Source organism: Scyliorhinus canicula, chromosome 17 (genome assembly GCF_902713615.1).
Source record: "Scyliorhinus canicula chromosome 17, sScyCan1.1, whole genome shotgun sequence".
NCBI lineage: Eukaryota > Metazoa > Chordata > Chondrichthyes > Carcharhiniformes > Scyliorhinidae > Scyliorhinus > Scyliorhinus canicula.
Genome location: NC_052162.1, coordinates 44,217,758 through 44,289,846, shown reverse-complemented (window position 1 = coordinate 44,289,846; position 72,089 = coordinate 44,217,758). Strand labels below are relative to the sequence as shown.

The following is a 72,089-nucleotide window of genomic DNA, read 5'->3' as shown; positions in this document are numbered from 1 at the left end:
GTATGATGCCGGTCCGCCAAGCACCATCCCCTCCAAAGGGGCATCATCAGGATGCGGGCCGCACGCTGTTTCAAAAGGGTTGACACATCATCGGCCGGCCCACCCACGATGCTCCGCCCCCGATGGGCCGAGTTCCCGAAGCATGGAGAATCCAGCCCAAGGTCCAACCTACTTTAAGACAAATGACTGGTTGAACGTAAAGGCTGTTGAGCTGCAATATCGAGTTAAGAAGCACGATCTGTGTTTTACAGTGTGCTGAAGACTGGCCCACCCACCATAACCTTTGCCCCTATCCTAACAATTGATAGAAATGAACTAATCACTGATAAAGGCAGAGATTGCCACATTTTCAAGATTCTCCACATCAAATTAAGCAGTTTCCCGAGAAAGAAAGCCTGTCTCTTTCTCTTTCCGCACAAGAGATGATAGAAGGGAATCAAATCGACCGAGCAAAACAAAGTCAGAAACTTCAGGAAAAACTCTGCAGGCCTGGTAGCATCTGTAAACAGAATTAAAATTTTGAGTCCAATGTTAACTCTGCTTCTTTCTCCACAGATGCTTCCATGCCTGCAGTGTATTTCCGGCACTTTTTGTTCTTACCTCAGATTCCCAGCATCTGCAATAATTTGATTTTATATAATCAAACAAAACCCCTGGCCCAGCTAACATTCCAGCAGAGATTTAGGAATGTCATCAGACAAAACCTGTTGACAAACCGACTGACATCTTCAATTGAATCTGAGATCAGGAAAAAGTTCCACAAGCCCTCATGGATGTCAACATAATCAGTATCTGGAAATGGAAAGGATCCAAACATTTATGTGGCATCAATTAAGGACTAAAGTTTCTCTCAATAATAGGGCCTTTGTGAGGACCGTTCCTATTGGATTGGATTTGTTTATTGTCAAGTGTACCGAGGTACAGTGAAAAGTATTTTTCTGTGAACAGCTCAAACAGATCATTTAGGACATGAAAATAAAATAAAAAGAAAATACATAATAGGGCAACACAAGGTACACAATGTAAATACATAGACACCGGCATCGGGTGAAGTGTACAGGAGTGTAGTATTAATCAGGTCTGTCCATAAAATGGTCGTTTAGGAGTCTGGTAACAGCGGGGAAGAAGCTGTTTTTGAATCTGTTCGTGTGTGTTCTCAGACTTTTGTATCTCCTGCCGATGAAAGAAGTTGGAAGAGTGAGTAAGCTGGTGTGAGGGGTCTTTGATTATGCTGCCCGCTTTCCCAAGGCAGCGGGAGGTGTAGTTAGAGTCAATGGATGGGAGGTGGGTTTGCGTGATGGACTGGGCTGTGTTCACGACTCTCTGAAGTTTATTTTTTTTAAATAAATTTAGAGTGCCCAATTAATTTTTTCCAATTAAGGGCCAATCCACCTAACCTGCACATCTTTTGGGTTGTGGGGGTGAAACCCACACAAACATGGGGAGAATGTGCAAACTCCACACGGACAGTGACCCAGAGCCGGGATCGAACCTGGGACCTCGGCGCTGTGAGGCTGCAGGGCTAACTCACTGCGCCACCGTGCTGCCCCCTCTCTGAAGTTTCTTGTGGAATTCGGCCAAGCAGTTGCCATACCAGGCTGTGATACAGCCAGACAGGATGCCTTCTATGGTGCATCTGTAAAAGTTGGTAAATTCAGTGTGGACATGCTGAATTTCTTTAGTTTCCTGAGAAGTATAGGCGCTATTGTGCTTTCTTGGTCGTAGTGTCGACGTGGGTAGACTAGGACAGATTTTTGGTGACATGCACACCTAGGAATTTGAAACTGCTAATCATCTCCACCTTGGCCCCGTTGATGCAGATTGGGGTGTGGACGGTACTTTGCTTCCTGAGGTCAGTGACCAGCTCTTTAGTTTTACTGGCATTGAGGGATAGATTGTTGTCATTACACCATTCCACTAGGATCGTTAGGATCCCTCCTGTAGTCTGACCCGTCGTTGTTCGAGATCCCCATTTGCTTACCGTAGAAACTTAACTTCTCCCTTTCAATGGTTCCTATTGGGCGCTCCTCCGCATGTTCACTTGAAACTCGAGTTCCACAAATCCCACAGACGCATCTATCAACGAACCCTGTGTTCTGTGGTCATCATAACATCTGTCTTCAACTTTTGACTTTTGTGCCTTCTCAGTACTGCCCCTTCTGCAGCTTCTTACCTCTAGCTACATACCGTCAGTAGCTTAACTTCTTTCCTGTTGGTACTCCTTCCAGGTGAAGGGCCATCAGGTCGCATGGATCAGTTTTCTTATTATCGAAGCATTAATTGATGCAAACTCTTAAAAGTCCTTTTCAAACATTCTTAAAAACAACTAGAGGTTCCGCAGACAATTTAAATAAATTACAAATGCATCTGAGTTAAAGGTCAGCACAGTTATAAAAATCATCCAAGTGAATCAGAAAGTGAAACTACTGATGCAGCACTCTCTGCACACGGCCCCTCTTACAGTGAGCCCGCCCCACCTAAATCCATTGACCGAGGCAGAACTGAAGGCAGGCTTCTAGCTTGTGTCTTCTCGGCACTGTGATGCCTGCAGTGCCAGTCCTCTGCACCAAAATGTCAATGGGAGCACTGCCACATCTGCCACATCATCCCTACCTGCCCAGTCCCTTCACGGTGCGCATGCATGCCTGAGAGAACCAGCAGCTGGGAGGGATCTGCATCCACTTAGCTTTATACTTCATTTGACACTCCATGAGGGTTTGCACTCTTTCCATCCATAGATATGCTTATGTGCTAGTATGCCTCAGACATTGCAGAACATAGTTCATGAATTGATTCCTCCATTTTCCACCTCAGGAAACCCGGATATTTGGACAAATATTTCCCGTTTCCACTTCAGGAAGATACCCCTTCTGTGTGACCCTGGGGCCTCTGCATTTTCACATAGTTGGGGACGACCCAAAGTTGCCTTTACCTCCATCACCTCCTCCTGCTCACAGATGAAGTGCTGGTCACCTTGTGCCCCATATTCTAAACTCACACAAGGCTCCACCAAGGTGAGTGATTGTGTGCTGGTGAAAGATATGCTTGACTGATGTGGCAGTGTTGCCTCTCCCACCTCTTACGTTGCTGCCAGAGCACAGTGAAATGTGGGGGCTGCTCCTCCACAGCTGGTCCAGTGGGAGATATCGGACTTTGGTGATGAACACTCTCCTCTATCAGGAGCTTCTACAGAGCTGCAGCAGCAAATAGCAGCCTATACACTGACATGGAATGTATAAACAAGGATAGAGCTCTACCCTTTTCCATTGGAAAAGGTAACATGCTTTCACCTCTTCTCAAATGCACACCTCTCTCACACGCGCTAACGTTCTGCCATGTTCCACCATGCGATTTCAAGGGCCATCGCTTCCATGGTCATGAGGATAGTGAAAAGCACCACACCACCACTGATGAGACTTCTTTCCTGCACATTGTGTGATCTTTCTCCCTACAAAGTCAAAGTCACAGAGCTCTCTCTCACCATGTCCTGCAGTTCACTCATAAGTAATGCATGTGACCCCAGAGTCACCTCCTCCACAAGTGCTGTAGTTTGAGCTCAAGAGTGCAATACACCAGCAGGCTGCTCTGCTTATAGGTGTGCTGGTGACTCCAGAACTGGGGGCCTAGTACCTGGGTATAGAATTACACTCACCTCATCAGACCTCTGAAGATCTTTGAAGCACTTCCTGCACTGGACCCACAACCTCCTGATCACACTGCGGTTGCCAGCCTTCTGAGTCACCTCAATCCATGCCTGCTCTGTCCAGCTGTCTGGCCTCCTCTGTTTCTCTCTGGAAATAGGACTCTTCTCTGGGCTCCGGGTACCTCTAATAGGATCTCCAAGCAGTTGTTGGCAAATTGTGGAAGCCACTTTTCCACAGGTGCATGTTGTTGCTACACGACATACTGCCTCTCTCATCTTCCAGGATGTCAACATTCAAAATTATGGAGGCTGCCACATTCAAAATAGACCTGGCACATTTACAACCTGCTTCCTCAAAGCTTCCACTGTCCTTAATCAGATGGTGAGTGTGCCAATGGACCACTAAATGGCCACCCCTTTCAAAACAGTAGGCAGAAGTGTCAGGATCTCAATGTCAGGGTCTCAACTCTGGAATGAAAATTCAACCCTCCAAGTGTTGATTCCACTTGCCAACCAATCGGAAAACTCTTCTCATGCAGTATAAATTGTTGTTCCCTTTGAGATTTAGTATTATTGTGAATCTGACCTGATGAGTGTAAGATGAAAAGCTTCCACACCATGTCTCTTTCTCAGTAATATCCACAGTATTTTGCTGTTATTTTTAACTATCTGTGCTGCTTCCAGAATAACGTCATTACTCCCCAAGGATTCTCAGTGGGAGGCACTAAGGGACAACTAGGCCTGACTCTCCTCTAATCCAATTTCCTGTGGAGAAAATCCTCCACAAAGCTGAAACAAGTTGCTCATACATTATGCAATATCCTCCCTGATGCAAGAGTCTCTTGTTGCTGCCTGTAATCCAAAAGTGAACACGCTGAATTCAATTAGAGCAGCTGCTAGGAAGATTGAGTTACAAATAGGTCTACCAAGCACCTGCCCTTATTGAATTGAAGCCAATGTATCTTTAGGTTACAGCCAGCTGCATGAAACCCCTGCATTGGTATTCAACTGTGGCTGCATGGATCTTACAAAATACATCAGTGGCTGCAGTTCAGGGTTCTCCCCCAATACACACACATTGTAATGTTTCGCGGACAAGTTTATCTGTCTCTTCTCAGTGCTGTAAGACACGTTTGGGGTGAATTTTCAACCTGTGGCCTGCATGCCTGGTGCCGAACTCCATTCTGCACCTAGGGCATTTTTGTGGAGGTGGGATAATGGGCTGGCAGAGCTACTCACTCGAAGGGCGGTGGGTAGCTGTCATGGCTGATTAATGTGTGCACTTCTTTCAATTACTGCCTTCCAGACTAAACATTGAGTCTAACAATTTCAGACTATAACCCCCGTCCCATTTTATTCCCTTTCTCTTTGCAGGTTTTGGTTTTTTTATAGTTTTCTCTTGTGATTGCTTTCGAAAGGCTGCTATCCATCATTCTGCCATTTAAACATCCTCCAGACAATCTTTATTTTCTTTTGTCCCATTACCACTCCCTTTGGCCTTGCACAACCTTTCCTGTCATTTAACCTCTCCTGCCTTCCACCCAATCACAGACCTGGGCAGCACGGTAGCATGGTGGTTAGCATAAATGCTTCACAGCTCCAGGGTCCCAGGTTTGGTTCCCGGCAGGGTCACTGTCTGTGCGGAGTCTGCACGTCCTCCCCGTGTGTGCGTGGGTTTCCTCCGGGTGCCCCAGTTTCCTCCCACAGTCCAAAGATGTGCGGGTTAGGTGGATTGGCCATGCTAAATTGCCCGTAGTGTCCTAAAAAGTAAGGTTGGGTTACGGGTATAGGGTGGATACGTGGGTTTGAGTAGGGTGATCATTGCTCGGCACAACATCGAGGGCCGAAGGGCCTGTACTGTTCTATGTTCACTTTTGTTCTCTTTCCACCTTCTCCCCTTCCACTTGCTTGAAACCTATTACATCTTCTGTTTCCAGTCTGTGGAGGGTCACGGGTTAACTATGTTTCGCTCTCCACTTTTGCTGCCTGACCTGCTGAGTATTGCCAGCATTTTCTGTTTTTATAGCAACAAAAAAACAGTTTGGATGAATTATAAACCCACACACTTTACTGGAAAGTACCAACCCTGCAAACGTCTCTAAATTTTACCAGAAACATGTTTTCCAGAAGTGTGTCTGTGTAGATTGCTGTAAACAATAATATTGAGTAAATTCAAGTGAATATGAGGGGGGATTTCCACTCATTGCTACATGCTCAATAATGATTAATGCTTTTCTTTGTTGCACTGTCAAGTACAAGTACCAGATATCTCAAATTAGTCTGTCCTTGGCCCAGAGCCAACTGACTGTTAGCCTAAGGTAAGATGATTTTTCCAGGACCTAAAGTTTCAAACATAATTACAATTCATTCCAATCTGGTACATAAACTGTTTAGTTGAGTGCAGTTGCCAAGGATTGAAAGCGAGAATAACTGATTGAAATGGCATTGAAGAACCAAGGGTTAGAAGATCTGAATTTCAGACTAAACACTCATCTTACACTGTGTCAAGGTTTCTGGGGTGTTTTATATTTCCCAATATTCTCCCTTATTTTCCCAAAAGAGTGGACTTTTTGTTTGGCACAGTGTTAAAATCACTGGATATCCCTCCCTTTATTCTACCCACCTGACTTGTTTGCGTGCCTAATCAGTTTAATCCTACCCGCCCAGTGGGAGCCAGATAGGTGGGCAGTTAAAGTTAGCCAAGTAACTTAGAAACCCATCTCACCACTCTCTCCTTCAAATTGATTTTATTTGACCAGATGGCTAGATCTGAATCAGCAAGCCAGCCTGAACCTTACAGGATCGTCCTTTAACTTGGCAGATCAGTGTCCGATAACTTCATTGGGTTCAATGCACAATTTTGGCCTCTGCGTGGAATGCGTTCTGGATTCTCTATCGAATGAGACAACAAGAGTATATGCATCATAACATGGTAGCACTGTTGCTTCACAACACCAGGGTCTCAGGTTCGATTCCCAGCTTGGGTCACTGTCTGTGCGGAGTCTGCACCTTCTCCCTGTGCAGCGCCGGCCCTAGGGTTGCTGGCGCCCCGGGCAAGCTGAACTTCAGCGCCCTTCGGGGGGGGGGGCCAAGGCGGGTGGGCGGGGGGGGGGGCGAGGCGGGGGGGGCGGGGCCGAGGCGGGGGGGGGGGCCGAGGCGGGGGGGGCAGGGCCGAGGCGGGGGCCGAGGCGGGGGCCGAGGCGGTGGGGGGAGACGGGGCCAAGGCGGGGGGACGGACGGAGGGGAGGCCGGAGGGGAGGGGCGGCCGGAGGGGGGGGCGGACGGAGGGGCGGCCAGAGGGGCGGGGCGGAGGGGGCCGCCCTGGGGAGGGCGAAAACCGCGCATGCGCTGGTTGGCACCGGCCCAACTGCGCATGTGCGGGACCCGAGTCTCTGGCGCCCCCTAACACATGGCGCCCCGGGCGACTGCCCGAGTTGCCGGTACCTTGGGCCGGCCCTGTCCCTGTGTCTGTGTGGGTTTCTTCCGGGTGCTCCGGTTTCCTCCCACAAGTCTCATGCTGTTTGGTAATTTGGACATTCTGAATTCTCCCTCAGTGTACCCAAACAGGCAACTAGGGGCTTTACACAGTAATTTCATTGCAGTGTTAATGTAAGCCTACTGTTAAATTACTTGGTTTTGGTAATATATGTCGTTACTAGCTGTAGACGATGTTGAAGAACATTTGAGTCTTCAAAGTAAACTGAAAGAATTTATTAAGTAATAACAAAAGTAATAAATGGGTTTGACACTCTACTGATCTAACTCTAGCAATAAAGTAAGGATAATTAACTGTACAAACTGTATCTAAGCTACACGTGGTGGCTGGGCTGAGATCTTTCTGCTCTCCTGATGTTCTTCATGTAACTCCTGCTGGAAAAGAGACTGAGCTTCTGGGAGCTCCGGTTATATAGTGGGTGTGGTGATATGATTTGCATAGCTGTCTGCCATTGGTGCAGAACACCGGCTTACCATTGGCCCTGGTCGGTCATGTGCCTCCCGACCGATTGGTTGAGACCAGTCATGTGACTGCTCTCCGATTGGTTGAGAGGCTGAGTTAACCATGCCTCCTTACCGAAGTATAAATAGTCGAAACGCCCGGTGGTCGTCCATTTTATTGTAGACAACCGCAGGGCTAAGTTCTAGCTTATTAAAGCCTAACTTTTGTAAAGCAACTCATCTCTCGTGCAATTGATGGCTCATCAGTGGGCCGTGCAATGCCCTCCAGTGGTTATGCAACAGCTGGGTGTTGTGATTAACCCCTTAGTTACATGTCTGTCTACATATCATTACACTTACTTGTGACAAAAATGATTATTATTAATAATCCTGTGGGCCAAAAGGGGTAGGTATGGTTCTCCAGGCCCCATAAAAATGTTTAGACATCCCTGGGCTCCTGGCAAGACTCTCTCTGTTTTGCTGTTACTGTTGACAGTTCCTTTGATGCTATTTGGCAGCTTCCTGCTGCACTGACAAGCTGTCACTTCCCACCAATTCTGGGTGGGAATGTGACTGCTGACATAATGCAGGTGATTCTGGGGTATTAAAATTGCCTGGATCTCATTTTATCCAGGTCAGCAGATTTGCCATTCACCTCACCTCCGTGCTCACCCGATTGACATTCCTGGTTAAAACAGCACAGTAGCATAGTGGTTAGCACAATTGCTTCACAGCACCAGGGTCCCAGGTTCGATTCCCGGCTTGGCTCATTGTCTGTGCGGAGTTTTTACGTTCTCCCCGTGTCTGCGTGGGTTTCCACCGGGTGCTCAGGTTTCATCCCACAGTCCAAAGATGTGCAGGTTAGGTGGATTGGCCATGCTAAATTGCCCTTAGTGTTGGATGTGGTTACTGGGTTGTGGGTTGTGGGGATGGGGGTGGAGGTGTGTGCCTGGGGAGGGTGCTCTTTCCAAGAGCCGGTGCAAACTCGATGGGCCGAATGGCCTCCTTCTGTACTGTAAATTCTATGATTCTCTGAAATCAGAGCTTGTGTCAGTTGGATCCTGGGCTATGAAGGCATTACAGAGAAGCCCAGAATTGTCACCCACCATTAACATGTGTGCACCTTCCAGCAGCATTCACTGGCCAATGATCAGGAACTCTGGCTGGTATTTCCCACTTCCTAACGCGGGAATGATGAAATCACTGCAAATCAAGGGCTGTAGCTCAGGGGTGGGCAAACTTTTCCGTGCAAGGGCCACATTCAGAAATTCACAATTTTAAAGGGCCGCATAGTATATTAATTAATAGTCCCAGTTGTAACCAATTAGCATGCGGCATATACTTCAGCACTTCCCCCGGCGACATCCTGCCTTTAGCCCTCTTTTTCTCTACTTTTCAAAAATGGCGCTTCACCCGGTTATGATTCTGGGCGCCTCATATAGAACATAGAACAGTACAGCACAGAACAGGCCCTTCGGCCCTCGATGTTGTGCCGAGCAATGATCACCCTACTCAAGTCAACGTATCCACCCTATACCAGTAACCCAACAGCCCCCCACATTAACCTTATTAAAAAAAAAAATTTTATTTAAAAAAAAATTTTTTTTTTTTTTAAAAAGATTTTTTTTTTAATGACTTGATCTTGGTGGGCCGCATAAAGACCTTTGGCGGGCCGCATGCGGCCCGCGGGCCGTAGTTTGTCCACCCCTGCTGTAGCTGTTAGTGGCAATATACTGAGCTGAATTAAGAACTGACTGTGGCAACATAGTCAGAAAGCAGTTATAGATCTGTTTCGAGACTGATTACCAGTGGTTCTTGCAGGGATAGGTGATTGGCTCTTTGTAATGTAGGTGTTGAGGACATGATCCACAAATTTTCAGGTGATATTAAGATCTGTCAGTGTTAGAATTGTTAGAGGACGCTTCGCGGCTTCAGGCAGATCTTAATCCATTACAGGATTGGACTTCGACTGAGATTCAAGTTTAATAAATTATACTTGAAATGAAATGAAATGAAAATCGCTTATTGTCACGAGTAGACTTCAATGAAGTTACTGTGAAAAGCCCCTAGTCGCCACATTCCGGCGCCTGTCCGGGGAGGCTGGTACGGGAATCGAACCGTGCTGCTGGCCTGCTTTAAAAGCCAGCGATTTAGCTTGGTGAGGTAAACCAGCCGCTACTTAATCCTACTTAATCCATAACTCCCTATTTCTCTCTGTTTCATATATTAAATTGGTTGCAATAAGGCTTATTCTAAAATAAGAAAGGGTTTTCTTCTGTCAAGTAATTTAGAAATTCTCTGACTATTGATTAATAAGACTTTCCCATTTCAGTGCAGAGAATATCTAAACTAAGCACGAAAAACTGGAGACATGACTGAAAAATTTGCGACAGCAAAAATGGGCCCTTGTTCTGTGCTTTTCTAAGACCAACACAATATGTCAAACAGTGATTTTGTTAATTGTGTAACTATCTTTAAGTTTGTTGAAGCTACCAGCTATGGCCAGAATAAAAATAAATTGTTTTTATACTGAAGGAGATAGAAGTCTAAAACAGAAAAATGTTTAATTGCTGTGTTCTGATATAGTTACCAATAAATACTTAAGCATCACCTATTCACAGGTAATAATCTTGACTGCATTCTACTCACAGAAAAGATAATGCTCATCTGCTTCATTCCCTAAGATTTTTTTCTATTCCAGCAAATTAAGAAAAGCTGAAAAAAAATTGACAGACTGTTCGAGTTCAACTAAAGAAAGCCTTAATATAACACGTTAGGGTGGCATGGTAGTACAGTTGCTTCACTGCGCCAGGGACCCAGGTTCACGGCTTGGGTCACTGTCTGTTCAGAGTTTGCACATTCTGTGTGAGTTTCCTCCGGGTGCTCTGGTTTCCTTCCCCAGTCCAAAGATGTGCGGGTTAGGTGGATTGGTCATGCTAAATTGCCTTCTAATGTCCAATGGTTAGTTGGGGTTACTGGGTAAGGGTGGAGATGTGGGCTTCCCGTACCAGCCTCCCCGGACAGGCGCCGGAATGTGGCGACTAGGGGCTTTTCACAGTAACTTCATTGAAGCCTACTCGTGACAATAAGCGATTTTCATTTAATTTAATTTCATTAAGTAGGATGCTATTTCAAGGGCCAGTGTAGACTCGATGGGCCAAATGGTCTCCTTCTGCAACATTAATTATAGAATTGCTTTGTTTCTTATTCTGCTTATTTCATATGGTTGTCATATTCTTACATCTGGACACTCAGGGTCACCCCACATTGTCCTTCCAGGTATATACTGGGCTCTTTCTCTCTCAAACCTCACCACATGTATACCCTTGGCATTCAATTCCCCATATCCCAGACTCTCACACTGCCTAAACACACACTACATCACTACCTACTACACAGGTACTTTCCCCGAATACATTATAATCAATATCCACGTATAAGGAAACTTGCCTGTTTTTCTTGGTCTCTAACTGTACTAGTGGTTTTGAGATATTAAACATCATTCACCAGAGATCTTTGAACAACTACCCAGAGTAGATAATGGAATCTTGGCACACTTAAGGAACACTGAAATTTAGTGACTTCAGAAATTCAATAAGATAATATAAGCATCACAGAGTTGGAGCATGTTCAAAGAATTTGGTAAGGTTTCATGACATCTGGTGTCAGCTGTGCAGAATGTATTAATTTATTAACGACTATTAAACATTACCCAGGATCCAACAAGGGTAAGTACAAACATACGAATGTTGACAGACAGGTAATGTCATCGGGTCCAGCCACAAATATATTCACTCTCCACCCTACCCAAAATCACCTGGTCGAGGTGGAAAACTAGATCAAAACCCAGGTTAATTGGAGGAAAATCAATCTGGCAAATTTATCTCTGATCCTGTGAGGCAATCAGAACTAGTCCAGTAAATGACACTGGTCCTGAAATTTGTTGCCATGCCAACATTTTATAGCATGTAACCTCTGCCCCAGCCAGAAGCAGGTCTAGATCATGCTTGAAGATAATCAACAAATGGGCATTCACTACATGAGTAGACAGCCTGTTCCAGGGATCCTCATATTTTCTGGGAAAAAATCCCATCTCCTGACACCTAACCCAGATCTCGCCTTTTCCATCTTAAAATTGTGAACCCTCGTCTTCCTTACCACTTTAGAGGTAGACAACAGCGTAGTACATTGAACTAGTAATTCACAGGAGCAGGCTAATTAACTCAGGCCATGGGTTCAAATCTCACCAGGCAGCTGATGGACATTGAATTCAATCAATAAATCTGGATTACAAAGGGTACACAGTCCTGTAGAACGCAAGATTAGATGGGTATTTTCCAGCGTTCAGATTGCTAAGAAACATACCAGCTCACTCGGCTAAATCGCTGGCTTTTAAATCAGACCAACAGCACGGTTTGATTCCCGTACCAGCCTCCCCGGACAGGCGCCGGAATGTGGCGACTAGGGGCTTTTCACAGTAACTTCATTGACGCCTACTCGTGACAATAAGCGATTTTCATTTTTATTTTATTACATAACACCCATGCAGGACCACAGTGGGGAACTCCCTGATGAGACTGAAATTAGCCCTGTTTCCTGCAGAGGAGCTCCGCTCGCCAAACCCCTTGGTGTAGCGTCATTTTTAAATGACGTTCCAAACTCTCGAGCCCCAATGCAACCCCCAAAACCCAACTCACTAGAAGGCATTCCCCGTACCACAACCCAGCCCAATCACCTCCACGCAAAATGTGCCAGCCTAGTAGGGCAACCTGGGCATCTTGGCAGTGCCAGGCTGGCACAGGAGGAAGGGCTTTAGATTCCTGGAACTGGCTCTGGGGGAGATGGCTCTTGCACAAGCCAGATGGGCTGCACCTGAACAGAGCTGCAACTGAGTTACTTATGAGAAGTTTTGCTAACACGGCCGAGTGTGGGAACCAAGAGGAAATATTGGAGAGGAATACCAGGCTTCACAAAATACTGGGAGGGACAGAAAGCACCAGCATAGAGAATAATAAGTTAATAAGTCAGAGTAAGGGAGAAAGTAATGACGTCTAAATCAGGGTTACTGTGCGTGTATGTGAATGCACAAAATACAGTAAATAAGATTGGGGAGTTACGGACGCAGATTGCATTGTAGAAATACAATGTGTAGATAATAGAGACCTGGCTCAAGTAAGGACAAGATTGGATGTTAAATATTCCTAGGTACAAGCTGTTCATAAAAGATAGAAAAGGAAGGAAAGGGAGAGAAGTGGTAGTATTGGGTAGGAAGAGCATTGCAGTGCTGGAGAGATGGGTCTCCCAGAGAATTCAAGGACAGAATCAATTTGGCTAGAACTAAGGAACAAGAAGTGTGCAATTATTTTGCTTGGTGAAGTCTGCACACCGCCAACAAGTGGGAAAGATGTAGAAGACCAAATCTGCAGGGGTTAGATAGAAATGCAAACATTATAGAGTAATTTTAATGAGGGACTTTAATTACCCAACGGTCAAATGGGACAGTAGTAGTGCAAGGGGCAGGCAGGAGCAAACTTTTGTAGATTGTGTTCAGTAAAGTTTTCTACAGCAGTATGTGCCCAGCCCAATAGCAAAGGTTGTAATGTTGTAGCTGGTTCTAAGAAATGAGGTGGGCCAAGTAGATCAAGGGCATGATTTATCAGGAAAAGATGTCCCATTTTTGGCATGTTTACCAGCGCCATGAACAATCCCACTATCAAACGGGGCTCTGGGTTTTTCTTTCTGGCGGCGAGGGATGCCTCGCTGAGGCGACACAGCAAGGAATTGGGTGCCATATTTAAAAGCCCTCAACCCCCCCCCCCCCAACTTATTTGTCAGAGGGTCCACGAGCCCCCCTCACAAGGGCATCCCTGTGCCCAATCCCCGGCATGGGCAACTTGCCACCTTGGGCAGTGCCCATGCCAGCCTGGCAGTACCAAGGTGCCCAGGTGGCACCAAGAGTGCTAGGGTACCACCCTTCTCAGAGCCCAACCACCCAGGGCCCTCCGGTGGCCTGGTAGACCTCACCCCACCACAGCGTTGTCACACCTGGTCCACATTTGTGCTAAACGGTGCCACGGCGGGTTCTCCCAGGCGCGGGATTTCAATCCCGGGCCTTGAGACACCGGTGTAGACATATTTAAGTGATCAGTAAATATGCAAATCCGCGTCCCACCCAGTGAGGGTGAGATCCAGATCGAGACATCTCGCAAGACCTTGTTAGATCTTGCGAGGCATCCTGACCATCGCAAATTTCACAAGGTTTAGCAGCCGCGTCACATCCCGAGTCGTGCGTGACGAGGCCATATGATAGAGCCGCAAGTGTCAGTGGAGGAACATTTAGGAGACAGCAATCATGATTTGTAAGATTTAGAAAGATGATAGAAAAGAAAAATACCCAATTGAGAGTAAATATAATTAAGTGGGGAAGAGCCGACTTCAAAGGGTCTTCAGCAGAGTTGGACTGGTTAGACTGGATAAAAGGTTGCTGACCAATTAGACACAGACATAGAACATGCAGTACAGAATGAGATTCGGCCCATCAACCTACCATCAAAACAGAAAAGGTATATTCCCTTAAAAGGGAAAGGCAAATAAATCAATAGCTCCCTAGATGAAAAAGGAGGTAGAAATTAAGATAAGAAAGAAAGTGCTTATGATAGGTGTCAGGTAGGAAATACAGTTGAGAACCAAGAGGAATACACAATGATCAGGGGAGAGGTGAAAAAGCACATTGGAGAAGCAATAGGGATTTTAAAACAAGACTGGCAGCCAACATAAAGGGAATCCCAAGTGTTCTATAGACACATAAATAGTAAAAGGGTGGTAAAAGGAGTCACCAGGCTGATTTGGGACCTAAAAGGTGGCTGGGGACATAGCTGAAGTATTAAATGAATACTTTGCATCTGTCTTTACAAAGTAGGTAACATTCTACTCAGGGCATGGCAACAAGTGAGCAAACTCTGTCCGCAGAAGTGTTAAAAATTGATAAGGAGGAAGTGTTCAATAGACTGTTGGTACTGAAAGTTGACGAGGCACCAAGACCAAATGAGATGCATCCAAGGAAATTGAAGGAAATGAGAACGGAAATTGCAGGGGCACTGGTCATAATCTTCCAGTCTTCTCTAATCTCAGCAGAGATGCCAAGGACTGGAGAAATGCGAATGTTACGGCCTTGTTCGCAAAAGGCAGTAACGATTGCCCCAACAACATCAGTGGTATGCCAGCTTCTAGAAACAATTATTCGGATAGCATTAGTCGTCACATGGAAAATTGTAAGTTTAGGCAAAGCCAGTGTGGGTTTCTAATGGGGAAATCGTATTTAACTAACTTGCTGGGGTTTTTGAGGAGGTAACAGAAAGGGTTGAGGGCAATGCTGTTGATGTGGTGAACATGGACTTTCAGAAGACATTCGTAGAGTGCCACACACTTTGTGAGAAAATGTTATAGCTCATGGAATAAAAGGCACTATGGCAACATGGATACAAAATTGTCTGAATAACAGGAAGCAGGAGTAACGGTCAAGGAATATTTTTCGGGCTGGAGGAAGGTTTGTAGTCATGTTCCCCAGGGGTCGGTATTGGGACCCTCACTTTTCCTGATATATATTAATGATCTAGATCTTGATATGCAGGGGACAATTTCAAAGTTTACGGATGACACAAAGCTTGGAGGTATTGTAAACTGTGAAGAGGACAGTGTAGAAGTTGATTGAGTGGGCAGATAGGTAACAGATCAAGTTCAATGCAGAGAAAGGTGAGGTGATGTTTTTTGGTAGGAAGAACATGGATAGACAATAGAAAATAAGAGCTAAATTCAGGCATTCAAAAGCAGAGGGGCCTTCGTATAAATGTGGATAGGTCATTGAAGGTTGCAGGATAGGTGGAGAGCAGTTAATAAAGCACAGTATTCTGGGCTTCAATAATAGGGGATAGAATACAACAGCAAGGTGGTTATGCTGAACTTACACAAGACACTAATTAGACCTCGGCCAGAATATAGTATACAGTTCTGGGCACCACATTATTGGAAGGATTTGAACGCATTGGAGAGTACAGAGGGGGTTTGCAAGAATGGTTCCAGGAATGAGAAAATACAGTGATGAGGATAGATTGGAGAGGGTGGGACAGAGTTCCTTGAAGAGAAAGTAGCTAAGGGGAGATTCAATAGATATGATCAAAATCATGAGGAGGCTGGACAGAATAGATCAGGAGAAATTGTTCACACTCCTAAATGGATCAAAAACTAGAAGAAAAGGCACACTTAGTGATTTGCAAAATAAGCAAATGTGCCGTGAAAAAAATCTTTTTCCACAATGGTTCATGTCTGGAATGCACTGCCTGGAAGTGTTGTAGAGGCAGATTCAATCGAGGCTTTCAAGAGGGCATTAGACGATTACTCAAATAGAAGCAATGTGCAGGGGTATGGGGAAAAGGTAGGGAAATGGCACTAAGTCATGATTCTCATTTGGAGAGCCAGTGCAGACACAATGGGCCAAATGGCCTCCTTCTGCACTGTACCAATTCTGTGACTGTGTAGCTTCTGCTCTGAATCACTAATAACAATCAGAGTTCACAGATAATATTAAACACAATCCTCCATCCTATTGATCTTTGGCAGTGCCACCCCTAGAATCAGAGAATAATAAGTTAATAACCTTCTACCTTTCAACCAACAAGCCATTCTTTATGCAAGATTCAATTTAACATGTGCCAAAAGGCAATTCACTTATGAAAATGAAAATCGCTTATTGTCACGAGTAGGCTTCAATGAAGTTACTGTGAAAAGCCCCTAGTCGCCACATTCCGGCGCCTGTCCGGGGAGGCTGGTACGGGAATCGAACCGTGCTGCTGGCCTGCTTTAAAAGACAGCAATTTAGCCTTGTGAGCTAAACCAGCCCCTCCCAGCCATCCTATTCTTTCCTTCACCCAACTTTCACATATCTGCATTTCACACCCTTGGTCGGGAACAGGAATACTGTTTGCTTTTTCTCCCTTCACATCCTGGGGTACTGAAGCCAACTCTATCACACCAAGTGATATCAGTTTAACTGAGTAGAGACTGAAAAATAACCCTGGCAACTTCCAAGTCTGCATTACTCCATATCATAGCCAATGTGTTGTGTAACCGAACCACTAGGAGGGGGTTCCGGGGGATTGAAAAATGTTGTTAATCCGTAGTGGTAGAGTTGCTTTATCAATTCTCTGTATTAACATAGGTGCAAAGCTGTGTAGTTTCCTTAACACAGTTACGCAAAACCACAAGAAAGTGACACGCTCTGAGACTCAGCCATGTTAAGAGCATACATTTACAGCAAAAAACAGAACAAATAAGGCGGACAAAAAATAATTCCATCCTGGTATAGTAAATCTATAAACACACAATTTGCAAGTATTTACAATAAAAATTTCACATTAAGGCTTCAGAAATTCAAAAATACTCCCTGCAATTACATTCTGGCGCATAGCTTATCGCAGATTGATTCAACCGTACCCCTAGAAAATACAGGAGAAAGTGTACAGGAAATGAAGCTGACCCCTCCCTTTACCACACATTGTGCTACTCACCTACTTTACTGATCATAGTCTCAGTGTGGCATTTGCCAGTGTTGTCACTAACTATATTAGTGCCTCCATGCTGCAAGGACTGTAAGGGGGGTGGGAATTTACATATAATCTGAATTGCTTAACGACTGCTTGAGCGATACTTGTGAATCATCACTTCAAAATTATCCTCAATATCATTAACATGCATTAATCCACCAGCACATCACATTAGTGTTGTTTCAAACAGTTCCCTCTAGTTGCAACCCAAAGTTTTGAGGGACAAAATCTACCTCGCTCTTTAAGAGTACAGTGGCCACAGTACAAAATTCACATACCCATTATCCTTTATTGAACTCCAAACAAAACCAGTTTCTAATTAATGTTAAAGTGAAAGATTGTCACAGATTAATGAAGTCAGATATGGAATGCACACTCCTCTGAAACTCTAGTACAAGCCTGATTCTTCTCCTCCAAACCAGTTTTGCCCAATTATGTACACGTGTTTAAAGGCTACATGCCAAGTTTTTCGTTTTATGACCAGGACATGGAGACATATGACAGTAGCCTATACTCATCCGTTCCCCAGTGTTTCCTGCTGATGGGAAGTCACCTGGACCTTGACTTGCACTTCCCTTGTACTAAGGCTATATGGGTGGGAAATCATCAAAGTTAGAGTTCACCTGTATGGGAGGGGGAATCCCTTCCGTCCACAGCATTGATGACATAACTGCTTCATTAACTACTTGATGTTAGTTATGAGCCTTTTACATCACTGTGGTCATACAGCTGTCAAGGAACAAACAGGTTCAGTGACTGTCAAAAGTGTGTGAGAAATTAGTCACCTATAGATAGAAAATGTAATCAAAAAAGCTAATAGTCTTTGCATTTATGTTGGGGTGGACGGGGGTGCTGGAATACAAAAATAAGGAAGTGATGGTTCAATTCACAGTCTTGGTCAGAGCCCAAGTACTGCTTGTAATTTTGGGCATCACACCTCAGAAAAGATTTATTGGCAGCACAGATCCACCAGAATTACAATAGGGCTTAAATGGTAACTTTATGAAAACAGACTGCACTGGCTTGTATTCTTGTTGGTTTAGATGGTTGAGGAGTATGTGAAAAAGAGATTTGATAAGAGTCAAAATAGTAACAATGATTTTGTCTGGTGGAGAAATCCTGGACAAATGGCATAACCTTAAAATTAAGAGCTACGCCCTTTAAAAGTGAAATCAGGGAGCATGTTTGCATTTGAATGGTATTGGGACATTCTCTCCCTAAAAGGCTCTTGAAATTTCCAAAAGTGAGATCAATAAATTTTTTATTCGGTAAGGGTGCCAATCAATTTCAAATACTATTGCATTAATGAAGTAAAGGTGCAGATTGGCCACGATCAACTAAATGGTGGAGTACATCCGGAGAGCTGAACAGCCCATTCCAATTTTTAAGTCCTTATGCCTTTAGGGTACACTCACTTAATATTTTTGCCTGTGAACAGTTTTCAGAATAGTTTCCCCTACTTCCATATGAATGAAATACAAATACAGATCCAAGACAGCAACCAAGCACCTAACAGAGGAGGCCTTTTCCCAAGTAGAAAGATTAGAACATCTCCACTCAAATCTGTTATGCATCTACATTTAAACAGTCAGGATCAAATAATGATTAACGAGAATACTGAGTCAGTTTACGTACTTCACCCCAAACAATTGCATCTCAAGGCTGGATCTTTGTATGACAAATTTAAGTATGTTGGTGAGGGAGGGAAGGGTTGCTTGATGAGCAGTACAATACTAAGGAGCAACTACAACACAGAAGGGGGCCATTTGGCACATCATGCTTGTGTTGGTGCTTTGAAAAAAGAGTAGTCATGCTTAGCCCCCCATCCCTGTTTTTGTCCATAACCCTATAAATTTCCTTATCCTGAATTGCCTGTCCAACTCCCTTTAAAAAGTATTTAGGGAATCGGCTTCTATCACCCTTTCAGGTAGAGCAACCTCCTGGCAGCTCAATGAAAAAAATATTTCATCTCTCCTCTACATAATTTACCAATGATTTTAAATCTATGACTCTCAATGGACAGTATATCTACTCGATCAAAACCTCCAATCAGTATATGGTCACCTTTTAATGTTATCTGTTTCTCGAAGAACAAGCCTAACTTTTCCCCAAACCTAGCCCCTCAGCCCTGGTAAATTTCCACTGTATCCCAAGGCCTTACATCTTTCCTGAAGTGTGTTGACCAGAAGACCACAGCTGAGATGAGGCTTAACCAGTGATTTATAAAGTTCTAGCATGATCTGTGCTTTTTTGATCTATTAATCTACTTGTAAACCCATATACTTTTGAAACCACCTTATCAACTAGTCATGCCACCTTAAAGGGTGTTTATATTGACACCAAGGTGCTCACGTAACCTTTTGAAAATTTATAACGTACTAACTTTCCAAATTAATCCTTGAGCCTCTCTGTTCTTGCAGCTGCATGTATAGGTCCCACCTCCATATAGAGAGTGACTACATTAAAGCCCAAAGCTTCAACAGTCCTGTTGTTGGTGTACACGGCTTCCCTATTCAAAATCACTCTGGTACCACTCAGTAACTAGAGCTTCCTGCATAGTGTTAATAATGCACAGAAACAACTGACAAAGTTAACAAAAATGTATACAAAATGTAGTATGTGTTTTGAAACACAGATTGAAACTAGGTCAATAAACAGGATAAATAGAAGATGAGCATAACATTTGCAAGTATCTGAATACTGGGAGTGAAACATTTTCCATTTCAAGTGTTAGCATCTCCTAGGTTTTACTCTGCTTCAACAATGCAGAAGATCTGTGTATTAGTATGACATTTTATCCATTCCCGGAGTCTCTGAAATAGAGGATGCCAATTTCAAACATAGGTCAATTTTGTGTCTTAGCCTCATAGCCACAAAGAACTGAACCGGATCTCCTGAAATTCAATTCATATTGGATCCTTACAGCAATCAGATAGAGAAGGTTTTCAGACCGATGAGATGGTCAACCACGGTATTGAACTAGTAGAGCCTGGATGGCTCCAGCAATATAATACCGGGGTCTCAAGTTATATTTTGAGGGAAAGGCAGTCAGTTGTCGCAAGTTTAAATCATACCGTTTACTTACATACTAATCAAACCTATTCCCATAGAGCAAGACCCTTTGCAAATTCTTGAAAGGCATGACAATAGGATAGTGAGGCAAACTGTCAAAAAGGCATGGACATTCAATTTCCATTCTATTTGTATTGATTGGCAGCTCTATTCCAATTATTGGGACCTAACCTGCCTCAATGCTCAAGTTAAATGTCGCCCCAACACGATTTCAATCCAGTCTCCCACCCCTGTCATCATGCAAACAAAACTCTTGATGTCCAAATTACTCATCTCTGGAACGTATCAAGAGCCCATTCATTTCACCATTCAAGCTTATGCAGTGAAAAATCAACAGGCTAACCAGCCAGTCAAGCCTAATCTGTCCTCACCTGGCATTTACACAGTACAATGGATCACAGAGGTCACTGGATGGTGATTAAAACCAGAGATCCGGAATGATTTTTCTCTTAACCTAGTACGTTGCTGTATAGGTCAATCTCATCTCTGGAAGGTACCAAGAGCCCATTCATTTCACCATTGAAGCTTATGCAGTGAAAAATCAACAGGCTAACCAGCCAGTCAAGCCTAATCTGCCTTCACCTGGCATTTACACAGTACAATGGATCACAGAGGTCACTGGATGGTGATTAAAACCAGAGATCTGGATTGATTTTTCTCTTAATCCAGTACATTGCTGTATAGGTCAATAGAAATGTCAACTGCTGTCCTAGGCCAACTCAGCACAGAACAGGATGGAAACTAGAAATTTACTGATCTTAAAGCTTTGTATTACAGAGTAGCACCTATATCGGAGAGACTTCAAAAAGAGCTGTTTGGGAAAATTTAGTCCAACCTTTCAAAATACACCCCTCAATAGACACAGCAAATTCAATATTTTTGTATCAAATGCAATGAAGGCTTTGATCACAGCCGAGGAATCTAAGACATACAAAAGAATGAAATAAAATAATTTTGCTCCAATCTGTTGCTAAGTTAAAATTGCAACTCCCAGCTTCAATTAATATTTTCCCCCAAAGACTGCAAAACTTCAATTAAAAACCACTTTTGCAGTTGTAAGAATCACTGTACATTCAATAATTTACAAACTAAATATCAATGTTTCTTGATCTTTTCCTTTGCTGTATGGTGGGATGCCTCTGAGCAAACAGTCTGGTATTCAAAAACCACGTGAAAATGATTTTGAATCATTCATGTTTTATCGTCCTCGCTTTCAGGCTAAATGTCCCTCATGCAGATGCGTTGGAGATGATCATCCAACTGATCACAAAGTAGAAGAGGAATATCGGGTAAACAGCAAGGGCCTTGCGATTTGGTGGCTGGCTGTCGGCCAGAAAGGCTGTTGAGGCTAAGAGAGAAGAAAAAAATAAATAGTGACAATGTACATCTTAAGGAAAAAGATTTACTTCAATTCTTTGTGGTCGTTGACCCACAACCGTAACAAGACATTATGACTGAGGAAGATCTGTTCCCAGACCTCTGCCAATGCAGCTATAAAGCTGGCCACTGGGAGGTGCCTGAGGCTGTCTCTGCCAAGGGCTGAAGTAGATCATTTCGGATTTTTCAGCCAATATTTCTGCAGCCGAGCAATAGTTGTCTTTCTTTAACCCACTTTTGGATTTTCATTCCTCATTTAATTTTTTCTTCTAACCTTCTCTCTGATTTTCTCCCATTACTGGTCCTCCAATGAGTGGTGGAACTCCTGCAGCACAAACACAGCAACCTTCCTGTACCATACTAAGTTGACACTCCATGTGTAAGCCCAGACAGAGTGTTAGCAGGTCATTGGATCATGAAGGACACCACAGCAGAGTCCAATCCAATCACCATATGCACACAAACCTTCCAGCAGTCATAGGGTAGTGATTTTTAGGGGTCACTGATGCCAATTTTTGTATGTCCTGAACCAGCTGACTTAGAACAGAATGGAGGTGGATTCTGGTATGAGAGTTCAGAATCATATGGGCAGTGTCATTATTCACTGTGGAAATCGCGAGCTGTTTTTAAATTTTAAAAAACATTCAAAATACTGCACAGAATCGGCAATAACTGACTAATAGATACTTTCTATATTCATTAACTTTATGAATTAGGCAACTTACGCAGGTGTGTTAAGCCTTGATGACACCATGTATGCCCAAAAAGATGGTGGTGCCATGGGTTCTGCATTAGGTCCAGCTCTTGCAAATATCTGTCAGGTTCCATGAAAAACATGTTTTCATAGAATGACACCCAATCTCTTATATGTGCAAGATACATTTGACTATATTTAAATCCTCAGCTGCATGTAATTGTTTATTTGTATTTAACGGGCAATTGACCTTTGAAATGGGGCAGTCAAATTAACTCCCTTTTCATGTTGTACTAGATGTACCTGCTAGGAGGTTCGCTACCATGGTCTACCGCAAGCCTACCTTCACTGGTCAATATGTGCGTTGGGATTCTTATAGTTCCCCACGCTATTACAGTGCTGATTCATTCCCCAGGACAATGTCTTGGCCAGAGTCAAGCTGTCCAGTTTAAATGTCAGACAATGCTTGACTGTGAACTGTGAGTCACCAGCAACTGGTGCATTCTCCATAGCAATATCTCGACCATAGTCCACTTATCAAACAATCAGCATTCTGTTCGCATACAGTATAAATATATTGTTTCCCTTGGCATTGACGTTCTTGCGATTGTCATGATGAGTGCAAGATGGAAAGCTTTAACAAAAAAATGTAGATTCTTTCAGCAATACTCAAGAGATATCTTAAGTGAGGCAGGAGCTATCCTTATCTCCTTTGGTTCAATGTGGTTCCAAGATGACACATCGGGAAATGGAAGTTTGAAACCTAAAAACCTGGTCAGTTACTGCAATGGATCTGTTCATCTATATCAACATGGCAGGTTCACACAATTTGGTGTGGCTATCAGATAAGTAGCAAATGAATGAAGTGAAGGCACTCCCATCAAGCTGGAGAGCAGAGGAAAAGTATAATGGAATATGGTGTGATGGGGTGTGTAAAAGGTTGAAGAATGGAGGTTTCACATTAATCTTGGAACACCATTGTATTTTGATTGGAGCCGTTTTTATATTCTAAATTTTGCAGATTTAGCTGGTTAAAGTACAGAGCTACCCCATGTCCACTTGAGTCTTGCGAGTCTTGGCTCACCAAACTTGTGCATACAAAACCTGTGCCCAAAAGTTCTTCCATCTTGTGTTCAGTAAGCAGGATCTACCCTGAGGGGTGGGAGAGTGTACAAACGGTCAAACCAAAACCTAACAAGTATAAATTCACATCTTGGATTCAGTACCGAAACATGGGGCAATGGGTTTCCCCATGGGGCAGCACGGTAGCATGGGGGGCAGCACGGTAGCATGGTGGTTAGCATAAATGCTTCACAGCTCCAGGGTCCCAGGTTCGGTTCCCGGCTGGGTTACTGTCTGTGTGGTGTTTGCACGTCCTCCCCGTGTGTGCGTGGGTTTCCTCCGGGTGCTCCGGTTTCCTCCCACAGTCCAAAGATGTGTGGGTTAGGTGGATTGGCCATGATAAATTGCCCGTAGTGTCCTAAAAAGTGGGGGGGGGGGGGGGGGGGGGGGGGGGGGGGAGGTTGTTGGGTTACGGGTATAGGGTGGATACGTGGGTTTGAGTAGGGTTAGGTGGATTGGCCATGCTAAATTGCCCCTAGTGTCCTAAAAAAAAAGTAAGGTTAAGGGGGGGGGTTGTTGGGTTAGAGTAGGGTGATGATTGCTCGGCACAACATCGAGGGCCGAAGGGCCTGTTCTGTGCTGTACTGTTCTCTGTCTATGTAAAAGTACCTCCTGATAGAGATCTACAAAATTATGAGGGGCATAAACAGGGTGGATAGTCAAAGGATTTTTCCAAGGGTGGAAGTGTCAATTACAAGGGGGCACAAGTTCAAGATGAGAAGGGAAAAGTTTAAGGGAGATGTGCGAGGTAAGTTTTTCACACAGAGAATGGTGGGTGCCTGTAACGCGCTGCCAGAGGATGTGGTGGAAGTAAGACATATGGCTGATCAAAAGAATAATATGGCAGCACCATTTTCAGCCATATGGTGGCGCTAAACACAATATATCCTATACAGTGCCATCAACGGCATCAAGTCCAAGGACCACCTGTTTCTTTTGTGGATTGAAACCAATCTTCAGAGGGAACAAAAGGAAACATATCAATTCTGCCCAGGACAGAATTGGAGACTGTAATCAGGATAAAACCCATTGCAAATTAGACATATTTTATTTTTAAAAATACTAGAAGTAGAAGAGTAAGAGTCACATAGCTAAAATAATTGAAAGAAAAGCAAAAGGAATTATCGGGTACGTTTTGTGAATGTTAACAATAGAAAGCAAGCCCTTCAATGCAAAAGCAAGAGAAAGACAGAGTCAAAATTAGCATCCTCATAATTTGAATTGAGGTTTTAGAAGGAATGTTGTTTTATCAGCAGCACGGTAGCACAAGTGGCTAGCACTGAAGCTTCACAGTGCCAGGGTCCCAGGTTCGATTCCCTGCTGGGTCACTGTCTGTGCGGAGTCTGCACATTCTCCCCGTGCCTGCGCGGGTTTCCTCCGGGTGGTCCGGTTTCCTTCCACAGTCCAAAGATGTGCAGGTTAGGTGGATTGGCCATGCTAAATTGCCCTTAGTGCCCAAAAAGGTTAGGAGGTGTTATTGGGTTACGGGGATAGGGTGGAAGTGAGGGCTCAAGTGGGTCGGTGCAGACACAATGGGCCGAATGGCCTCCATCTGCACTGTATGTTCTAAGTTCTATATGGACGTTAGTAAGGCATTTGACAAGGTCCCACATGGCTAAAATCACATGGAATTCGGGGTGGCTGCCTAGATGGATACAGAACTGACTTGGTTATAGAAGCCAGAGAGTAGCGGTGGAAAGGTGTTTTCTGAATGGAGATTTGTAGCTAGTGGTGTTCCACAGGGATCAGTGCTGGGGTCTCTGTTGTTTGTAGTACATATAAGTGATCTGGAGGAAAATGTGGGTCGTCTGATTAGTAAGTTTGCGGATGACACGAAGATTGGCGGAGTTGCTGATAGTGCTGAGGATTGTCAGAGGATACAACAGGATATACATAGATTAACCTAGAACATACAGTGCAGAAAGAGCCATTCGGCCCATCAAGACTGTATCTGCCCACTTAAGCCCTCTCTTCCACCCTATCCCCTTAACCCAATAATCCGTCCTAACCTTTTTGGACATTGAGGGCAATTTAGCATGGCCAATCCATCTAACCTGCACGTCTTTGTTCTTGGGGACGTGGGCACAGAAAAGGTAGATGGAATTTAATCCGTACAAATGTGAGGTGATGCATTTTGGAGGATCAAATCTAGGTATGAATTATATTGTAATTGGCAGAACCCTTGGGGACAAAAATATACCAAGGGATCCGGGCGTGCAGGTCTACAATGGCAACACAGGTGGCCAAGGTGATTAAGAATGCATATGGCATTCTTGCATTCATCAGCCGAGGCATTGAGTACAAGAGTTGGGAAATCACGTTGCAACTATATAAAACCTTGGTTAGGCCGTATTTGGAGTACATTAGCAGAAGGACGTGGAAGCTTTGGAAGAGTGCAAAGGTTTATCAGGATGTTGCCTGGCCTCGAGGTTGTTGAATAAACTAGGATTGCTTTCACTAGAAAGACGGAGGCTGAGGGGAGGCCTGATAGAGGTCTACCAAATTATGAGAGGCATAACAGAGTGGACAGTCAGAGGATTTTTCCCCAAGGTGGAAGTGTCAATTACAAGGGGGCACAAGTTAAAGGTGAGAGGGGAAAAGTTTAAGGGAGATGTGTGGGCTAAGTTTTTCACGCGGAGAATGGTGGGTGCCTGGAACACGCTGCCAGAGGATGTGGTGGAAGCAGGCACATTAGCAACATTTAAGAAGTATCTGGATGGATACATGAATAGGGAGGAAATAAGAGGGATATGGGCCGAGTAAGCGCAGAAGGTAGGTGTTTTTTAATTAGGACACCATGATTGGCACAGGCTTGGAGGGCCGAAAGACCTGTTCTTGTGCTATACTGTTCTTTGAATACCATTAGCCAAAACATGGGAATACAACAGCCAGCATTTGACTGGCGGGTCAGAGCCCCAAAATGGTTACACCTATAAAAGGAAGGGTACTGTTACAGGCGTTCAAAAGCTGTCTCTCAATGAGCCTAAAACTCACATAGTGGAACAAAGGACTTCCAAAGTTAGGCATGTGTTACATGGCGGATGCCATATTTACCCAAAATCTCTTAGACCAAAACAAGTTTGGATCTAGTAACTCCGATCAGTAAGGGAGAGTTGAGGAGGTAGATGAAACATAGATAGAATTAAGAGGAGAGTGAAGAAAATAATCCCCAACTTTAAAAAGAACCAGAAAGTAAACTGGCCAGGACCTGCTCTGGATGCATCCAGTGGAGGAAAGGAAAACTGCTGGTTCACCAAAAGACCAACAGGGGGAGCAGTGGTCAGAAAGTATTCATAGCCTGGAAGGTTGAGCTCAGACTCATAGATACAGATCATAGAATTTACAGTGCAGATGGAGGCCATTCAGGCAATTGAGTCTGCACCGGCTCTTGGAAAGAGCGCACTACTTAAGCTCACATCTCCACCTATCCCCGTAACCCAGTAACCCACCTAACCTTTATGGACACGAAGGGCAATTTATCATGAGCAATCCACCCTACCAGCACCCGGTGGAAACCCACGCAGACAAGGAGAGAATGTTCAGACACCGCACAGACAGTGACCCAAGCCGGGAATTGAACCTGTGATCCTGGAGCTGTAAAGCAACTGTGCCAACCACTGTGCTACCGTGCTGCCCACAAATGAAGTCAGATTAGGATTAAATACCTGTCAAAGCTGTTTGCACAAAGAAGCAGTAACTCCTTTTGAGAAATGACCATTTTTAGAGATGCAGGTGTTTTCAAACACTGCTTGCTTCTGTAGTGTAGCGGTTTCTGTAGTGTAGTGGCTATCAAATTCGCCTAACACGCAAAAGGTCACCGGTTTGATACCGGGCAGAAACATCAGATATTTAGGGGCTGATTTAGCACAGGGCTAAATTGCTGGCTTTGAAAGCAGACCAAGGCAGGCCAGCAGCACAGTTCAATTCCCGTACCAGCCTCCCCGAACAGGCGCCAGAATATGGTGACTAGGGGCTTTTCACAGTAACTTCATTTGAAGCCTACTTGTGACAATAAGCGATTTTCATTTTTTGTAGCATAGAATCATAGAATTTGCAGTGCAGAAGGAGGCCATTCGGCACATCAAGTATGCATGGCTCTTGGAAAGAGCACCCTACTTAAGCCCAGGCTTCCACCCTATCCCCATAACTCCGATCTAACCTTTGGGCATAAGGGGCAATTTAGCGTGGCCAATCCACCAAACCTGCACATTTGGACTGTGGGAGGAAACCGGAGCACCCGGAGGAAACCCACACAGACACGGGGAGAAAGTGCAAACTCTTCACAGACAAGTTGCTTGAGAATCATATCTGTGGCTCTGCATACCTAAAGAAGATATCCACCACCTGCAAGAGCAGGTGAAAAGAGGGTCTGGAGGCAGACAGCAGGAACTAGGAGCGCTGCTGAAAGGAGGACACAGAGACTGTAAACACCCCTAGCAGTGCTGTTGCATTGAGGGCACAGTCTGTAACACCCCCCCCCCCCCCCCCACCCGAGAAGAGGGCCCAGAGGCAGTAATCACCCCCTAGCAGAGCTGCTGAAAAGAGGCAGTAATCACCCCCTAGTATAGCTGCTGAATAGAAGGCCCAGAGGCAGTAATCACCCCCTAGCAGAGCTCCTGAATAGAGGGCCAAGAGGCAGTAATCACCCCCTAGCAGAGCTCCTGAATAGAGGGCCAAGAGGCAGTAATCACCCCTAGTATAGCTGCTGAGGAGAGGGCCCAGAGACAGTAATCACCCCTAGTATAGCTGCTGAGGAGAGGGCCCAGAGACAGTAATCACCCCCTAGTATAGCTGCTGAGGAGAGGGCCCAGAGACAGTAATCACCCCTAGTATAGCTGCTGAATAGAGGGCCAAGAGGCAGTAATCACCCCTAGCAGAGCTCCTGAATAGAGGGCCAAGAGGCAGTAATCACCCCTAGTATAGCTGCTGAGGAGAGGGCCCAGAGACAGTAATCACCCCTAGTATAGGGGGCCTCACGGTAGCATGGTGGTTAGCATCAATGCTTCACAGCTCCAGGGTCCCAGGTTCGATTCCCGGCTGGGTCACTGTCTGTGCGGAGTCTGCACGTCCTACCCGTGTGCGCGTGGGTTTCCTCCGGGTGCTCCGGTTTCCTCCCACAGTCCAAAGATGTGCGGGTTAGGTGGATTGGCCAGGCTAAATTGCCCATAGTGTAAGGTTAATGGGGGGATTGTTGGGTTACGGGTATACCGGTTACGTGGGTTAAGTAGAGTGATCATTGCTCGGCACAACATCGAGGGCCGAAGGGCCTGTTCTGTGCTGTACTGTTCTATGTTATAGCTGCTGAATAGAGGGCCCAGAGGCAGTAATCACCCCCTAGCAGAGCTGCTGAAAAGAGGCAGTAATCACCCCCTAGTATAGCTGCTGAATAGAGGGCCCAGAGGCAGTAATCACCCCCTAGCAGAGCTGCTGAAAAGAGGCAGTAATCACCCCCTAGTATAGCTGCTGAAATGAGGGCCCAGAGGCAGTAATCACCCCCTAGCAGAGCTGCTGAAAAGAGGCAGTAATCACCCCCTAGTGTAGCTGCTGAGGAGAGGGCCCAGAGGCAGTAATCACGCCTAGTATAGCTGCTGAAAAGAGGCAGGTATCACTCCTACCAGAGCTGCAGAGGAGAGGCAGTAATCACTCCCTAGCAGAACTGCAGAAAAGAGGGCCCAGCGACAGTAATCACTCCCTAGTATAGCTGCTGAAAAGAGGGCCCAAGACAGCAATCACTCCTACCAGAGCTGCTGAAAAGAGACAGTAATTACCCCTAGCAGAGCTGCTGAAAAGAGGGGCGAGAAGCGGAAATAGCCCCCTAGCAGAACTGTTGAAAAGAGACAGTAATCACCCCTTAGAACTGTTGACAAGAGAGCCCAGAGACAGTAATCACCCCCTAGCAGAGCTCCTGAATAGAGGGCCAAGAGGCAGTAATCATCCCTAGTATAGCTGCTGAGGAGAGGGCCCAGAGACAGTAATCACCCCTAGTATAGCTGCTGAATAGAGGGCCCAGAGGCAGTAATCACCCCTAGTATAGCTGCTGAGGAGAGGGCCCAGAGACAGTAATCACCCCCTAGCAGAGCTCCTGAATAGAGGGCCCAGAGACAGTAATCACCCCCTAGCAGAGCTCCTGAATAGAGGGCCCAGAGACAGTAATCACCCCCTAGCAGAGCTCCTGAATAGAGGGCCCAGAGACAGTAATCACCCCCTAGCAGAGCTCCTGAATAGAGGGCCCAGAGACAGTAATCACCCCCAAGCAGAGCTCCTGAAAAGAGGTTCTCAGCCTGGTGCCAGGATACTGTTAAGTTTCATTGCAGGCTTCCAGAAAGCACAGGATTCTGGGAAGTTTGATTGATTGATATTTATTGTCACACATACCCAAGTACAGTGAAAAGTATTTTTCTGCGGCCAAGGGAACGTACACAGTACGTACATTGTAGACAAAACAATAATCGACAGAGTACATTTACAGTGGTGCATCAACAAATAGTGATTGGTTACAGTGCGGAACAAGGCCAAGCAAGAATTATATATGTCGTAGAAAAGAGTTTTAGTTGGGTCAGGACAGTGATAAGAGAGAAAAGAAAGGGGTCTGGAGAGCTCGCAGAGAGTCGCCATGCTCCGGCGCCACCGTGGTATTTTCTTTATAGTCCAGCCAATTCTAACCCACCACGACTCCATGAGGCGGTAGCCTATATTGTGGTATAATTTTAGAGGTGGAAATAATTACAATTTTAGCATGCCGCAAGTTTTAATCCTATTTCATTTACAGTCTTCAGAAGAAACACTTACAATTTTAGTATATTTTACACCCGAACAGGTGGCGACTGGGGCCTTTTGACAGTAACTTCATTGCAGTGTTTGTAAGCCTACTTGTGACAATAAAGATTATCTCAAATTCCACTTTTAGTTGAAATAGCGTCAATAATGTTTGCTTTCCATATTTTCAAACTAGTCTTTTCTAGAATAATTTGTTAATCCATCTGTGGAATTTCAGAACTGTTGTTTCCCTTTTCACAGTTTACCAAGCTGGAGCAGGGATGGCACTAAGAACTTATTCAGCGGTTTTAATTTTCAACATCTGTTCAAAATGCTGTGCACTATGAATCAGCATTTCCCTAGTCTCAATGGTAGGGTTAGGGTTAGGCTTCTCATGTAAAGATTTTAGTCCAGAATGATTTTTTTCCTCCACATTTAATAATAATAATCTTTAGTGTCACAAGTAGGCTTACATTAACATTGCAATGAAGTTACTGTGAAAAGCCCCTAGTCGCCTCATTCCGGCACTTGTTCGGGGACACAGAAGGAGAATTCAGAATGTCCAAATTACCTAACAGCACATCTTTCGGGACTTGTGGGATGAAACCAGAGCACCCGGGGGAAACCCACACAGGCACAGGGAGAATGTGCAGACTGCACACAGACAGTGACCCAAGCCGGGAATCGAACCTGGGACCTTGGCCCTGTGAAGCAACAGTGCTAACCACTGTGCTACCATTTTACTCACCACCTCTTTTCCAAGGCAACATAATTGAGGTAGGATGCCTGGTAAAGTAGAATTTGGTTGAAGAAAAGGAATTCAATCATCCTGTGGTGCAGTTTGTGCAACCTGCAGCTCATTGTACCACCTGCAATGGGCAAGCTGAGCATGCCTGGTAATGCGCTGCACAGTTTTAATCACTGTTCAGTTATTTAAAGAAAGCAATTTATTACTTACCGAATGTTGACCAGCCAAATGCAGCCAACACAATAATAAAGCGAATTATAACCACTGCCATCGGGATTTCCAGTGTGGAGTGTGGAGCCAGCCGGATGAGTGAGCAGACAATCATAGCTACAGTGAGTGGCAATATGCAATAACCCAGCACACACAGGCTTTGAAAGAAGGAACTGGAAAGCAAAGTGAAATCCATGAAGGAATTAATCAGTACAGTCACTCTCAATCTTTTCTCTGTTCGCATTACATTTGTACTCTATTTCTTCCCCCTCGGACGCTACCTAGAACCACCCTTAAATCAGAAGAATAGGCCTTACCACGATCGATGAACTCAGTTTTTCATCCTGCCATTCAAGGGTTGACATGAATCCAAATATAATCGCATCAGGATAGTGATGTTCCCCAAATTACTCAGTTGGTTAAGCTAATTTTCCAATATGGAGTTCAGTCATATTCAACAGGCAAGTCCCAGGTTTAATGTTTAATTTCCCACTCTTTACAAGTTAGTTGGTATCAGCCAGGACAACATAAATGCTACAAATAGTATGCCAGAGTTAGGGTGGTGAGATTCAACAAAAAAATATATGTACAGTACTTGACATAGAAAACACTTAAGCCCTTTGATGACAGGGATGCAAGATTCTATATCTTAGCTATAAAGCCTTGGTAGGAGAGTGAAGAGAAGTGGCTGACAGCTTATTTGAAAAAAAAGTATTTTAAAAGGTGGAAATAAAGATCCTGAGAGCTCAGTTGAGGTAGCTGAAGGCTCTGCAACCTCTGCAGGTTGTACGGAAGATGCATGATTTGGTATCTGCTTTCAGCCACATTGTGCAGTGTACACAACATATCCCACATATTCCAAGAACACACAGGATAATAATATAGCTAAAACAATAACAGTTGGCACTAATGGGGGGAAAAATTTGCATCGACAGGGATTACTTTTAAATACAGTCACTCATTATGAAAGCAAAGACCGCAGCCAATTTATGGAGAGCAAATCCCACAATTAGTAAACAAATTAAGTGACTGGGTAATTTGTTTTCAGCCATACTGCTTGAGGGAGGAAGCATTTCATAGGTCACAGAAAAATTCCATTATTGCTTATAGTACCACTCATCTTTTATGCCCTTCTGAGCCAACAACCAGAACCTTGGTTTAGGAGGGGAGATGGTGGTGTTATGGTAACATTTCTGGACTAGTAATCCAGAAGCCCAGGCCAATGCTCTGACACAGCAGCAGTTTAAAAAAGGTATCAGTAACTATGCCATTAATTGTCATTTGGTTCACTGCACTCTTTACTGATAAAGAATGGATTGTGCACACATACTGTGCACACATACTCAACACAAGTTTTAATGTGACACTACAGACAATTGTGTTTGTTTTAGTAAAGACAAGGTAGCTCTTTTCTCCTCCTTCTACAAGGAATCCCCACCCCGTCTTGTTCAGGTTACTCAATTCAAGCAGAGGAAGAGTTATGAGACTGACCATATACCAACTGCAGCCAAGGAAAACAGATTTTGACCTGCACAGATATAGGGCGGGCCTGTGCCCTGGGGGCACTCTTTTCCTACGCGCCAAACATCAGATCAGCCTCCGCCATGGCCGACGCGTAGGTGAACCCCCCCTCCCCCGCACGCATGTGCGGGAATGACATCAGCAGCTGCTGATGCTCCTGCGCATGCGCGGACTCGCGCCGGCCGGCAGAGTCCCTTCGGCCCCGGCTGGCACGCCGCCAAAGGCCTTCCACGCCAGCTGGCGGACGCCAACCACTCCGGGGCCCTGCCGGGTACGGGAGAATCCCGCCTACAGTAGTAAACTGCATTACCCAGAAGCACAAGAGTAACAGCTTTCAATATTTTTCCCCTATTTCTGGGTAAGTACATGCCTCTCTGCAGGGCACAATCTACACCAACAGAAGTGCATGAGAATTCAGTGGTGTTGCAGTGAAAACAATCATTAGCACAATCCCGCATCATTGCTTGGCAGTATTCTAACCCATTGCAAAACCATGTCAGGCAACCTATGAACACTGTCCTGTTAAAATAAAGGATCAGAACAGAAGTTATTAAAACAGCATACTGTGAACAGTTTACAACCTACAGCGAAAGATATTTTTCCAAATAATTGTTGCTTTAGTATCTACTGTGCTGTATAAAACAAGGAAAACAAAGAATCACAGAATAATAGAGCAGAAGAGGCCCTTTAGCACCGAGGCATGAATCACACCTGACCTGCCTACCTAATACTATTTGCCAGCACTTGGCCCATAGCCTTGACTGTTATGACATGCCAAATATTCATCTAGATACTTTTTAAAGGGTGTGAGGCAATCCGCCTCTACCACCCTCACAGGCAGTGCATTCCAGACCATCACCACCTTCTGGGTAAAAAAAGCTTTTCCTCAAATCCCCTCCTGCCCCTCATCTTGAACGTGTGTCCCTTCATGACTGACCCTTCAATTAAGGGGTCCCTTAATTGTTGCTCAGTTGCTCCCTATCCACCCTGTCTATGCCCCTCATAATCTTGCATATCTCGATCAGGTTGTTCCTCAGTTTTCTCTGCTCCCGCAAAAACAACCCAAGCATATCCAACCTTTCTTCGTAACTTAAATATTCCCTCCTAGGCAACACCCTGGTGAATTGCTTCTGCACCCACTCCAGTGCAATCACATCCTTCCTATCATGTGGTGACCAAAGTTGCATACAGTACTCAACTTTAATCCCTAAACTGCAGTGAATTAGTTGAAGCTAACTGTTCTAACCTCAGTGCCTTTGAGCTAGAAAAAAGGGGAAAAGACAATCTTGAGACTCACACAGAACAACCACATGGGATGAGTTACTGAAGAGCTGCTGGTGCCTAAGGAACAGTACCTCATCAAGATGCAGCACCTCAAGAAAGGTTGAGAGAAACCTGGAAAGAAAACTCACATCGTGCCACCAAGCAGTTTGGAGTTCAATGTAATGATGACTGCGCCAAACCATACGATGACAAACACCTCAGCAAATTCTGGGCCTCCTTCGTGCTTATTGTCAACAGAGCTCCCTTGTAACATCCTGCGTGAAAGAGAACAAACCTCAATACTCAAGTCACATTTGTAGCAACAAAATATATCTTTTTTAAAAACATGGATGCATCTAAAAACTAAGGAAAGTGAGAGACCATCATAAGAAGCCTGCTGACCCAATGTTTCAGAGGCATTGCAGGAACTGGTCAATAACGACTGAGAAATGGAATACAGCAAGTAATTGGGAAAGCTAATAGAATGGTATCATTTACTGTGAAGTGAATTGAATATAGAAATAATGATGTTATACAGAGCACTAGTGAGGCCACATCTGGAGTACTATGTACAGTATTGGTCTCCTTATAGAAGGAAGGATGCAAATACGTTTTAAAGCAGTTCAAAGAAGATTAACTAGACTCATACTAGAAATGGGCTGATTATCTTATAACATTGGAAACATTGGACAAGCTAGGCTTGCATCTGTTGGGAGTTTAGAAGAGTAAGAGGCAACGTAATTGAAACACAAGATCCTGAAGGTCTCGACAGATTGAATGTGGAAAGGATGTTCTCTCTTGAGGGAGAATCTAGAATTAGGAGTTATTTTTTAAGAAATAAAGGGTTGACCATTTAAGACAGAGATGAGATTTTTTTTCTCGGAGTGATGAGTATCTTTGGAACTCTCTTCCTCAAAAGGCAGTGGAGGCAGTGTCTTTGAATATCTTTAAGGCAGAGGTAGATAGATTCTTGATTAACAAGGAGATGAATGGGACGGCACTGTGGCACAGTGGTTTGTACTGCTGCCTCATGGCACAAAGGACCCGGGTTCAATCCCAGCCCCGGGTCACTATCCGTGGGGAGGTTGCACAGTCTCCCCATATCTGCGTGGGTCTCACCCTCACAACCCCAAAAAAAGGCACATAGAACAGTACAGCACAGAACAGGCCCTTCGGCCCTCGATGTTGTGCCGAACAATGATCACCCTACTCAAACCCACGTATCCACCCTATACCCGTAACCCAACAACCCCCCCTTAACCTTACTTTTAGGATACCACGGGCAATTTAGCATGGCCAATCCACCTAACCCGCACATCTTGCCTACATGGTAGGCAAATTGGCCACGCTAAATTGCCCCTTAATTAAAGAAAAAAAATAATTGGGTACTCTAAATTTATATATTTTTTAAAAACAAGGAGCTGAATGGTTATTGGGGATGGATGGTCATTTTGAGCTGAGAGTACAATCAGATTAGCCATGATCGTGTTGCATGGTGGGAGAGAGAAAGCGAGAGTGAATATGCAAGTTACAGAGAAAACTGGAAAGACAAGACCACAGATGATGCAGACCCTCAGAGAGTGAATGCACGCAGAAATGAGAGTTACAGGCAGGCAGCTCCTTGTTAGCATCTACATAATGGAGGGCCTGGGGAGGAACATTTTGAAAGTGCTTGCAATTGAGCTACCAATGTTTCTGAAGCAAATGTACCATTTTGTGTGAAACAGCATTGACACATCAATTCCACCCTCGAGCTGTATTGAGTTACCAGATCTCAGCAAGAAATATTCCAAAGACGTGCAGGTTAGGTTGATTGGCCATGATTAATTGCCCTTAGTGACCAAAAAGGTTAGGAGGGGTTATTTGGGTTACGGGGATAGGGTGAAGTGAGGGCTTAAGTGAGTTGGTGCAGACTCGATGGGCCAAATAACCTCCTTCTGCACTATATGTTCTATTACCCACTCTTCCCCTATGGCTAGGAAAGTTAAAACTATCAGGGGCAGCACGGTAGCATTGTGGATAGCACAATTGCTTCACAGCTCCAGGGTCCCAGGTTCGATTCTGGCTTGGGTCACTGTCTGTGCAGAGTCTGCACATCCTCCCAGTGTGTGCGTGGGTTTCCTCCGGGTTCCTCCCACAGTCCAAAGATGTGCAGGTTAGGTGGATTGGCCATGATAAATTGCCCTTAGTGTCCAAAATTGCCCTTAGTGCTGGGTGGAGTTACTGGGTTATGGGGATATGGTGGAGGTGTTGACCTTGGGTAGGGTGCTCTTTCCAAGAGCCGGTGCAGACTCGATGGGCCGAATGGCCTCCTTCTGCACTGTAAATTCTATGATCAGGTAAAACTCTTCTCCCACGAGAAAGTATTCTTGCAGGAATGTGGATCTGAGGAACTTTCGAGCAAGGATGGATTTAATTTGGTCTGTGATGCATCCACAATAAAATAGGCCCTCCCAATATTTGTTTTTCCTTTTTTAAATAAATTTTGAGTACCCAATTATTTTCTTTCTCCAATTAAGGGGCAATTTAGCATGGCCAATCCACCTACCCTGCACATCTTTGGGTTGTGGGGGTGAAACGCACGCAGACACAGGGAGAACATGCAAACTCCACATGGACAGTGACCCAGGGCCGGGATCGAACCCAGGTCCTTGGAGTCATGAGGCAACAGTGCTAACCACTGAGCCACCGTGCTGCCCTCGCCCCTCCCAATAGTTAATGTCAAGGCTTACCCATGAGGAATGGTCACTCAAGTGAGGTACCTGTGGCCGACCAGTTCCCATAACTTTACTTCTTTAAAAGGGTGAAGAGAAAACTGGGTGGCACAGGGAGGTTTTAAAAAATAAATTGTAAACATTTTTTACAGGTGCATAATTATTGTCAGTATCTATCCATCACGATTTTTATTTAAAGTTATTTTCACTGAAAGCTTTGCACGTATACCAATGAATTAGCTGAAAACCTCTAGCCATTCAGTAGTAGATTGAAATACATGATCCAAAGCCTTTACACCCAGGTTAATACTTACATTGCCAATAAAACACAGAGTATTAGAGGGCCCCACAGATCCCCTGTAATGAACAAACAAAAGGATCAGTCACATAATCATGTATAAAATTGGACAGTTTCTGCAATAATCAACAAGTTCAACAAATAAATCTGTTGAAATCAGCTAAGGTATTAGGGCATCACCAGGTTTATTACTGGGGTTTGCAAACTGCAAAGTTCCAGATTCCATGCCCAGATTATGCTGAGTAAACAGCAACAGAGTTTGAGGTCCCCAGCCAGCACCTTGGTATTTTCCCAACAAAGCTGAAAATCTGAAATAAATACAGAAAAGGCTGGGAAAAAGCAGTTCAGTCAGCACCTGTGGAGAGAAAGAGTGTTATTCAGGTTGATGACCTTTCATCAGTGTTGATGAAAGGTTAATACCTGAAACATCAACTCGGTTTCTCTCTTCATAGATGCTGCCTAGCCTGCTGAGTATTTCTAATATATTCTGTTTTTATTTGAAGTTTTCACACACCGTTGCACATATTACTATCATAACAATGGACACCACTGTCAATGATAGAATTGCATTGTATGCAGAGCAAAGGAGCCAACTGGTCCTTACTGGTGTTTATGATCCACGCCATATTGCACCCACACCTCTACAAATTTTGCTCGAGCAACACCCAACAACCTGCATGGCTCTTTTCCCAAACTCTCTTCTTCCTGCATACCAATACCCCATCGCCGCCACCTCACCCCCGAACAGTAAGACCATAAGACATAGGAGCAGAATTAGGCCACTCGGTCCATCATGTCTGCTCTGCCATTCAATCATGGCTGATATTTTTCTCATCCCCATTCTCCTGCCTTCTCCCCATAAGCCCTGATCCTCTTATTAATCATGAACCTATCTATCTCTGTCTTAAACACACTCAGTGATTTGGCTTCCACAGCCTTCTGCAACAAAGAGTTCCAGATTCACCACCTCTGGCTGACACCTCATCTCTGTTTTAAAGGATCGCCCCTTTTGTCTGAGATTGTGTCCTCTGCTTCTAGTTTTTCCTGCAAGTGGAAACATCCTGTCCACGTCCACTCTGTCCACGCCTCGCAGTATTCTGTAAGTTTCAATGAGATCCCCCCTCATCCTTCTAAACTCCAACAAATACAGACTCAGAGTCCTCAACCGTTCCTCATACAAGCTCTTCATTCCAGGGATCATTCTGGTGAACCTCGTCTGGACCCTTTCCAGCACATCCTTCCTTAGATACAGGGCCCAAAACAGCTCACAATATCAAGGATACCATTATCCATCACACCAGGCTAAAATGTGCCCTGTATCCTCTATTGTTATGCTCCTGCCATGCACTAAGGATGTCTCCCTTTTCCTGCAGGCATACCAGGCTAACAGCCCAAGGCCTCCACCAGCCAGGCCCAAAAAACCTTTGACACCAGCGAGGATGAATTCTTGGACGTTGACATTGAACAACTGCCACAGCTTCCAACCCCCACTCTCCGCCAGCGCAGATACACACACCTAGGTGGGATTACTATTAGAGAGGCCTCAGGGGTCACAAACTGGTGTGCACCTCGCTATCTCTAATCCAAAATGGGCAGAGTCTGCCAGAGCCTTATATAGCCTCAGAAATACATCCCTGGTCTTGTATTCTAGCCCTCTTGACAAGATATCACAAAGCATTATTCTCCTCCAAGATATCGCAACTGGATACTCATTCCAAGGGCTATTGCAAAGATAGCAATGCATTTTCTCTCCATCGGTAACAGGCTGTACCACAAAGCCCATTTTCATGACATTTTTCATCAAGTTTAAGCTCGTCCAAAAAAACAATAATTTTGGTGCCACTGGTCAATATTGTCCATAACTGAAATCCATTCAGGAATTTTCCAACATGGGTCACTGAAAAACAATTAGAGGAAACCATATTGGTTCTGTCCCCATGTCCTCTCCCGCTAGCCCAAGGTCACCAAGATCAAATATAATCTACCATTATTTTGCAGAGATCATCTTAATCCGCTCAAACGAAGAATCAAACCTCATATATGTGACTAGGCATTACATTTACATTCTGATACCAGAACCAGAAGAGATCCCTGCCCTGTATTTTGTTTTCTATCCAATATGTTGTTGAAATTATATTCAATTGTACTCACAGTCTCTAAGGAGGCTGCTGCTCTTTTTAGGGTACATAACGTGAACAAATTTCTTCCCAACAGCCTTCAAATCTCGCATCTGATAAACAGAAAGCAAATGAAGAAAAGAACACTTAGTTACCAAGGAATTTTTGGAATCACACCAATATGCTTTAGGTCAGATATAATTTGCATTAGAAAAGGGCTACTTTAAATAGAAATAGATCAAACACTGTGTGAAAATTTGCCGGGTGTGACGTGTTAAGAGTTGCACAAAACAAATGAGAAAATGGGCAGATATCTGGCTGAGATGCTGAGCGACCTGCAATACTTGCAGGCAATAATTCTGAACAGTTGGATTTATAACAAGACTGTCAATGTTTTGTACAAGAGATTTCCTCAGTCTTTTTTTTTATAAATGTTTTTTATTGCGTTTTCATGTTTTATATATGACAAGTTACAAATTATTAGAGAGAAAAAAAGAAAACACAAAAATTTAACATGTATATTTACAGGTAAGCATCTTTATAACAACAATTGTGGCCACCCCCTTTAGCCGGCATACATATTTTACATTCCCCAATATGGCCGAGGCACATGTTTATAGGCATTTATTTATAGTTTGGTTTTGGGCCTTAGCTTGCCATCAAACCCCCATAATGAACCCGTAACCCCCCCCCGCCGGCTACCTTCCCCCGATTCCCGTCCATTTCCCCCTGATTCTTGGCCACCCGACTATTCTTCCTCTTGTACGTTGGCCACAAACAGGTCCCGGAACAGTTGCATGAATGGCTCCCACGTTCTGTGGAAGCCGTCGTCTGACCCTCGGATGGCGAATTTGATTTTCTCCATTTGGAGAGATTCCGAGAGGTCGGACAGCCAGTCTGCAGCTCTGGGCGGTGCTGCTGACCGCCAGCCAAACAGGATTCTATGGCGGGCGATCAGGGAGGCAAAGGCAAGGGCGTCCACCCTCCTCCCCAGGAATAGATCTGGCTGGTCTGAAACCCCGAAGACCGCCACTATCGGGCATGGCTCCACCCTCACCCCCACCACTTTGGACAGCCTCGAAGAAGGCTGTCCAGTAATCCACAAGTCTGGGGCAAGACCAGAACATGTGGGCGTGGTTGGCCGGGCCTCTTTGGCACCATTCACATCTGTCCTCCACCTCCGGGAAGAACCTACTCATACGGTTTCTCGTTAAGTGGGCTCTATGTACCACTTTTAGTTGCGTCAGGCTGAGCCTTGCGCACGTGGAGGTGGAGTTGACCCTATGCAGTGCTTCGCTCCAGAGTCTCCACCCTATCTCCATCCCCAGGTCGTCCTCCCATTTCCTTCTTGTTGCGTCCAGTACAGTGTCGTCCCTTTCTACCAGTCGGTCATACATGTCGCTACAGTTCCCTTTCTCTAGGATACTTGCGTCCAGTAGGTCTTCCAGTAGTGTCTGTCGTGGAGGTTGTGGGTACGTCCTCGTCTCCTTTCGTAGGAAGTTTTTGAGCTGCAGGTACCGTAGCTCGTTCCCCCCAGCTAGCTGAAATTTCTCTGTCAGTTCGTCCAGTGTTGCGATCCTGTCGTCCGTGTATAGGTCCCTGACTGTCAGTGTCCCCCCGTCCTGCCTCCACCTTTTGAAGGTGGCATCAGTCAGTGCTGGTGTGAACCTATGGTTGTTGCAGATTGGAGCCTTGTCCGACATTTTGGTCAGGCCAAATTGCTGCCGCAGTTGGTTCCAGGATTGGAGGGTGGCTGTCACCACTGGGCGGCTGGAGTGTTTTTTGGGTGGGGATGGGAGTGCTGCCGTGGCGAGGGCCCGGAGGGAGGTCCCCATGCAGGAGGCCTCCTCCGCACGCACCCACTCAGCTTCTGGCTCCTGGATCCATCCCCTTACCTCGCTCGGCTGTTGCCGCCCAGTGGTAGAATTGTAGATTCTGGAGGGGTAGTCCCCCCCCCCCCCCCCCCACCCCCCCCGGATTTTGTTTTTTGTAGGACCTTCTTTGGGATCCTAGCATTTTTACCCCCCCCCCCCCCCCCCCCCCCCCCCCCATACGAACGCCATGATAAGTTTGTCCAGTGCTTTGAAAAAGGCCTTGGGGACATAGATCTGAATGGATCTAAACAGGAAGAGGAACCTGGGCAGTACGTTCATTTTGATCGTCTGGACTCTCCCCGCGAGGGAGAGCGGGAGTGTGTTCCATCTTTGCAGGTCCTTTTTAACTTCCTCCGTCAGGCTGGTGAGGTTCCATTTGTGGATCCCTTTCCAGTCATGGGCTATTTGGATCCCCAGGTAGCGGAATTTGTGTCGGGCTTGTTTGAACGGCAGCCCCTTTAGTGCTGCCCCCCCCCCCCCCACCCCCCTTGCGGGTGTACTGGGAAGATCTCACTTTTGCTCATGTTGAGTTTGTAGCCCAAGAAGGCTCCAAACTCTTTCAGGAGCGCGATGATTCCGTCCATGCTGCTTTGTGGGTCCGAGATATAGAGGAGCAGATCATCCGCATAGAGTGAGACTCTGTGCTCTCTACCTCCCCTTCGGATCCCCCTCCAATTTTTTGCTGCCCTGAGCGCGATTGCTAGCGGTTCGATTGCTAGTGCGAACAGCAGCGGGGACAGTGGGCATCCTTGTCTGGTGCCCCTGTGCAGCTGGAAGTATTGGGAGTTGGTATTGTTGTTCCTCAGTCTTAAAGACTTGCACACATAGTGCTTTCCATGACCACACAATACATCACACGCTTTACATCCAACAAAGTATTTTTTGAAATGAGCCATTATTGTGTAGAAAACAGTGTCAAATTAATTTCCAATCTTACATCAGAAAATGTTTGAAACTGTACTTCCCACATACCCAGGGGGCTCTTTTATAAGAAAGGCAGGTAACAACCACAAAATGGAAGCCAGACTATTTCAGTCTTTTTTTTAAACAGACAATTTTATTGAGGTATTCTTCGGCATTGTAAACAGTAACAATATACATTAGTGTGCAGATACCAATTACAAAAAACAGTGCAAATAACAGTACCACTCTCGCAGATAGGCCCGCCTATTCTTCCCCCCACTCTACACTATTCTACCTCCCCCCCCCTTCTGACGATTAGTTCCCCGGGAAGAAGTCGATGAATGGTTGCCACCACCGGGTGAACCCCGATAGTGATCCTCGTAAGGCGAACTTGATTTTTTCCAAGCCGAGAAAGCTTGCCATGTCCGACAGCCATACTTCGGTCTTTGGGGGCTTTGAGTCAGCAGTATTCGTCGCCTGGCTATCAGGGAAGCAAAGGCCACAACGTCGGCCTCTAACCCCTCCTGTACTTCGGGGTCGTCCGACACCCCAAAAATCGGCACCTCTGGACTCATCGCCACCCTTGTTTTCAGTACCCGGGATATGACATCCGCAAATTCCTGCCAGTATCCCCTGAGTTTTGGACACGCCCAGAACATGTGGACACGGTTCGCTGGTCCTCCCCCACATCTAGCACATTTGTCCTCCAGCCCAAAGAACTTGCTCATCCGGGCCACCGTCATGTGGGCCCGGCCAACCACCTTGAACTGAATCAGGCTGAGCCTGGCACATGTTATGGTTGCATTTACTCTCCTCAGAGCATCTGCCCATACTCCTCCCTCCAACTCCCCACCAAGCTCCTCCTCCCACTTAAGTTTCAGTTCCTCGGTCCATGTGTCCGCCGCTCCCATAAGCTCCTTATAAATATCTGAGACTCTCCCCTCTCCTACCTCACCCCTGGAAATTACCCTGTTCTGGATCCCCCTTGCTGGAAGGCGTGGAAAGGACGGGACCTGTCTACGTAAGAAATCCCGCACCTGCAAGTACCGAAAGTCATTCCCCCTTGCCAGCCCGAACTTCTCCTCCAGCGCCCTCATGTTCGCGAAGCTCCCTTCCAGGAACAAGTCGCCCATCCTTCCCACCCCCGCCCTCCGCCACGCTCGAAACCCACCATCCATCTTCCCGGGACAAATTGGTGGTTGTCACATATTGGGGACCAGACCGACGCTCCCACCTCCCCCACATGCTTCCTCCATTGGCCCCAAATCCGCCACTACTATAGGGCTGGTGGAGTACCTGGCTGGCAGGAGCGGCACGGGAGCCGTGACCAGGGCTCCCAAGCTGGTGCCCCTGCACGAAGCACAGGCTATTTCAGTCTTATCAGTTAAGTGTCTCCAGCATTAATCTATCAATCTCCCAAGCTGTTCACTCATACCTGGTCAGGTGCTACACAAACTAATTTCTATTCACAGATTAATGAAATAATAACAATGCTACTAACTATAGACTTCATTAATAAAAATTACAGCAGTTTGAGACCAATAATTGATGTTGTTATTACATCCGAATACTTCAGTTGGTTGTCAGTGGGTAAATCAATCCCGTGTTTCCATTACTCTAGAGAAACTACCCAACTCCCACTTTGTACGAAAAATGTCAAATCAAGTCTTTTTGCTATGACAGATGTCAATAGCTTGTGAACTGACACTTATTCATTCGTTCCAATGCTACGCCAGTAAAAAGGAGATTTATGGGGAGATGGTGGCATATGCTAATATCATTGGGCTCATAATCCAGAGGTCCAGGCTAATACGCTTGGATTCAAATCCCACTATGGCAGCTGGTGGAATTTGAATTCAATTAGTAAATCTGGAATATAAAGCTCGTCTCAGTAATGGTGACCGTGACAACTATCATTCATCATCAAACAAATACATTGTAACACACTCCCGCTCTCCCTCGCGGGGAGAGTTCAGACGATCAAAATGAACGTACTGCCCAGGTTCCTCTTCCTGTTTAGATCCATTCCGATCTACATCCCCAAGGCCTTTTTCAAAGCGCTGGACAAACTCATCATGGCGTTCGTATGGGGGGGTAAAAATGCTAGGATCCCAAAGAAGGTCTTACAAAAAACAAAAACCAGGGGAGGGTTAGCCCTCCCGAATCTACAATTCTACCACTGGGCAGCAACAGCCGAGCGAGTAAGGGGATGGATCCAGGAGCCAGAAGCTGAGTGGGTGCGTGCGGAGGAGGCCTCCTGCATGGGAACCTCCCTCCGGGCCCTCGCCACGGCAGCACTCCCATCCCCACCCAAAAAACACTCCAGCAGCCCAGTGGTGACAGCCACCCTCCAATCCTGGAACCAACTGCGGCAGCAACTTGGCCTGACCAAAATGTCGAACAGGGCTCCCATCTGCAACAACCATAGGTTCAAACCAGCACTGACCGACGCCACCTTCAAAAGGTGGAGGCAGGACGGGGGAACACTGACAGTCAGGGACCTATACACGGACGACAGGATCGCAACACTGGACGAACTGACAGAGAAATTTCAGCTAGCTGGGGGGAACGAGCTACGGTACCTGCAGCTCAAAAACTTCCTACGAAAGGAGACAAGGACGTACCCACAACCGCCACGACAGACACTACTGGAAGACCTACTGGACGCAAGTATCCTAGAGAAAGGGAACTGTAGTGACATGTATGACCGACTGGTAGATAGGGACGACACCGTACTGGACGCAACAAGGAGGAAATGGGAGGACGACCTGGGGATGGAGATAGGGTGGGGAATCTGGAGCGAAGCACTGCATAGGGTCAACTCCACCTCCACGTGCGCAAGGCTCAGCCTGACGCAACTAAAAGTGGTACATAGAGCCCACTTAACAAGAACCCGTATGAGTAGGTTCTTCCCGGAGGTGGAAGACAGATGTGAGCGGTGCCAAAGAGGCCCGGCCAACCACGCCCACATGTTCTGGTCTTGCCCCAGACTTGTGGAGTACTGGACAGCCTTCTTCGAGGCTATGTCCAAAGTGGTGGGGGTGAGGGTGGAGCCATGCCCGATAGTGGCGGTCTTCGGGGTTTCAGACCAGCCAGATCTATTCCTGGGGAGGAGGGCGGACGCCCTTGCCTTTGCCTCCCTGATCGCCCGCCGTAGAATCCTGTTTGGCTGGCGGTCAGCAGCACCGCCCAGAGCTGCGGACTGGCTGTCCGACCTCTCGGAATCTCTCCAAATGGAGAAAATCAAATTTGCCATCCGAGGGTCGGACGACGGCTTCCACAGAACGTGGGAGCCATTCATGCAACTGTTCCGGGACCTATTTGTGGCCAATGTACAAGAGGAAGAATAGTCGGGGGAAGGTAGCGGGAGGGGGGGGGGCTACAGGTTCGTTACGGGGGTTCGATGGCTAGCTAAGTCCCAAAACCAAGCTAAATAAACATGTTGGGGGGGGGGGGGGGGGGGGCGCGCAGTTACTACTACGAAGATGCTTACCTGTAAATATGTATGTTAATTTTTGCGCGTTTGTTTTTTTTTTTGTTTCTCTCTCCTAACAATTTGTAATTTGTTCAATATAAAATACGAAAACTGAATAAAAACATTTATAAAAAAAAACAAATACATTGTAATATCTTGCACGGGACGTACAGGGTGGGAATGATCATCTTCCCTGGGGCCCTCACGGAGTGCGAGCTCCCCTGCTGAGTTGCGGGGGAACTCTATTACCCATTGTATAAAACGTCGGCTAGTAAGGCACTGACCAGAGAAGGAACCCGATAGGGATCTACCAGGTAGTGTACATATTGTTATTGTAAATAAACCTAGTTCTTTATTTTACTCTGTGTGGACTCCCCTTGTCTTAATAAATACATCTGCTTCACGAATGTTCTTGAGGGAGGGAAATGTGCCATCCATATCTGGTCTGGCCTACATGTGACTCCAGACTCGTGCAATGTAGTTCACTCAATGCCACTCAGTCAAAGGACAATTTGGAATGGCCAACAAACGCTAACCTTGCCAATGATGCCCCCATTCCAGGAAAGATAAGGAAAAAAAATTAAAAGGAGATCTATGCTAAAGGAAAATTGTTAATAAAAGCATGAGCAATATTAAACAAGCATAAATAAGTACACTATCCTGCATGTTACAGTTATCAAAATAACACTCATTATTTGAGCTAATTACAATTTGGGGGGAATGAGGGGAAAACAAAATAAACATTGCTCTTTCTGCAGATTGAAAGTATTCTAGAAAATAATACTTCGGATCAGCTATTTTAGAAACATTTATGTGTAAAAGGTTCCAGAAATGAAATGGTAGCTGGGAGGCCCCCGGATGTTGATGATGTTACATTCTCCTGCACGGTAGGGCAGACTCCGTAATTATCCACAGACATGTGGGGCGGGAATCTCCCATTGTAGCAGAGTGTGCACGCCGTTGGGCCGCTGGGAGTACCGATTCTGCCCCCTACAGGGCCAGCATAATGCTGAAGCGGTTTACATCGCTCCAGCCTCCCATCCCAGCGCAAACTGTGCGCTGTGGGATCCGCCCATGCGCAGTGGCGCTGGCGCCAACCCGTGCATGCGCGGTGGCCGCCCTCAACGCGCTGGCCCCTGAACTACCGCACCATGTTGCGTCGGGACGGCATGTTGAGGGAGGCCACTGCGCATGCGCGGGTTGATGCCGGTGCCACTGCGCATACACTGATCCCGCAACGCACAGTTCGCACTGGGATGAGAAGAAAATAGGCCAGGGGAGCGAGAGGCCGACCCGCCGATTGGTGGGCCCGATCGCGGGCCAGGTCCATTCGGAGGCTCCCCCGGGGTTGGAGCCCACTCCCACTCCCACCCCCAGGCCCCCCCGATCCTGCACACAGAGTTCCCACCGGCTGCGACCAGCTGTGGACGGCGCCGGCAGGACTCTGCCTTTTTAGAACGGCCGTTCGGCCCATCCCAGGCCGAGAATCGGCTGCCCGGCCGCGTACAGCTGCCCGCGACCAGCGCTGCGCCAAACGTGCCGACGCCAATGGCGCCGATTCTCCGCTCATGCCGGCGTCAGGGCAGCGTGGCCCGGTTGCGGGCATTCTCCGGCCCAGGTCCGGGCTGGGAGAACCCCACCCGGGATGAATGCTGGAATATTTCATTTGAAAAACATTTTACTGAAAGCATTTTTCTTATATACAAAAATGCAAAAACCAACGGCAGCAACAGGTAAGTAACAACCTGCCCTCCCTGCATCGCCCCCACCCTACAACACCACTCATCCACTGCCTCCCCAGAGCCCACTTCCCTTTTTCAGACTATCCCCCAAACAAAACAAAACAAATAACCCCCTTCCTCGTTGATGACTCAATACGAATGACGAAAGTAACTTTTTCTAGATGCAGAAATTCTGCCACATCACTAACTCTTTGGGGGCCCAAAGGCCCGCCAATTGAACAGAATCCGTCTCCGTGCTATCAGGGAGGCAAAGGCCAAGGCGCCAGCCTCTCCCCCCACCTGAACTCCCAAGACACTTCAAATATTACCACCTCCAAACTCAGAACCACCTCCACCCCGAGAATCCTAGTAAGAAGTCTTACAACACCAGGTTAAAGTCCAACAGGTTTGTTTCAAATACTAGCTTTCGGAGCGCTGCTCCTTCCTCAGGTGATTCACCCCAGTCAAATGCCGGCATCACCACATCATGGCTATCCAAAATCCTAGAAATTATATCCGAAAATCCCTTCCACCCTCCCTCAGCCTTGTACACGCCAGAACATGTGAACATGATTCACCGGACCTCCTGCACACACCTATCTTCCACTCCGAAAAGAACTGACACGTGGGCTCTTTGTGCCACCTTAAATTGGATTTGGCTTAACCTCGCACATGACAAGGAATCATTCACCCTACACAAGGCTTCCCTCTACTATCCAGCCCCAAACGCCACACCCAACTCCTCCTCCCACTTGCGCTGAACCTCCTCCATAGAAGTCCCCTCTTCATCAGCTCTTCATGCACACCTGCCACTCTATTCTCCCCAATGTCATCCTCGGACAATAACTTATCCTGCAGCACCGGGGGCAGCATATTTACATAGAATTTACAGTGCAGAAGGAGGCCATTCGGCCCATCGAGTCTGCACCGGCTCCTGGAAAGAGCACCCTACCCAAGGTTAACACCTCCACCCTATCCCCATAACCCAGTAACCCCACCCAACACTAAGGGAAGCTTTGGACACTAAGGGCAATTTATCATGGCCAATCCACCTAACCTGCACATCTTTGGACTGTGGGAGGAAACCGGAGCACCCGGAGGAAACCCACGCACACACGGGGAGGATGTGCAGACTCCACACAGACAGTGACCCAAGCCGGAATCAAATCGAATTGAACCTGGGACCCTGGAGTTGTGAAGCAGTATCGTAAAGGATGGCACCTCCGTCCTAACAAAGTTCCTAACCTGAACCTATTCCCTTTTGGAGCTGATATGCCTCCTCGAGTTCCTCAAGACCCGCAAACATTTCTCCCACAAATAAATCCCTGAAGTACTCTATCGCCACTTGTTGCAACCCCTGGAACCTCTCATCCAACTTTGTCGGCGCAAACCTATGATTGTCACAAATTGCCACCCACAGCAACATACCTTCCAATTCCAAGTGCTGCCTACACTGGTTGCAAACTATCAATGCTAATACCACCACCAGGCTCATGGAGTACAGAACCGGCAAGGACAGAAGTGCGCCAAGAACAATGCTCTCAAGCTGGTTCCCCTACACATGGCTGCCTCCATCCACCCCCAAACTGACCCCTCCTCCATCGCCAATTTCCTAACCAACAAGTTTGGCAAAGCCAGCTCTCCCATCCCCAACACCCACCCTCGTCAATCCCTCTCCAGAAAAACCCTCCCCACCCGCCATCCCCACCCAAAAAAAACTCTAAATTAGCCCATTGGCCTTTCAAAAGAAGGACTTGGGAACAAAAATGGGGAAGTTCCAAAAAAGGAACAGAAACTTTGATAGCACCGTCATTTTCACCATCTGCAAAAGATAATCCGCCAAAGACAACCCCACCATCTGAAATCCGCTTTCATTCCCTCCACCAGCCCCGCCAAGTTCAGTTTATGCAGCTAGGGCCAACTCTGCATCACCTGTTTCCAAGATAGCAAAAGCTCGCCCTCACCATCCGAAAATGGCACTTCCCCCAGAAAGAAGAGTTTCCCCCCATTAACCTTACCATCAACTCATTGTACATCCAAACGAGCAGGAGCCCCAGCTCCAACACAAACTTCTAATAAAACCCAGCTGAAAATCCATCCAGATCCAAGGCTTTGCCCATCTGCATCGAACCCACACAGTCCACCTCCCTCAGCCCAATCAGAGCCCCCAATCCCTGTACCTTTGCCTCCTCAACTCTCGAGAACTCCAATCTGTCCAAGAACAGCCTCACCTTTTCATCCCCCACCAGAGGCTCCGGGAAACTTTTATATAGTTTGTATTATATATAGCTGTTGCAGGAATGTTATTAACAGCTTGGTTAAATTTTGTATATATCTGTTGCAGTAATATTTTTTTAAAATCCTGGTATAACAAACAGGCAGATTTTGTGTCTGCAGAAGGTGAAATTAAGTGGTTGGAAAAGTGAGATCATCATTCATTCCAAACATGCTTATTGTTTACGTACATTGTTTACCTATATAGGGCGAATGGAGTTTTGTTGTAGAAAGAACATTCCCTGGGGTTTAGATAATTGAGGGGTTGTGGTGAGCTTTAGTAAGATGGTTGCAACCCAGTCAGTGGCACAGGGGTGATATAATTAACGGGAGAAGCCAGGTCTGTAGCAGGCAGTTTAGCTTTTATGGTTTTTGCTAGGAGCTCCAGGCTGAGCAGAAGCTTTTGCCAAAGGCTGTCAAATGATGCAGTAGTCTCCCAAAGACAGCAAGACTTACAGCTAGTGTCTGAAATGGTATCTCTCACTCTTCAAGCAGTCTTTTCCAAGAAATATCTATCCAGAGGGCCGCAAGTATCTTTATTTATTTATAAGTGGCATTTGACCTGTGATGGGCTTTGTTTAATTGGAGATGGAGAAAGTATCAGTTAGAAGTTAAAGTGTTTCCTTTCATTGTTAAGAATAGTTTTATTGTTAATTGCAAGCTATTTTCTGTGATGTTAATGTATTTAATATAAAAGGTACCAACTGGTCAGTGGAATCACTCCTGGAGAAAAGTATCCTCTACTCACAATTCTAAAAATTAAAATAAGTGTTTGGGATTCTCATCTGGCATCCTAACAAATGTTGGGGTCTCGTCTGGGTCCTAAACAAACAATACTCACTGGCTTCAGACTATGCTGCAGTAAGAAGGTACAGGGATGAAAGTAAGCAGCTTGGCATTGGCAAATCAGAGGCAAATAGCCTACAACTTTGTTTATTGCCCAAGGATCAATTATAAAGTAGCACAGCCAGACCTTCGGAAACGGACAAGGTGAGAGGTACATGGCAGATAGAATGCAGAAAGCTTTCCTTCAATTATTTAGCTAACAAAATCAAAATAGAATCACCAATGCAGATCTGGACCATCCCAGTTTCAATTATTGTTCTATGCTGAATTAACTGATATCAGTGAGGATAGCAATTCCAACTCTACAACCGGCCTTGTTTTTTTTTTTCTCCATTCTGTCTCAATGATGCAAAAACAACCAGGTTGTATCAGATTGCTTCCCAGTAACCATATTGGAAAAAAGTGTGTGTCAGGGGCTGGTTTAGCTCACTCGGCTAAATCGGTAGCTTTTAAAGCAGACCAAACAGGCCAGCAGCACGGTTCGATTCCCGTACTAGCCTCCCCGGACAGGCGCCGGAATGTGGCGACTAGGGGCTTTTTACAGTAACTTCATTGAAGCCTACTCGTGACAATAAGCGATTTTCATTTCATTTCATTTTGGGTGTTGGATACATTTTCATGTTTTCCACTGTTACATCCACCTCATTGCTGGTGCACAAGGTACTACTGTATAGAGCTCACTTAGGGGGAATTGTACCCTCAGAAAAGCATAGATTGAGGGATGTTCAACAATACTTACAATTGTCTCCTTGACAGGTTCATCAAGCGTAGAGTAGTCATCCTCTTGTGACTGGGAACTGACCGGAACTGTGATCTGTCCCTCCACAGGGACATCGTTTGATATTGACACATCAGCCAAGTCTGAAAACTAAAGAGTCAAGAAATATTAGATCACACAACATAAAATATTTGCTCGCAGTTCTACAATGATACATTTCTAAAAAGCTATTGCCAGAAACACAACCCAATTTTCACTCCCCTTGATCTGGTCTTGCCGCAGAGCACAACAACAGGGCACAAAAGCTTTCCCACATGGAAATGTTTGAAAAACAACATGCCAGAGGCAAGGATACAATAACATAGAATGCGGCAAGTAGCTTTGCGTCTGCAGTTCCAGTTTCTCAACCGAGGAAGTTGCTGGGCTGAAGACAGCTGGAAAATACCATGATTGAAAATATATTTATTTGCAGCCAAGATCTGACTGAAGTATTTCCTTAAAAAAAAGAGCTCTAGAAAAAGCAAGTGATCTTCCCTTCATTATCACTCCCAAATACAGTACATAAACAGAGTTCCATCCCATCACTCTCCCCCCAATAATGCTACAGTTGCAAATGCATCAAGACTGGGATAATCAATGTCATTGATAAATGATAAATAGAGCAGCATGAAGTTGCATCAAATAGTTGAACATCACAGCTCATCTGGATTCGTCTGTCATAATTTAGTATTTGTATGCGAGAAGTTTCCAGCTGGATCACTGGAGGGCAATCAAGAGGGGTCTCTGCTGATTTTACCTTCCTGACACAGGTCAGAGGGGAATTGCAGAATCTGAATCACTGCTTCAGCTGGTCTCAGCTAACAAATTTGATAAGAATTTGCTAGTGCATTTAGCTCAGGCAAAACCTATCCCTTCAGTCATCAGAACAGCGGAATCTTTTTATTAAACCCCATTTTCTATATTATTTAGTACAGCAACATCTTTGGTCCTGGGAATACAAATGTAAATTCAGTTTCTCACAATCACCCAACATATAATGGTGGGACACACCTTGTGAACACCTGTCGCATACTGATTTTCAATAGACTACAGGGAGGAAGGGCTGATGAAAGAAAGGAATTGGCACATATTAATTCATTTCTGAAGTGCAATTAAAATGGGCTGCATCCATAAAACCCAGTTTTATCTCAAGTCTCCTCAAGATGAAAACACAGACTTGGTTCTTAAAGCTAGAAGAGCACTAGGAGAGAACAAATGCCTATTTAGGTGTCTCACTGACTTAAACCAAAGAACACCCGAGGCAAAACAATCAGGTTGTGCCGGGTTTGTAGTGTTCATCTCAGCTCGGGTTGCAATAGAAGCAATGCAATAGGCTGCAGTACACCTGGACTTTTTAACGGGGGAAACAAACAGGACAATCAGCCTCTTGAACCTGATTTACCATTCCAAAGGCTGATCTGTATCTTAGTACCATCTACCCGCCTCAATTTCATAACACTCTTTCCCCCCCCCCCCCCCCCCCAACAAAAAAACTATCAATTTCAGTTTTGAAATTTTCAATGGAGACAGCCTTAGCAACTCTTTGATAGGACCCATTTGCAACTATATTTTGTGGGAAGTGCTTCCTGACAACACTCACTTCCCAACTCAAAATTATGCTGCTTATCTGGACTCTACCAGCAGAGAAGAAAGTTTTGGTCAACCCTTTAACCATCTTCAATTTCTTGATTGGATCCGGTAACCTTTTTTCAAAGGAATACAAGACTAGCGTATTCAATACAAATAGAAAATGCTGAAACAAACTGTGATCCATGAGCTCTACCAACTAGTAGGACAAGGATGATGGGCGGATGCATGGGAACACCATCAACCTCAAGTTCCCTTCAAGCCATGTACCACTGTGACTTGGAACTACTCACTGCCCTTCACTTATGCTCAGTTAAATCTTGGAATTTCCTTCCTGGCAACGCATAGACTACAGTGGTTCAAGGTAGCAGCTCACGAGCACCTTATCAAGAGTGATTAGGGATATGCAAAACTGCTGGCATAGCCAGAAATGCTCACATCTAATGAAGACATTTCAAAAACCCAGATCTGACAGTACCACAGCAAAAACAAAGCTAACATTTCAGGTTGATGGACGTTCATCGGTCCTCGCCCATGCAACCCTTCCTCATAATGGGCAGCAAGGTAGCAATTCCCACTTTGGTCACTGTCTGTGCGGAGTCTGCACATTCTCCCCATGTCTGCGTGGATTTCCTCCGGGTGCTCCGGTTTCCTCCCACAAGTCCTGAAAGACATGCTGTTAGATAATTTGGACATTGTGAATTCTCCCTCTGTGTACCGAAACAGGCAGAGGAATGTGGGGACTAGGGGCTTTTCATAGTAACTTAATAGCAGTGCTAATGTAAACCTACTTTTGACAATAAAGATTATTATTAATTTAACTCTTTCAGCCCTAGGATCATTCTATGGCAACACATGTGGTCTTAGTCCCACTCTCATCTGGAAGTTCACAAACACACTTTTCACCATCTCACACTTGAAATCCAACAGCGAGGCAGCGATTGATTCTGTGGAGTTAAAGGAAGTCAGGCAGGTTCCCAGGTCACTATCCAATGACTCCAGCCGGGAAATTTGCAGAGACAAATTCAGGTCAAACTCTGCCGTTGCTGTCTGACAAGCTTTACAAATGAGGCTTGTATCAGGGGCAGCCGACACCAGTGAGCCTGAGCCTCAAATCCAGCAACTGGCAGCAGCACCTTCAGGGTGTGGAGACCTTGCAGTCTGACCGCCGCTTCCTCCGCTCCATCAGCCCCCTTACTCGCGGCTCCTCCATTAAAGATGGGTGTCTCTCTCTCTCTCTCTCTCTCTCCCTCTCCCTCTCTCACACACTCACCAGCGGCTGTTTAGATTCACTCTCCACCTCCGCCATCTTCAAAACCCCTGACGTGGAGACAAACATCAAACGTCATTCGCGCGACAAAGCCCATTCATGTGGCGCACATAAAGACGTCATTGAATAGGGCGGGGTTTCCATTTCCAAGCCAACCATTCAGCGGGACAATGGCTCTGTTGTTTAGTTTAACCTGTGACCTGCACGGCTGACAGCTCTCAACACCCCCAAACCCCTCATCCCCAACATTCCCCTCTCCCCCAACATTCCTCAACCCCTTCCACTCAACTCCCCCCAAATATTGCCCTCTCTGCACCTCACAAGCTTTTGCGTCCTAAACATAACTCCACCTCACCCATCTTAAGATTGAACTCCCTCCATCCTCCACCTTCCTAAATATTAAGTCTTACAACACCAGGTTAAAGTCCAACAGGTTTATTTGGAATCACTGGCTTTCGGAGCATAACTCCTTCATCGGGTGAACTCCACATCATTCCTAAATATTGCCCTTCTTCCACTCCCTTCAACTTTTTGCATCCCCTCATCACACTCCCCTCCCTAAGCCTGCCTCAAACTGCCCCTCCATTGCTGCCTCAAATTATTATTGTACTGTATCTCTTGGTTTGCCAGGTGGCTCTTTAAGAGAGAAATCAGATCAAAAGCAGAGAAAAAGAAAACCAGATGCAGAAAGACAAAATAATGAAGAACAATTGATTTAAGATGTTTAAATTGGCATTACCATAATTATGCAAACAAAAAACATGTTGTTTAGTCATATTGTAAATTTAGAGCACTGTTTTCCCCTGTGAAAAACTTATAGTTTTTGAACAAGCATTACCCTTCCATACAATTGAATTATGACCATATGACAAAGAATTTCCATTGCATGATCAGGCCAATTAAATAATTGCTTGCATTTGCATTGAAGTTTATCAGGCGATTGAAACATCTCAAAGCGATAGAGGGGAACTGAGTAAAGCTGCTGAATTATTTCACGTCAGCTGAGGCTCTGCAGAGATCACGTGACATAACAACGCCTGTGTGGCCAACAACCAATGAATCCCACTCTCGGCAATCTATTCTAATTACTTGTGTATTCTTCATCTTTACAGAATTTGGCTATAATGCCCAGGTATCCGTTTTATCTTAACAGATGTTCTTAAGAGATACGGGAAAAATTAATCATAACGAAACTGAAATGTTACAATCAATAATTTGGATAAGTCACCCTAACTCAGAAGTGGTTTCTTTCATGCAGGCTTTATAAGAGTCTGGGATTCTCCGGCTTACTGTGGGGTGAAGCTCACTTTAGAGGTCACTTGCTGAGTGCATCATCACTCCTCATCCCTCGGGGAAGGTCTGAGAGAAGAGCCGATCACTACTCCTGCAGAGTGTCACCTGATTCGGGTGAGGAAGTCACCAGGCATACGGTCTGGGTAGTTTGCAGAAAGCAGGAGAAGCAGTTTCCAGTGTTTGGACCTGTTCCGACATGGAATGCGGATGCAGCATTCTGCCCAGAATGGGAACGGCTTCCGGCTGGCTAAGTTGAGTTCAATGTGTGAGATGAGACAATGGAGCCTCACAACCCAATTCAGACTACTCTCACCCCACGCTACTTTTATTAAACAAAAGCTATATTGGGATTAAACAGCAGGAATAAAAAGGCATCTGCCCATCCCCTGTGCTACCAACACATGGCAGTGTCCACGTAACCACCTTCCCCTTTTAAATTGGGACAACTGGTAGTACAGAGGCGTAACAGTGAAAGCGAGGGTGTAAACTATTTACAACGTACAAAGTTAAACAGGGTAACTACAAAGCGTAACTATTTACATTGTGCATAGCACTGCTTGGGCTGTTTCAGCTGGTGCATAGCTTATTGCATCTATTCCACAAGCGCCCCACACCCCCACCTTTTAAAACAAAGTCCATTTGTAGACCAGTTCATCAGATAGTCATTGCACTTGGCATCCTAAACGTATAATTGTGGCAGTCGGCGGTGCTTGGGATGCTCTGGGGTTGGTGTCCTCAGTGTGGATGGTATCAGACATCCTTGCTGCAGTGCCCCATGGCTGCAGGGCTGTTTGGCCTCTGAAGGAATATCCGTTTCCATTGATCATGTTGCTTTTCATGTCTGGCAGTTAATCGATTTCGAACCAACTAGAACCAAGAGCTGTTTACCTTTCTGTGGTGAATGTGACTCACACCGGATTATTTTGTATAAAACCAGGGGCTGGTTTAGCTTACTGGGCTAAATTGCTGGCTTTTAAAGCAGGCCAGCATCACGGTTCGATTCCCGTGCCAGCCTCCCCAGACAGGCGACGGAATGTGGCGACTAGGGGCTTTTCACAGTAACTTCATTGAAGCCTACTTGTGACAATAAGTGATTTTCTTTTTCATTTCATTATAATCTGTATTATATGTGTCTATATTGTAAGTGCAGTTGCACTACCTGTCCTCCAGGGGGAGTAGCTCTGGGAATGCTCGAGTTGTACGGGGCTTCTCCCTTGGCTCTGCCCAGGACTCCTCCCCCCGGAAGCTGCTGTATAAAGATCAGTGCCACATGGTCAGCCGGCCAGTTCACCGAAAGTTCAATGGCTAATAGGCTGGCTCTGTTGTGAGTATATTAAAACCACTATTCTAATCCTACAAGCATGTGTCCATAGAATTGTTGGTTCCAACAATTTAATATACTCAGGAAACAGTCGAGGGAATCATGGAAGCAGCCCTCAACCCGGACACCTAGAACTCGACCCACAGGATGCAGAGGCTAAGGAAATGTTTTCCCACTGGCTGAGATGTTTTAAAGCCTACCTGGCAGAAGCCAGCACCGCCGGAACAACGGAGGAACAAAAACTCAGCCGACTGCACGCGAGGGTAAGCCACAGAATCTCCACACAGCTAAATCCGGCCGGTTCTTACACCGCAGCGCTGGCAATATTGGACAAAATGTACGTTAGGCCCATTAACGAGGTTTATGCACGCCACGTGTTTACGACTCGCCGTCAGCGGCCTACAGAAACGCTAGCCGATTATGTAAGGGAATTGAACAATCTTTCCAATGACTGTAATTATCAAGCCGTTATCGCGGCTGAACATAGGGAGCTTGCTGTGCGGGACGTTTTCGTGGCGGGCCTTAGGTCTGACTATGTGCGCCAAAGACTGCTAGAAAAGGGGGCCCAGGACTTAGACACTACTGTGGCGGCTGCTACCACTATGGAAGTTTCCTTCCGCAGCCTCACCTCGTTTCCCGCGGACCCCACGACCTCATCGTGGACCCTCGAGCAACAGTCCCCCCAAGCCTGTGCCGCACGGCCCACCAGCTACCGTGCTGCCAAAGCCAGTTACTCTGCTGCCCCAGCCAGTTACTCTGCTGCCCCAGCCAGCTACTCGGCTGCTCCAGCCTGCCATTTCTGTGGCCAAAGCCAGCACCTGCGGCAGCACTGGCCGGCCCGTAACGCGACCTGCAGCAGCTGCGGGCGAAAAGGACACTATGCCAGAGTGTGTCTGGCGAAGAAAGCCCCAGCCTCTAACCTTCCCACGGCTCAAAGCACTCGTTCCCTGAATTCACAGGCCTGCAGGCCCCAAAATGCTGCAGCCTGTATGCCGACTCCGCCCCCACCCGACATGTGCGACTCATGGGGGCGGCCATCTTGGCAATCCTCCTCCATGCGGCTGGCCATGTGCGACTCATGGGGGCAGCCATCTTGGCAATCCTCCTCCATGCGGCCGGCCATGTGCGACTCATGGGGGTGGCCATCTTGAGATCCATCCCCTTCAAACTCACCTCGACGACTACGAACTCAGAGGGCAGTCATCACGAGGCCACTCCAGCACAGCTGATCGAGCCGCCGACTACCTGCACCTCAGCGCAGTCACCCTGGATCAATCCCGCCCCAAGCACCTACGAAGTTCGATGGCAGAGATCCAGATCAACGGGTACAGCACGCCATGCCTCTTTGACTCCGGGAGCACCGAGAGCTTTATACATCCAGAGCTGGTAAGTCGCTGTTCGCTTTCTATTTTTCCGGTGAGCCAAACTATTGCCCTCACTTCGGGCTCCCACTCAGTCCAAATCCAAGGACGCACCATCGCTACGCTTACAATGCGAGGCGCTAGTTATTCTAAATTTAAACTTTATGTCCTGCCCGACCTCTGCGCGCCAGTCTTATTAGGCCTGGATTTCCAGTGCAACCTCAAGAGCCTCACCCTCAGCTTCGGCGGGCCCCTGCCCCCACTCACTATCTGCAGCCTAACCACGCTGCGCATCTCCCCCCCTCCATTCTTCGCCAATCTCACTCCAGATTGCAAGCCAGTAGCTACTCGCAGCAGGCGATACAGCCTACAGGATAGGGTCTTTATCCGATCGGAGGTCCGATGGCTGCTCAGTGAGGGGATCATAGAGGCCAGTAATAGTCCCTGGAGAGCTCAGGTGGTGGTCGTCAAGACCGGGGGGAAATTGTGCATGGTCGTCGACTATAGCCAGACCATAAATCGCTTTACGCTCGTAGACGTGTATCCCCTCCCCAGAATTGCAGACATGGTTAATCAGATCGCCCAATATCGGCTATTTTCCATGGTGGATCTGAAGTCTGCATACCACCAGCTCCCAATCCGCCCAGAGGACCGCCACTACACGGCATTCGAGGCCGATAGCCGCCTCTTCCATTTCCTCCGGGTCCCTTTCAGCGTCACTAACGGGGTTTCGGTGTTCCAACGAGCAATGGACCGAATGGTAGACCAGTACGGGCTGCGGGCCATCTGCGGCTATGACCAGCAGGACCAGGACGCCAACCTCCACCGTTTTCTCCAAACGGCACAGAAATTAAATCTCACTTATAACAAGGAGAAATGCGTTTTCCGCACAAACAGACTGGCCATCCTCAGCTACGTCGTGGAGAACAGAGTCCTGGGCCCAGACCCGGACCGCATGCGCCCCCTCTTAGAACTCCCCCTCCCTCATTGCCCCAAGGCCCTCAAACGGTGCTTGGGGTTCTTCTCATACTACGCCCAGTGGGTCCCTCAATATGCGGACAAAGCCCGCCCACTCTTTAAGGCCACACGATTTCCCCTGTCAGCTGAGGCGTGCCAGGCCTTCAGCTGCATCAAGGAGGACATCGCCAAAGCAGCCAGGCGGGCGGTGGATGAATCCACTCCCTTTCAGGTTGAGAGCGACACCTCAGAGGTAGCTCTAGCAGCCACTTTAAATCAGGCAGGGAGGCCCGTTGCATTTTTCTCCCGTACCCTATCCGCTTCAGAACTCCGACACTCCTCAGTCGAGAAGGAAGCACAAGCCATCGTGGAGGCTGTTCGTCACTGGAGGCACTACCTCGCAGGTAGGAGGTTCACCCTCATCACCGACCAACGATCGGTTGCCTTTATGTTTGACAACTCGCAAAGGGGCAAAATAAAAAATGATAAAAGTAGGACACAGATATAATGCAACACACTTTATTGAACATAGTTAACCCATAGATTACCCATTATACATACAAGAAACACCCAGGATTCGACTATACTACCCATAAAGGTGATTTGGTAAGCTGCAGATCCGATCCTTGAGTCCCTCTGGTTCCTCCGTGTAAAGGTGATTCTCACTGACTGTCGCTTGCTTGCTTCCTTCTGGTCTGGTCAAGGTCACCTCACATACCAAGCTTTGAGTCTTTGCTTCGAGTCTTTTGCTTTGAGTCTTTTGCTTCCAGTCTTTTGCTTCAAGTCTTTTGCTTCAAGTCTTTTGCTTCGAATCTTTTGCTCCCAGTCTTTTCTTCCAGTGCTAGCTTCCAGTCCTTTCTCCCTAGATGTCTGGAATGCCTTTTTTTTAAATCCCCCTGTTGCCACCCATCTCCTTTCTCCATCTGCCTTTGGTCTTTGGCCAATGGAGTCTCAGGAGGCAGGGTCTCAGTGCCCAAAGGACTGGTTGATGACCTGTTGACAGGGTACCTGAGCCTGCCCGGGGAGGAGCGATGATTCATAGAATTTACAGTGCAGAAGGAGGCCATTTGGCCCATCGAGTCTGCACCGGCCCTTGGAAAGAGCACTACACTTAAGCCCACCCCATCCCCAGTAACATCGAACCAGTAACCCTACTGTGGTAGTATGACTAGGAGTATTATGGTACCTGGGAGTGTGAGCTGCCATTGGTGCAGAGGACTCGCTGCCCATTGGCCCAGGTATTGTGTGCCTCGCAGCCCGATTGGCTAAGAGGAAGGTAGCTCCGCCTACGAGGCAGGGTATAAGAACCCGTGTTCCCCGGCAGCCAGCCATTCTTCTGTACGTCTGCTGCCCGGTTCATTTCTTGCTAATTAAAGTCTTTCGTTCGGACTTCATCTACGTTTCATGTCCATTGATTGTGCATCACCTACCTAACCTTTTTTTTTGGAGATTAAGGACAATTTAAGATGGCCAATCCACCTAACCTGCACATCTTTGGACTGTGGGAGGAAACCGGAGAACCCGGAGGAAACCCTCACAGACACGGGAAGAACGTGCAGACTCCACAGACAGCGAATCAAGCTGGAAATCGAACCTGGGACCTTAGAGCTGCGGAGCAACTGTGCTAACCACTAACTACTGTGCTACCCTGCTGCCCTTGATTGCTTGATGGGTTATCAGGAACTGTGGACAATAGGCCAATGCATCCTAAATAGGAGCAACTATCAATTGATGGAATATCAGGAACTGTGGACAATAGACCAGTGAATATCAAGTAGCAATTGATGTGACCATCAATTCACTAGAGACACGATTGGAAGTAAACTGTGGTTTTAATAGTCTTACAACTGAGCATGCCTGCGACCAGAAGAACTGAGAGCAGGCTCACGGCTGCAGCACTTTATACGTCCGGTAGTGGGAGGGGCCATGGGCGGAGCCATGGGCGGAGCCAAGGGTGGAGCCCTCTACAAGCTCCTCATCTCCCCTATGGGCAGAGCCATGCAACGGCTCACATACAGAGCCCACAAGGACATAATACATTGCAATGCAATACAGTGTGAATTACATTCACCACATTCACCCCCTGTAAAAAAAATCAAGTCCGGCGGGGGTGACGGGTCTACAAGTTGAGCTGGTCCAGTGGCCGAGTCATCCTTTGGGATCGGCGGAGCACCGGGGTTGCAGCCTCTTCGGGTGGCTGGGTGGTGACGATCGGTGTGGGTATGAGGGTGGACTCCGGGGGTGTTTCGGCTCGAGCTTCATTCCTGACCGGTGCGACGGGCGACAGGGGGCGCAGGAAACCTATAGACGCGGGGGCGCTGATGTGGGCAGGGAACCTATAGGCGCGGAGGCGCAGGGCATGGGGGGTTGGGTGGGTTGTAATGAGAGGGGTACCTCGGCGGTGGTGGTGGTGAAGGTTGATCCTGCAGGCGCCAGGTCCCGGAGGGAAACGGTGTCCTGACGGCCATCAATAAAGGCGTATTGGGGGTTCGAATGAAGCAGTAGCACTCTCCCTACTAGCGGGTCTGTTTTGTGTGTCCGGACGCGCTTCCGGAGGAGAACCGGGCCCGGTGTTCTCAACCAGGATGGGAGCGAAGCCCCCGTGGTAGTGCCCCTAGAGAAAACAAATAGTCGTTCGCGAGGGGTCTGGTTGGTGGCAGTGCATAGGAGGGACCTAATTGCATGGAGCGCGTCGGGGAGGACCTCCTGCCACTGGGAGGTCGGGAGATTCCTGGACCGGAGGGTCAGTAGGACAGTCTTCCAGACCGTCGCGTTCTCCCTCTCCACCTGCCCGTTCCCCCTGGGGTTGTAGCTGGTAGTCCTGCTCGAGGCGATGCCTTGTCGAGCAGGTACTGACGCAGCTCGTCGCTCATGAAGGACGAACCCCTGTCGCTGTGTATGTAGCTGGGGAAACCGAACAGGGTGAAGACACAGTGCAGGGCTCTGATGACTGTGTGGGAGGTCATATCGTGGCACGGGATTGCAAAGGGGAAGCGGGAGAATTCGTCTATGACGTTGAGGAAGTACACATTTCGATTGGTCGAGGGGAGTGGCCCTTTGAAATTGATGCTCAAGCGTTCAAAGGGCCAGGAAGCCTTTACCAGGTGGGCCTTGTCTGGTCTATAGAAGTGCAGATCGGACAATCCCTGGTGATGGCTTTTACCTCCTCGGTGGAGAAAGGCAGATTTTGGGCTTTGATGTAGTGGGCGAGCCGGGTGACCCCCGGGTGGCAGAGGTCATTGTGAATACCCTTCAGGCGGTCGTCTTGCGCACTGGTGCATGTGCCGCGGGACAGGGTATCTGGGGGCTCGTTGAGCTTCCCCGGTCGATATATGATATCGTAATTATAGGTGGAGAGTTCAATCTTCCACCACAAGATTTTATCATTTTTAATTTTGCCCCTTTGCGAGTTGTCGAACATAAAGGCTACCGATCTTTGGTCGGTGATGAGGGTAAACCTCCTACCTGCGAGGTAGTGCCTCCAGTGCCGTACGGCTTCCACAATGGCTTGAGCTTCCTTTTCGACTGAGGAGTGTCGAAGTTCCAAAGCGGAGAGGGTTTGGGAGAAGAGGGCGACTGGTCTCCCTGCCTGATTCAGAGTGGCAGCAAAAGTGACCTCTGAGGCATCGCTCTCAACCTGAAAGGGGACGGATTCATCCACCGCCGCATGGCGGCTTTGGCGATGTCCTCCTTGATGCCGTTGAAGGCCTGGCGGGCCTCAGCTGACAGTGGGAAGAGTGTGGTCTTAAATAGTGGGCGGGCTTTGTCCGCATACTGGGGGACCAACTGGGCGTAATACAAGAAGAATCCCAGGCACTTCTTGAGGGCCCTGGGACAATGAGGGAGAGGGAGTTGTAAGGGGGGGCGCATAGGGTCCGGGTCAGGACCCAGGACTCCGTTTTCCACAACATAGCCGAGGATGGCTAGCCTGGTAGTTCGGAAAACGCATTTCTCCGTATTGTAAGTGAGATTGAGTTTCTGGGCGGTTTGGAGAAATCGGTGGAGGTTGGCGTCGTGGTCCTGCTGATCATGGCTGCAGATGGTGACATTGTCCAAGTACGGAAACGTGGCCCACAGCCCGTACTGGTCCACCATTCGGTCCATTGTTCGTTGGAACACCGAGAACCCATTCGTGATGCCAAAGGGGACCCGGAGGAAATGGAAGAGGCGGCCATCTGCCTCGAACGCCATGTAGTGGCGGTCCTCCGGGCGGATTGGGAGCTGGTGGTAAGCAGACTTCAGATCCACCGTGGAGAATATGCGGTACTGGGCGATCTGATTGACCATGTCTGCAATTCTGGGGAGGGGGAACGCATTGAAGTGCGTGAACCGGTTAATGGTTTAGCTATAATCAACCACCATTCGGACCTTTTCCCCGGTCTTGACGACCACCACCTGAGCTCTCCAGGGGCTGTTACTGGCCTCTATGACTCCCACACGTAGGAGCCGCTGGACTTCAGCTCTAATAAATACCCTGTCCTGCAGGCTGTACCGCCTGCTGTGAGTGGCTACGAGTTTGCAGTTAGCCATGAGATTAGCGAAGAGTGGAGGGGGGTCGATTTTCAGAGTCGCTGGACTTCAGATAATGAGTGGAGGTAGGGGCCCACCGAAGCTGAGTGTGAGGCTCTTGAGGTTACATTGGAAATCGAGCCCGAGTAAGAGAGGGGCGCAGAGGTTGGGGAATATGTATAGCTGGAAGTTAGAGTAGCTGGCACCCTGAATCATTAGGGTCGTGACGGTGCGCCCTTTTATATGGACTAAGTGCGAGCCCGAGGCGAGAGAGATAGTTTGCCGTGCAGGGAAGATAAGGAGCGAACAGCGTCTTACCAGGTCAGGATGTACGAAGTTCTCGGTGCTCCCGGAGTCTAAGAGGCACGGTGTCCTGTACCGTTAATTTTAACGGACATCATCGAGCTCTGGAGGTGCTTCGGATGCGACTGGTCCAACGTGACTGCTTTGAGTTGCGGGTAGTCGACGGCTCGATCAGCAATGTTGGAGTGACCCCATGATGACTGTCCGCTGAGGTCGTAGTCGTCGAGGTTTGGTTCGGTTGATGGCCAAGATGGTGGATGATGAAGAAGGTGGCAGTACATGCTGAAGAATGATCGCACGTGGCGGGTGATGAAGAAGGTGGCGTACAAGATGGCCGCCCCATGGATTGCACGTGTCGGGCGGCGCAGAAGATGGCGTCCAAGATGGCGTCCCCCATGACTCGCACACGGCCGGCCGCGTGGGGGAGGATTGCCAAGATGGCGGCCCCCATGACTCGCACGTGTCGGCGGAGGCGGAGTCGGTAGACACACTGCAGCATTACGGGGTCTGCGGGCCTGCGAGTTTGGGAGGCGAGTGCTCTGGACTGTGGGGGAGTTAGAAAGTTTCGATTTTGCCAGGCATACTCGGGCTTAGTGTCCTTTGCGACCGCAGCTGCTGCAGGTCGCGTTGCGGGCCGGGCAGTGCTGCCATGGGTGTTGGGGCTGGCCACAAAAATGGCATGCTGGCACTCCATAGTGGGTGGGTGGCCGCGCGGCGCAGGCCTGGAGCAGTCGCTGGTCGTGGGCCCACGATGGGGTCGTTTGGTCCGCGGGGAATGGGCTCAGGCTGCAGAACGCGACCTCCATAGTCGTAGCAAACTCTACCGTGTCCTCCAAGTTCTGGGCCCCTTTCTCAAGTAATCGCTGGCGTACATAGTTAGACCTGAGCCCTGCAACATATACATCACGGACAGCGAGTTCCATGTGTTGGGAGGCCGTTACCCTGAAAATTGCAGTCCCAAGCAAGAGCTTTTAAATCGCGCAGAAAGTCCTCCAGCAACTCTGCGGGGCACTGGCGGCGGGTCGTGAAAATGTGCCGCGCGTAGACCTCGTTAATCGGCCGCACATACAATCGGTCGAGCATCGCCAGGGCCTCAGTATATGAGGTGGTACAATTGAGTTGCGTAGAGATATGATGGCTCACCCGTGCGTGCAGTAGGCTGAGTTTCTGCTCCTCTGTAGTCTCGGATATGCTTGATTCAGCCAGGTAGGCCTTGAAACATCGAAGCCAGTGTAGGAAGATTTCCTTCGCCTCTGCAGCCTGCGGGTCGAGTTCTAGTCGATCAGGTTTGAGGGCTGATTCCATAGTAGTTTTCTTCAAGTTTTCTAAGACTATTAAATTGATGTGACCATCAATTCACTCGGAACACGATTGGAAGTAAACTGTGGTTTTAATAGTCTTACAACTGAGCCTGCCTGCGACCAGAAGATCTGAGAGCAGACTCACACGGCTGCAGCACTTTATACTTCCGGTAGTGGGAGGGGCCATGGGCGGAGCCACGGGTGGAGCCCTGTACAAGCTCCTCATCTCCCCCTATGGGCAGAGCCACGCAACGGCTCACATACAGAGCCCACAAGGACATAATACAATGCAATGCAATACAGTGTGAATTACAATACAGTATGAATTCACCACAGTAACGATAATTACTTGATGGGTTATTCAGGGCTGGTTTTGACAGGCGCCGGCAGCTGAGTTTTGTATATTCGGATTCTGCAGGCGTCTGCAGACTGTGGTTTATACAGGCCCCGGCAGCTGAGCTCTGTATATTCAGATTCTGCAGGCTTCGGTTTAGACAGGCCCCGGCAGCTGAGTTCTGTATATTCGGATTCTGCAGGCTTCTGCAGACTGTGGTTTTTAAAGTGCCCAATTCTTTCATTTAAAATATCCAATTTAATCGGCCTTAAATCCATGCCCTGATTATATTACTTCAATCCCTTGAAGAGTATATGGCTTGTCGGAGTAGAGTTAAGAGAGAAATCAGGAGGACAAAAAGGGGACATGTGTTTGTCTTGGCAGATAAGGCAAAGGAAAATCCAAAGAGCTTTTACAGATACAGATTTATTATTATTAGATACATAAAGGGCAAAACTAGGGAGAGGGTAGGGCCTCTTAAGGATAAACAAGGTCATCTATGTGCAGATCCACAAGGTATGGGAGAGGTCCTAAATGAATATTTCTCATCAGTATTTACCGTTGAGAAAGGCACAAATGTTAGGGAAATTGGGGAAATAAAAATTGATGTCTTGAGGAGTGTACATATTACAGAGAGGAGGTGCTGGAGATATTAAAGCATCAAATTAGTTAAATCCCCGGGACCTGATGAAATGTACCCCAGGACATTGTGGGAGGCTTGGGAGGAAATTGCCGGCGCCCTAGGTTAGGTATTTGAATCACCCACAGCCACAAGAGAGGTGCCTAAAGATTGGACGGTAGCAAATGTTGTGCCCTTATTTAAGAAGGGCTATAGGGATAAGCCTGGGATCTACAGACCAGTGAGCCTTACTTCTGTAGTAGGTAAGTTGTTAGAAGGTATTCTGAGGGACAGGATCTACAGGCATTTAGTCAGGCAAGGGCTAATTAGGGAAAGTCAGCATGGCTTTGTGGAAAGTCATGTCTCACGAATTTGATTGAGTTTTATGAAGGGGTAACCAAGTAGATAGATGAGATGTGGAGATGCTGGCGTTGGACTGAGGTGAGCACAGTAAGAAGTCTTGCAACACCAGGTTAAAGTCCAACAGGTTTGATGCGAATCATTAGCTTTTGGAGCATAGCTCCTTCCTCAGGTGACTCCTGGTGTTGTAAAATAGATAGATAGATGAGGGCAGTGCGATCGACATTGTCTGCATGGACTTTGACAAGGTACCGCATGATAGGTTGCTGCAAAAGGTTAAATCTCACGGAATCCAGGGTAAGGTGGCCAATTGGATACAAAATTGGCTTGGCGACCGAAGCCAAAGGGTGGTTCTGGAGGGTTGTTTTTCAAGCTGGAGGCCTGTGACCAGCGGTGTGCCTCAGGGATCGGTGCTGGGTCCACTGTCATTTGTGATATATATGAATGATTTAGATGAGAATGTAGGAGGCTGGTTAGTAAATTTGCAGAATACACCAAGATTGGTGGCATACTGGATAGTGAAGAAAGTTATGTAAGATTGCAACAGGGTCTTGACCAATTGGGCCACTGGGCCGATGAATGGCAGATGCAGTTTAATTTGGATAAATGTGAGGTGATGCATTTTGGTAGATCAGATCATGGCAGGACCTACTCAGTTAATGGTAGGAGGTTGGGGAGAGTTGCAGAGCAAAGGGATCTAGGAATACAGGTCCATAATGTCTTGAAGGTGGAGTCGTAGGTGGACAGGGTGGTGAAGAAGGCATTCGGCGTGCTTGGTTTTATTGGTCAGAATATTGAATACAGGAGTTGGGACATCTTGTTGAAGTTGTATTAGTAAGACCACACATGGAATATTGTGTTTAGTTCTGGTCACCCTATTATAGGAAGGATATTATTAAACTAGAAAGAGTTCAGAAGAGATTTGCGAGGATGTTACCAGAACTTGATGGTCTGAGTTATAAGCAGAGGCTGGATAGGCTGGGATGTTTTTCCCTGGAGCCTAGGAGGCTTAGAGGTGATCTTATAGAGGTCTATAAAATAATGAGGGGCATAGATAACATCAACATCATAAAGTCAACCATTTTCCCAAAGGTAAGGGAGTCTAAAACTAGAGGGCATAGGTTTAAGGTGAGAGGGGAGAGATACAAAAGAGACCAGATGGGGAAATTTCTTCTCACAGGGGATGGTGAGCATCTGGAATGGGTAGAGGCGGGTAGTATTTTGTCTTTTAAAAAGCAGTTAGACAGTTACAGGGTGGGTGTCTAGGGAAATGGACCAAATGCGGGCAAGTGGGACTAGCTTAGTGATAGGAACTGGGAGGCATGGACAAGCTGGGCCGAAGGGCTTGTTTCCATGCTATAGACATCTATGACTCTATGCTAAGGGCTTCAGCTGATGATCTAAGTTGTTGCTACATCCTTTGAAAAAATTCATGCGGTTTGTCCTCAAACTCGCTATACTTAGTCTTCAAATGCTTTTGAAGTTTTGAGGGTTTACCTTTTATTTGCCTGTACGTCCCTGCACATAACACACATGGGCTTTGTATTGGCACAACGTGGTGGCAGTCTGCAATACTGGGCACTGGACCCGTGCACTGCCGGATCTGCCTGAAGAGCATGCAGACGGCATTCTTTTTTTAAGAATCTGCTGAGGGGGAAGGTGGCCGACTTGGAGTACTCGACGATTGTACTTTCCGACCACGAGCCTCACTGGGTGGATTTGAGGGTGGTTCAGGGGACGGCCCAATGGCCATAGTGGAGGTTAGATGTGGGGCTATTGATAGATAAGGAGGTGTATGAACGGGTGAGGGCCGCCATTCAGGGCTATGCGGAGTTGAATGATATGGGAGAAGTCACCGTCGCCACACTAGGAGGCACTTAAGGTGGAAATGATCCAGCAGAGGGCAGCAGAGCAGAGCTACTGATCAGCTGTTCTGGGGAAATTTGCATACGTGCAGTGCGGTCAGCCTAATTTGAAGGTGTACCTGCGAAGGAGACCCAAGGAGTTTGAGTGAAGGCAAGCATCCAGCAGAGGGCAGCAGAGCAGAGCTACTGATCAGCTGTTCTGGGGAAATTTGCATACGTGCAGTGCGGTCAGCCTAATTTGAAGGTGGATGGTGGAGGGGCTGTTGTCAAGTGACAGTTAAACCCGAAACACTTTGTCAGTGTTTCCCACCCTACCTCCTCCTCTAGCTAACCCCCCCCCCCACCCCCCACAGTCGTTGGGAAGCGGGAGCAGGGGCCTGTCGTGAAGGTGAGTGAGTGCCTTTAAATTTGCTTACCTTTCAGCGGGAGCAGGGTTTGAGGGAATATCAGGTAAGCTCTTCCTTTATTTTTATTTTTCTTGGTTTTTTTTAAATCTAGAGGTGATGTCAGGGAAGGCAGTACAATGCTCCTCCTGCAGAATGTTTGAGGTGAGGGACACCATCAGTGTCCCTGCTGATTTCATCTGTGGGAAGTGCACCCAACTCCAGCTCCTCAAAAACCGTGTTAGGGACCAGGAACTTGAGCTGGATGAACTTCGGATCATTCGGGAGGCAGAGGGGGTCATAGATAGGAGCTTCAGGGAAGTAGTTACACCAAAGACTGGAGATAGATGGGTAACTGTAAGGGACTGGGAAGAAGCAGTCAGTGCAGGGACCCCCTGCGGTCGTTCCCCTGAGTAACAAGTATACCGTTTTGGATACTTGTGGGGGGGACGACTTACCAGGGGTAAACCATGGGGTACGGGCCTCTGGCACGGAGTCTGTCCCTGTTGCTCAGAAGGGAAGGGGGGAAAGGAGTAGAACATCAGTAATTGGGGACTCAATAGTCAGGGGCACAGATAGGAGATTTTGTGGGAGCGAGAGAGACTCACGTTTGGTATGTTGCCTCCCAGGTGCAAGGTACGTGATGTCTCGGATCGTGTTTTCCGGGTCCTTAAGGGAGAGGGGGAGCAGCCCCAAGTCGTAGTCCACATTGGCACTAACGACATAGGTAGGAAAGGGGACAAGGATGTCAGGCAGGCCTTTAGGGAGCTAGGATGGTAGCTTAGAGCGAGAACAGAGTTGTTATCTCTGGGTTGTTGCCCGTGCCACGTGATAGTGAGATGAGGAATAGGGAGAGAATAGGGATGGTGCAGGCGGGAGGGATTCAGATTTCTGGATAACTGGGGCTCTTTCTGGGGAAGGTGGGACCTCTATAGACAGGATGGTCTACATCTGAACCTGAGGGGCACCAATATCCTGGGGGGGAGATTTGTTAGTGCTCTTTGGGGGGGTTTAAACTAATTCAGCAGGGGCATGGGAACCTGGATTGTAGTTGTGGGGTACGGGAGATTGAGAGTTTAGAGGTCAGGAGCACAGATTTGACTTCGCAGGAGGGTGCCAGTGTTCAGGTAGGTGGTTTGAAGTGTGTCTACTTCAATGCCAGGAGTATACGAAATAAGGTAGGGGAACTGGCAGCATGGGTTGGTACCTGGGACTTCGATGTTGTGGCCATTTCAGAGACATGGATAGAGCAGGGACAGGAATGGTTGTTGCAGGTTCCGGGGTTTAGGTGTTTTAGTAAGCTCAGAGAAGGGGGCAAAAGAGGGGGAGGTGTGGCGCTGCTAGTCAAGGACAGTATTACGGTGGAGGAAAGGATGCTAGATGGGGACTCTTCTTCCGAGATAGTATGGGCTGAGGTTAGAAACAGGAAAGGAGAGGTCACCCTGTTGGGAGTTTTCTATAGGCCACCTAATAGTTCTAGGGATGTAGAGGAAAGGATGGCGAAGATGATTCTGGAAAAGAGCGAAAGTAACAGGGTAGTTGTTATGGGAGACTTTAACTTTCCAAATATTGACTGGAAAAGATATAGTTCGAGTACATTAGATGGGTCGTTCTTTGTACAATGTGTGCAGGAGGGTTTCCTGACACAATATGTTGACAGGCCAACAAGAGGCGAGGCCACATTGGATTTGGTTTTGGGTAATGAACCAGGCCAGGTGTTAGATCTGGAGGTAGGTGAGCACTTTGGAAACAGTGACCACACGGTGACCTTTACGTTAGTGATGGAAAGGGATAAGTATACCCCACAGGGCAAGAGTTATAGCTGGGGGAAGGGCAATTATGATGCCATTAGACATGACTTAGGATGTGTAGGTTGGAGAAGTAGGCTGCAAGGATTGGGCACACTGGATATGTGGAGCTTGTTCTTGATAAGTACGTACCAGTCAGGCAGGGAGGAAGGGGTCGAACGAGGGAACCGTGGTTTACCAAAGAAGTGGAATCTCTTGTTAAGAGGAAGAAGGAGGCCTATGTGAAGATGAGGTGTGAAGTTTCAGTTGGGGCGCTTGATAGTTACAAGGAAGCGAGGAAGGATCTAAAGAGAGAGCTAAGACGAGCAAGGAGGGGACATGAGAAGTCTTTGGCAGGTAGGACCAAGGAAAACCCAAAAGATTTCTATAGGTATGTCAGGAATAAAAGAATGACTAGGGTAAGAGTAGGGCCAGTCAAGGACAGTGGTGGGAAGTTGTGTGTGGAGGCTGAGGAGATAAGCGAGATACTAAATGAATACTTTTCGTCAGTATTCACTCAGGAAAAAGATAATGTTGTGGAGGAGAATGCTGAGACCCAGGCTATTAGAATAGATGGCATTGAGGTGCATAGGGAAGAAGTGTTGGCAATTCTGGACAAGGTGAAAATAGATAAGTCCCCGGGGCCTGATGGGATTTATCCTAGGATTCTCTGGGAAGCCAGGGAAGAGATAGCTGGGCCTTTGGCTTTGATTTTTATGTCATCATTGGCTACAGGAATAGTGCCAGAGAACTGGAGGATAGCAAATGTGGTCCCTTTGTTCAAGAAGGGGAGTAGAGATAACCCCGGTAACTATAGGCCGGTGAGCCTCACGTCTGTTGTGGGTAAAGTCTTGGAGAGGATTATAAGAGATACGATTTTGTAATCATCTAGATAGGAATAATATGATTAGGGATAGGTTTTGTGAAGGGTAGGTCATGCCTCACAAACCTTATCGAGTTCTTTGAGAAGGTGACTGAACAGGTAGACGAGGGTAGAGCAGTTGATGTGGTGTATATGGATTCAGTAAAGCGTTTGATAAGGTTCCCCACGGTCGTCTATTGCAGAAAATACGGAGGCTGGGGATTGAGGGTGATTTAGAGATGTGGATCAGAAATTGGCTAGTTGAAAGAAGACAGAGGGTGGTGGTTGATGGCAAATGTTCAGAATGGAGTTCAGTTATGAGTGGCATACCACAAGGATCTGTTCTGGGGCCGTTGCTGTTTGTCATTTTTATAAAGGACCTAGAGGAGGGCACAGAAGGTTGGGTGAGTAAATTTGCAGACGACACTAAAGTCGGTGGAGTTGTAGACAGTGTGGAAGGATGTTGCAGGTTACAGAGGGACATAGATAAGCTGCAGAGCTGGGCTGAGAGGTGGCAAATGGAGTTTAATGTAGAGAAGTGTGAGGTAATTCACTTTGGAAAGAATAACAGGAATGCGGAATATTCGGCTAATGGTAAAATTCTTAGCAGTGTGGATGAGCAGAGGGATCTCGGTGTCCATGTACATAGATCCCTGAAAGTTGCCACCCAGGTTGATAGGGTTGTGAAGAAGGCCTATGGTGTGTTGGCCTTTATTGGTAGAGGGATTGAGTTCCGGAGCCATGAGGTCATGTTGCAGCTGTACAAAACTCTGGTACGGCCGCATTTGGAGTATTGCGTACAGTTCTGGTCGCCTCATTATAGGAAGGACGTGAAAGCTTTGGAACGGGTGCAGAGAAGATTTACCAGGATGTTGCCTGGTATGGAGGGAAAATCTTATGAGGAAAGGCTGATGGACTTGAGGTTGTTTTCGTTAGAGAGAAGAAGGTTAAGAGGTGACTTAATAGAGGCATACAAAATAATCAGAGGGTTAGATAGGGTGGACAGTGAGAGCCTTCTCCCGCGGATGGAGGTGGCTAGCACGAGGGGACATAGCCT

General features: G+C 46.9%; 1 protein-coding gene across 2 annotated transcripts; it reads right to left on the bottom strand.

The window, feature by feature from the left end:
- Positions 1 to 16,765: 16,765 nt before the first annotated feature.
- Positions 16,766 to 53,873, bottom strand: yipf6 (Yip1 domain family, member 6). 2 transcript variants are annotated; one of them, XM_038774833.1, is made up of 7 exons: positions 53,781 to 53,873; positions 50,903 to 51,031; positions 39,105 to 39,183; positions 36,970 to 37,012; positions 34,091 to 34,216; positions 31,158 to 31,330; positions 16,766 to 21,598 (listed from the first exon to the last, which is right to left on the bottom strand). In XM_038774833.1, exons 1-7 carry the CDS (start codon positions 53,844 to 53,846, stop codon positions 21,480 to 21,482), a joined length of 735 nt encoding a protein of 244 aa, XP_038630761.1. In that variant the 5' UTR covers positions 53,847 to 53,873; the 3' UTR covers positions 16,766 to 21,479. The 2 variants fall into 2 exon arrangements, with proteins under 2 accessions (XP_038630761.1, XP_038630762.1); XM_038774834.1 differs by lacking the exon at positions 16,766 to 21,598 and adding an exon at positions 21,888 to 23,473.
- Positions 53,874 to 72,089: the final 18,216 nt, after the last annotated feature.

Bases quoted from the DNA above. Each gene is read 5' to 3' on its own strand.
- yipf6 (XM_038774833.1), bottom strand. From the start codon at position 53,846: ATGTTTGTCTCCACGTCAGGGGTTTTGAAGATGGCGGAGGTGGAGAGT. The intron at 31,331-34,090 runs GTGAGTTTTCTT...TTTGCTTTCCAG, and splicing joins AAACTGCTTGGTGGCACGAT to TTCCTTCTTTCAAAGCCTGT. The intron at 21,599-31,157 runs GTAAGTAATAAA...CTTCTCTCTTAG, and splicing joins ATTTGGCTGGTCAACATTCG to CCTCAACAGCCTTTCTGGCC.